Source organism: Protopterus annectens, chromosome 12.part0 (assembly GCF_019279795.1).
Source record: "Protopterus annectens isolate FY-2018-M chromosome 12.part0, PAN1.0, whole genome shotgun sequence".
NCBI classification, from domain to species: Eukaryota; Metazoa; Chordata; order Ceratodontiformes; family Protopteridae; genus Protopterus; species Protopterus annectens.
The window spans coordinates 1392649470-1392721558 of NC_056746.1; positions in this window are offsets into that span (position 1 = coordinate 1392649470).

A 72089-nucleotide genomic window follows, 5' to 3' on the forward strand; every position below is an offset into this window, starting at 1 on the left:
TGAGGATGGATTAGTCGGGTTGTACAGGGCCAAAGCAATGCATTTTTAGGTGTTTTTAAGAGATATTTTGAATTGAGTTAAGGAGGGAACTGTAGTGAGTTCTGCAGGAAGTAAGTTCCAGGTTTTGCCACAAGAGTTGGTAAATAGTGATTCACCAGCTGAATTGTTGGATTTAACAGTTTGTACTAGCATTATGTTGGAGGAGCGGAGTGTTTTTAGGTTACTGTAGGGGGTGATAATATATTTCAGTATGGGTGTGCTGTCTGGTTGGTAGAGAACTTTGTGAACAACTATTAATTGGTTATACTGAAGTTGGCAGAGTACTTCTAGCCAACCTAGCGATTTAAGGTTTAGACAGTGATGTGTTCTATATGCTGAACCTGTGGCAAATCTGGCAATATTATTGTAGCAGCTAGTGAGTTTATTGAGGTCAGATTTGCTTAGGTTTGTGAAGATAGGTGAGTACAAGCAAAAACTAAAGGTCTGTGGCTGACAAAGTTTGCTGAAGACTGCAAACTGGGAGCAGTCATAGAATCTCCAAATGATGTCAAGATCCTACAAGAGGGCCTTACACAAACAAATGGTTGGTACCAAAGTCATGGCCTTAAACTCAATGCTTAAAAATGTATTATCATTCCTTTTGGTAAGAGCAGTGTTCCTGCTAACTACCACATCAACAGAAATACCCTAAGCATGCACTGTCAGTGGTGAGAGACCTGGGCACATAGGTTGACAGCAACCTTACCTTTGATCACCATGTCTCCACGGTGGTAAGAAGGGCATTCTTTATTGCTCATCTCATAAGTAAGGGCATTGTCTCCAGAAAAAAGAAGTTATAACCTCCCCGTACTCTTCCCTCATTAGGCCAATAACTGAGTACAATGCCCCTTTTGGTATGTACCTTTCCAGGCACTTGCAGTAATTGGAGAGACCACAAAAGTTTCTCACAAGGAGAATTCAAGGTATTCAGCATCTGTCCTATGTGGATCAGCTGAAATCACTGTCACTTTACTCTGTTTCATACAGACTACTCAGAGGTGATCTCTACCCTGCATATAAGGCAATCTCTGACTCTGCTTTATTGGAAATGCTGCATATCCGTAAGTCAAATGGTACATGTGTTACTTGCTCTAAAGACCTTAACCTGGTATGTGACATTAATAGAACCTGCTGGAGGGACAGATTTGTCTCCCAGAGGGTAGCACACCTGTGGATAAGAGTCCCAGTTCATGTCAAGCAGAGCACCTCTTCAAGCGCAATCTGGACAATTGGAAGGATAACCGTAAATTCACCTTGGGGGTTCCACCTGTTTCTCTCTTGGACAGAGGCAATAGGTGCTGATCAAGGTCTTTAGAGCGAGTAGCCCTTTAGCCATTGGACTTACAGATATGCAGTATTTCCAATAAAGCAGAGTCAGAGACTGCCTTATATACAAGGCAGAGATCACCTCTGAGTAGTCTGTATGAAACAAGGGCAGAACTTGAAGAGGCTTGTAAGGGCCCTAGAGCCATTAGCCTAGTAGCCTCCTATGATCCTATTATCCTCAATAATAATTCACTAAGAGTGAAATTTATTGCTGATATGTAAATGATTACATCTGTTTGACAAAAGTGTTCTACAAATATATTTATAGGTTGTATAATTTCCAAGCTATGACAATTTGTGAAAGTTTAGCAAAGCATATAATCATGGGTTTTTGTGCATTATAGTATAATATTCTGGTGGCTTCCTTCATTGTTCGGCCAGTGTGGTGGTTTATTTTTTATTATAATATAATATTGCATTTAAGGAAAGACTATAAAATGCACTGATTATTATCACTGTATAGAATACATATTACTGTTAAATATTTGTACAGATTTTTATTTGTATATTTATAATAGCATTTATTGTTCACAAAATATTTACATTTGTTTATCTTTAAGTTGATCACCATAAAATCCCCTGAGATGCAAAGATGTATGTAGGTTGCTAAAGGTGTGATATTCCATGCTACATAGGTATTAGCGAGTTAAAGGGAGGGATGTAATATATAAAGAAGTGTACCATTTAAAGGTTCAGTTATTAATAACATTAACATATATATTGGGTGTCACGTAGTTATTTCTGCTTAGGAAATTACTGCCATGTTAGGAAAAAGAGTCAAGCATCTAACACTGGCTCCTGTGTGCTTGTATTTTGTCTGTAATAAGGATGCCCCTTTATAATGTACATGGTTATGTCTTGGCTTCATGGCATAGAAGAGCAGAACCCTGAGTGTGACCAAGTTGCTGGCGGAGCGATGCCATGTGGGTGGGTATGAGCGGTGTATGTCGACTCATTATCTCAGGGGTAGATCATGGGCAATTGTTTGCAGCCTTGGCACGTCATGCTGGTGGTGGGACACATTTCCTTGGTTGTAGGTGGGCTCCTATGGTAGCAGGGGGACATGACCAAACTGACAACGCTGATGTCTACATTAACATGCTTACTCCAGCCAGCTAAGATCTCCCTTTTCTACATTCTAAAGTCTCTGTGCCAACCCATGCCTGTGATGCCTGACCCCACTCTGTCTTCCCTTAAGATGGAAACATGTCTAAGAGGTCGTACACTATGAGATCTTTATATCCATGGAGAAGGAAGGCCCATACATGGGGTAACAATTGGAATCAGTTAAGACTGATTACTCTGCAGATTGACTATAGAAATCCAAGACAACAACAGAAGTATGATGGAATATTTGGACAAAGACAGAGAGTAGCAGCAGGAGGTGAGCTATATGGACGTAAATAGATAATGAAAAAAAAATGTATTTTATCATTTATTTATTTATTTTACATTTGTTAACTGGGTTAGTCTGTCTGAGCTTTTGGCTCATTTTCAGCAGTGATCCAGGGAGAAAAGCTAATCAGGGAAAACAATTTTAAATTTAAGAAACAACATATTAACAATCAGGTTTAGGCTCTTTTATGCCGTGACCTGTGGAGAAAAGCTCCTCAGGGAATACAATTTTAGAAACAAAGTATTCACAATCAGCAGAAGAATATGAGACTTGTTACATTATAATTGAAACTGTTATGTACAAAATCAATTAATAGTCAGGAAAACATTTTGAAACCAGTTACAGATCCCTTAAAATGAGTAGCACCAAGTTGTTTTGGAGTTTAGAAAAGGAGGAACATTCAAATAGCTAGTTGACGATATAAGGGAAATAGAGTAGAGCTGACCTTTTAGACAGACTAGTTAAAGTAGGTTCATTTGGAGCTGAATGAATCAGGGTTGTTTAGAGAGAGAGGAAGGGGAGTGGCGGAAGGGAGGAAGAGGTAGGAGTACATGATATAGTCAGAAATTTCAGAACCATCATTGACAATGAACCGTCATATTCAAATTACAAAGCATAACAAGGAAGTCATCATTCCTCTCTATACACCCCTCATGAGATGCATCATCAAATGCAGTGTCCCATTTAGCATCTATTTTTTTTTCAAAATTCTTACTCAAGTAAAAAAGTCTCAAAGATTCCTTACCAAGAAAATTACTTTACTAACCTTCCTAAGCTTCAATATAAATTAAAAGCCATCTCGCAGTATTCCATTGTGCACCGACTCATTTGTGATGATATGCACTTACTCGTGGATGCCATTAAACACCCTGCCCTGCTACATCTTCATCATCTATAAAAGGCTAAAAAAGTTATAGTCACACTAGGGATCTCAGCCTTCATGGGTATATAAATCTGCACCAGGTAGGTTAACCATTTCATATGCAGAAGTGCAGATGGTGTAGTGGCAGGCATATCTTCTTAACAATGTGCAGCTCAGCAAAACATTGCTTCCCAAAGACAACACACACCATTAATAATTATCAATATGCACACATTGTTTTCTTTATATTTTAATTGTGCTACTGGAAATCTTGCAAAACACACAAAAGTTTAAACTTATAAAAAAATGATGCCTCTCATGAAGAACCACAAATCAATAAAAATCATATATTAGTACACAGATATAGGGAAACCATTAGAGTGCAAATATTTATTCAGTTTGAATCCAAGTGTAAGAAATTATATGTAGCAAAGAATGTGTGTGTGTGTGTGTGTGTGTGTGTGTGTGTGTGTGTGTGTGTGTGTGTGTGTGTGTGTGTGTGTGTGTGTGTGTTTGTAAGGGAGCAGAACCCCGTAACTTGATACTTAAATATTGGAGACTGGACACAAGGTCATGCAGTCTTAGAGCAAAGGAAATGTTTGGCTTTCTGATATTGGACTAGTTCAAACATATAGATTACACCTGTACTGCAAGGTCTTGCCTCATGCATTCAAACATAATGTGACGATTTTAACTTGACACAATTTCTTTTCATTTTACATCACAACATCTTTGTGATGCTATACAATATGGAAATTCTGAAGGTTTTTCAGTACTTCTGTGCACTTTGACATGCTAGATTCTTTGAGGTGTGTGTCAGCACATTTTATTATCAGTGAGATGAAACTCAAGACACTGCACACAATAGAGGATATAATAGGAAATAATTGCTCCCAGTTCTGAGACTCATGGCCTGGTTCATGCAAACTGACTGTTCCCTGAGATGAAAATGAGGTCTAGGATTCCAAGGCTAAAAATATCCATCAACCATGGAGCAGCTGTAACAAGAATCAGTAAATCAGTAAAAGATAAGGCAGCTTAGCAACCTCTACATAACAATACCTGTTCAGGTGAAATGTCCTGGAATATGCAAATAAGGAGAGGTTAATACATTCTAGAATATGGTTACATCATACATAACGCCAGACAGGGCAGATGTTACATGTACTTGGTGGCATGAAGATAGGAGGAGAAAATGCTAGATATCTCACTGAGCTTTAAGGCTGTGATTATTGAATTTAGATCCCCATGGTCATGGTCGCTGAACAAAAATATTACATGAAGTAACAACCCACTTGCTTAAATGTATACATTCATTCTCTGTACTAAAACGTAATAATGGAATAGTAGTTCTGATGGATGGACAGTGCACATTTGCTTTACTTTTTCTTGAAAAGCAGTTTGCACTATGAAGGATGACATATATAACAACTACACAGTGTAATCTCTTCATTATTTCAATGACTATTTCTGCTTCACTGCTGAAATCATGACAGTTAACATAAAACCAGCTTAATTGCTAGCAATGTTAATATATATGTAATTACACACACTGTTCCTTACTGTTTTGGTGATGCATTGTCTGACATAAGACCTGTTTGTTTGTGTTAGCTCATGCCACATCTGTAGAGACAGACATCAATGTCATGTTAAGGAGCCACACTATAAATAAACGTCAGCAGTAAGCAAAGACAAGAGAAGCAATGAGGCATGAATCCCTTCAGGAGAAATGATACTTCAGAGGAGACATAAGCGCATTTCATTAGCTTTTAGTGCTGTGATAGGCAACTTAATAACCTGCCTCAATCAGCCAAGGTCATCCAAAGAAACACCTGCTTTTCAAATAGTGCACAGTTACACCATACATAGTCAAACAGTACACGATAGCTTACCAAATCACTGTATTGTAAATCACAACTTGCCAAAAATAACTTGCTGATTCAGCATTTAGTTGTATTAGAAAAATGCAGTACAGTGAAATAACCTGATAATTTTGCAGTGGGAAATAGCAATTTGGCATTTCCTGCTCATCACTTCTTACATATTATGACTCAGAGGTCGTACAACATTGCAGCAGAGGAAAAAAAAAACTTGAGGAGGAAGTGTTTTTCATTTTGTTTGAATTGTACAATGTCATAGTTGTAAAACTTAACTTGAGGAAGCTATAGTATGAGCCTTCCAATTTCTGTATATGTTTTTGATTTTTGTATATCTTTCTTTGGTTTGGTGAAATTGCTATTTGATAATGTATTTTTTGGAAAGTTGTGATTCAATGAAGAGAGATTCACTGGGATGTCAGAGGTCAGCATCATTGATTTCACTATGATCAAATAAGTGTCCGTGGACTGGCAAACATTTTTGTTTCTGGCAGCCATGTGGCATTTCTTAGAGGAAATTAAGAATGAGAAGCAGATATGCAGCTGTTCAAAAGATAACAGTATCCTGAGCTTTAACCAGCAATCACAGGACTGAGAGATGTCCCTAATTCAATTAGTCCTGTACAACATCTTCAGGACAGGTTAACTACTGCAAAGATATAAACTGATCTGTGATGCCTCAGTAAGAAAAAGTAGGTATTTAGACCTCAGAGTGTGAAGCAAATACTATGTGCCATGTTTAGGTGTCCAGGTGCTGGTGTGACATTCTCAGAAGAACACACTTCTTTCATTCTAAATAATTGTCCAATGTTTTCCAGGTTTAGAGAAGGGTAGTAAATTATTTTTGCCCTGTTTTGGATATTTATACCATTTATTCTTGATGCTGTGTGGTCTCGTGTTGCTGAAGCTAAATTTCCTCTCACTGTCTTTGAATAAACCTCTTGCTGAAAGAGACCTGTTTCTGATGTAAAATGCTATCAGATGGGAGTACCCATTTTAAAGAATTGTCTTAAAGAGCTCAATCATTTCACGTTTGACAACAAGGTCCCTTCAGGTAATCCCAGAGTACCGAGTGCTACTGGTGGATTGGTGATTTATTGTACTGGATGAAAAACTGTATAAACATTTTCAAAAGGCTGTGGCCCCAGGATGGGGCATACAATAAACTTTTTGTCTGTAGTTCTGCTGAGTCTTTGTGACAATTGTATTACAGTTGTATTGCATTCGTCCCAGTTAGAACTTAGCTGTGCACACTGCTGTAGTCACCAATACATTCAGAAGTTCACTAGAATCTTTTTAACCCTAGTGCATGAAAAGAGGAAAGTCCATCAAACATTCACTCCCCCTCTTCTTCAATCTGGCCCTCTAATGGCTTTGGATAATTTCAAAGCTAATATCAATGACAATGCAAACAGATGACATGTCTGTTTAATTGTAGAGTGACCTTGTGTCTGGACTATTCTGACAGATGTCAAGCTGAGCAACATGGCAGTATGAATTTGGGGTCAAGGAGGGTGAGTGGACACACACACACACACACACACACACACACACACACACACACACACACACACACACACACACACACAGACACACACACACACACACACACACACACACACACACACACACACACACACATACATATGTACACACACACACACACACACACACACACACACACACACACACACACACACACACACACACACACACACACACACACACACACACACACACACACACACACACACACACACACACACACACACACACTGCTGCATCACCCAAATGGGGGTGGGGGTTGGCACCTCACACCAATTATATAAATATAGATATAGATATGTATCTACCAATCCTACTCACACATACCACATGCCAAACTACCTAATCAGACGGCAGTTTCTGAAGCATATCATCACAAACAGATGTTTTTTCTTCTTCTATTTAATGCTATAAAAACAAAAATACATAGCATGATGATTTTATTTTATGGATAAGCTTAGATGTTGTTAAAAATGTACACATGGCTTACTTCCAAACAAAAAAAAAATATTAATCTTAAAAAAAGATAATTAAACCATCTATTATTAGATTTAAAACAAAACAGTTAATTCCACTGAGCTGATGGCCAGTATACTAAAATTATACAGTTTGAAATCTGTAGTCAGTTTCCGATATTGATTTTTTCCAAACCTTTTGCTTTGTTTATGGCTATATTAATGGCTAATGTAATCTATTTGATACCAAAAGCACTCCATGACCGATGGATCAGGTTTAATTACTTTCCCTGTCACTCAGATTGCACTTTCCAGCTTGCTGATAACACATAAGGAGCAGCACTTCTTTCAGTCAGCAGAGTTCATTATTTGGATATATATGTTTATATTTTTTCAGCTATGTAACTTTTTTCACTTTTTCTTTTGCTATGGCTGCACTTTTTCTCAATTTCAGGAATATAGGCTGACTAAAATTAAAATCCCATTTTACTGGTCTAGCAGTTTGGTTTGATATAGAACTGGATGTTTTTCTGTCATTTCAGTTTACCTTTCATCTTCTGGAATTATGATTTGGATTTGATAATATGTCCTTTTTCCTCAGGCGAAATGATTTCTTATATTTAGGGCCAGACATTTTTGCCCCAAATATTAATCATTCTTTCTATTACTTCTAACAACTTCCAGTCTTCAGAAATTCTGTTTATAATGTCTAAAAGCCATAATTACTATATCTGTTTCTGCAAATGATGTAAAGCTATGACAACAGCCCTACTATTTATCACTGATAGCATACAGAGCTGCATTAGGGTAGATGTAAAACAATACTGTTTTTTTGGTTTTTGTAGCAAATTGCAGACTGGTTAAATCAGGGTCTTTTATCTTAAAGTATGGCAGATACTCTTTAAAGTTTCACCACTGGGTAATTTTATGGTGTCTATTCCTATTAACTTTTCACGACAGAGCTACAGAATTGTCCTGGTATAATTCAAGATATGGACTGCAATAAGCAGCAATTGTCATTTTTACAGTAGAATGCTGAAAATGTGTGACAGTAAGAATTGGCACTTACAAAGGGTTATACAGATTTATAATGCTGACATTTGTCAATATCTTTGCTGCTCAACATTAAGCAGTTTCGTTTTGTCACCTACAGGTGAACTGTGGGTGTGGCAATATGCCCCAATAGGTAAATGTTCAGCAGATGTGCAAAATCATGCTTCAAAATAGAACTACACAATGATGATGCATAGTCCTTGACTAAGTTCAGATAGATGAAATTTAAGATTGTGGGTCCAAAATGTTAAAATGTGCAAAACATATGAAGTGCATGTGCTATATTAAACATAGGGCTGTACCTGCCTATCGGGAATATTTTTGGACCAAACTTATAAAATGCTATTTATAAGATCTTACTTGATAACCCCCACCCCCAAAAAAAAAAAAAACTTGTGTACTGTAACTCATATTTGAATTTCCCTTCTTTGAGGGTCATTACCTTTTAGGGTGAATTTGCACAGTAACAGTATCACAGTTCATGTGGTAGGCCAGAAAGATTATGGCTAAATATTTTGAATCTAAAATGTTAAGAAGTAGGCATGTGTTATGACTATGGAATAAAACAACACCCAGTATCAGGCAAACCCCAGAAACAAACCTGCATGGTGGAACCATGATGTCAACATGTTTTAGAACAAAATTAACATAAATTGTATCAAAACTAAGCAGAGTAATTCAAGAACACTAGAACCCTCATCACTGAAATAAACAAACAAGTCAGGAGCTTAAAAACCCACCAAAGCCAAGTTTGGGGATAAAAATAGCTACCCAAGCCAAAGCATTATGTTTGTAATCTCAAAAGCAAAATGCAGGAATGCACTGAACTGATTGTGAATAATGTCACCTACACTGATGCTGGAGATAATAACCAATAAATTCAGCTCTTACTTTGCACATCTCTCCCCTCCATCTATTATTGTTGTTGTGTCTTTCGGCTTTTCCCAGTGAGGGGTCGCCATCTATTGTCAAAATTAAAAATCCATACAATGCTTTGTAAGTGCCAATTCCCCAAGGTATACCTGAAAATGGCTCATCTCCTGCTGTCCATACAAGACCACGTCCTGGCACTACCAAAAGCTAAAAATACTTCACTGATGGGAGCTAACAATATCCCTGGATGTGTCCTACAAAGCATGAAGCAGGATTTAGCCATCTCCCCCCAATAGTGACCTGGCATTTGACTAATATGTGTCCATTGTCATAAGAAAGTCCTTTTATATAGCACCGCTTATAAACAAAGAGATTGTGTCTAGATCTATGGATGTCATTGTAGACTAATCATTAAATATGCCATTTGGTGTGTATCTGTCCACATTCGTGCAAAAATCAAATGCCCTCAAAAAATGCCTTAATAAAAGTATATAAGGCCTAGATAATATGTCCTACATGGACTGACTCAAAGACCTATCACTATCCTTGGAATCCTACAAACTGCTAAGAGGTGACCTATGTATGGCATGCAAGGCATCTGCCGATCCAATACTGATGGATTTACTGCACATCAGCAGGACAAATGGCATCAGAAAACTCAATCAAGAGACCTTCTACAACATCAACAGGACAATTTCGAGGGGTAGATATGTCAGTGGATGCAGCTGTTCAGGACAGAATCACCATCCACATAAACCAAAGCTCATTGCTGTCCATATTCAAGTACAATTTGGACCTATGGATGAGAAAGAGAAAATGTATCCCGGCACTGCTCCCTGCACTACTAATGGACAGAGGCAGCTCCTAAATGCTTTACTGCATGCATGGGTCCTTTCAAATTATCTATGGTATGAGCCCCAGTTATTCTCACTAGGGGTGATATATAATTATCACCTATGGGATGGGTAAAACCAATTTAACACCAAATGGGATAGATTAATTACAGCATCAAAAGGGAAACTGGCTAGGCTTCAAAAGGTTGACAAGGGCAACTATTCCAGTCCTAACCTATGAACTTATAAACCTACTGAAATGCATTATCAGACATACCACAGTTCATTATCATCTACCGGACAATAAAGACAAGAGTATGGGTGAGGGGAAATGTGCAGTTTGTGTTCACATTTGGAGGTGAGACTGGAGTAAAAAAACTTTCATTTACTTACAAAAAAAAAGTTAAAAAAATTCTTTATTTGAGGTATGATACTCTAGTAGATTACAGAAGGACCAGTATTTTCATATACTGCAGCTAACAGTGACAACTGGAGGTCCCCTCACACACACACACACACACACACACACACACACACACACACACACACACACACACACACACACACACATACATACACACACACGTACATACACACACACTTACACACACGCACGCACATACACACACACACAGTGACACATGCATACACACACACACACACACACACACACACACACACACACACACACACACACATATACACAGAGACAGACATACAGAGAGAAACACACACAAAACAGCTATTTGTTGTGGCTGAAGAGTTTTGAGGAAATACACGGTGGCCTCCAAAAGACATGCGTAAATGGGTGTGCCTTTGTTGAAGGTTGGGCATCGGGCTGGCAACTCGGCACCATAAAAATTTACTGCCAATCATTAACGGACCGGAGTTCCGCTGAGGCGGCCCGTAACCAGGAAAAGCTGAAAAGACAAACAAAAGAAACAAACACAATATCTGTGCATGGAGTTTTTTTAAATGAACACAGATCGAATTTGTTATCTAAAAAGCACGAAATGGTCTTAATTCTGGTGGCAGGAATGGGCAGATTTAACACCAGCAAAGTAAGTACATTCAATGCAAATGACAGTATATGCAGATAACGGTAGGTTTTAAATGACTTAAGGCAAAAGTAGAACACAGCTGTGGTCTGACAAGCAAGGTGCTTGTATTTATTTCATATAGAGAACAGAGTTGCGCAACCAGCAGTACCTTATTGTTAAACAGACAACACTTGGGAGCTAGCCATAGAGAAGAACCTTATTGTTAAACAGAAAACACTTGGGAGCTAGCCATCGAACAGTACCTTATTTTTAAACTGACAACACTTGGGACTAGCCATCAAGCAGTGTCTTATTGTTAAACAGACAACACTTGGGGGCTAGCCATCGAGCAGTACCTTATTGTTAAACAGACAACAATTGGGAGCTAGCCATAGAGCAGTACCTTATTGTTAAACAGAAAACACTTGGGAGCTAGCCATCAAGTAGTACCTTATTGTTAAACAGACAACACTTGGGAGCTAGCCATTGAGCAGTACCTTATTGTTAAACAGACAACACTTGGGAGCTAGCCATTGAGCAGTACCTTATTGTTAAACAGACAACACTTGGGAGCTAGCCATCGAGCAGTACCTTATTGTTAAACCGACAACACTTGGGAGCTAACCATCAAGCAGTATCTTATTGTTAAACAGACAACACTTTGGAGCTAGCCATCGAACAATACCTTATTGTTAGGCAACACTTGGGAGCTAGCCATCGAGCAGTACTTATTGTTAAACAGACAACACTTGGGAGCTAGCCATAGAGAAGTACCTTATTGTTAAACAGACACATTTGGGAGCTAGCCATCAAGCAGTACCTTACTGTTAAACAGACAACACTTGGGAGCTAACCATTGAGCAGTACCTTATTGTTAAACAGACAACACTTGGGAGCCAACCATCGAGCAGTACCTTATTGTTAAACAGACAACACTTGGGAGCCAGCCATCGAGCAGTACCTTATCATTAAACAGACAACACTTGGGACTAGCCATCGAGTAGTACCTTTTTATTAAAGAGACAACACTTGGGAGCTAGCCATCGAGCAGTACCTTATTGCTAAATTGACAACACTTGGGAGCTAGCCATCGAGCAGTACCTTATTGTTAAACAGACAACACTTGGGAATTAGCCATCGAGCAGTGTCTTATTGTTAAAGAGACAACACTTGGGAGCTAGACATCGAGCAGGACCTTTTTGTTAAACAGACAACACTTGGGAGCTAGCCCTCAAGCAGTACATTATTGTAAAACAAGAAAACACTTGGGAGCTAGCCATCGAGCTGTACCTTATTGTTAAACAGACAACACTTGGTAGGTATCCATCGAGCAGTACCTTATTGTTAAATAGACAATGCTTGGGAGCTAGCCATCGAGCAGTTCCTTATTATTAAACAGAGAACTCTTGGGAGCTAGCCATCGAGCAGTACCTTATTGTTAAACAGACAATACTTGGGAGCTAGCCATCGAGCAGTTCCTTATTATTAAACAGACAACTCTTGGGAGCTAGCCATCGAGCAGTACCTTATTCTTAAACAGACAACATGTGGGAGGTAGCCATCGAGCAGTACCTTATTGTTAAACTGACAACACTTGGGAGCTAGCCATCGAGCAGTCCCTTATTGTTAAACAGACAACACTTGAGAACTAGCCATCGAGCAGTCCCTTATTGTTAAACAGAAAACACTTGGGAGCTAGCGATCGAACAATCCTTTATTGTTAAACAGACAACACTTAGGAGCTAGCTATAGAGAAGTACCTTATTGTTAAACAGAAAAGACTTGGGAGCTAGCCATCGAGCAGTACCTTATTGTTAAGCAGACAAAACTTGGGAACTAGCCATCGGGCAGTACCTTATTGTTAAACATACAACACTTGGGAGCTAACCATCGAGCAGTACCTTCTTGTTAAACAGACAACAATTGGAAGCCAGCCATCGAGCAGTACCTTATTGTTAAACAGACAACACTTGGGAGCTAACCATTGAGCAGTACCTTATTGTTAAAAAGAATACACTTGGGTGCTAGACATTGAGCAGTAGCTTATTGTTAAACAGACAACACTTGGAAGCCAGCCATCGAGCAGTAGCTTATTGTTAAACAGACAACACTTGGAAGCCAGCCATCGAGCAGTAGCTTATTGTTAAACAGACAACACTTGGAAGCCAGCCATTGAGCAGTACCTTATTGTTAAACAGACAACACTTGAGAGCTAACCATTGAGCAGTACCTTATTGTTAAACAGACAACACTTGGAAGCCAGCCATTGAGCAGTTCCTTATTGTTAAACAGACAACAATTGGGAGCTACCATTGAGCAGTACCTTATTGTTAAACAGACAACACTTGGGAGCTAGCCATTAAGCAGTACCTTATTGTTAAACAGACAACACTTGGTAGCTAGCCATCGAGCAGTACCTTTTTGTTAAGCAGACAACACTTGGGAGCTAGACATCGAGCAGACCCTTATTGTTAAACAGACAACACTTGGGAGCTAGCTATCGAGCAGACCCTTATTGTTAAACAGACAACACATCAGAGGTAGCCATTGAGCAGTAACTTATTGTTAAACAGACAACACTTGGGAGCTAGCAATCGAGCAGTACCTTATTGTTAAACAGACAACACTTGGGAGCTAGCCATCGAGCAGTACCTTATTGTTAAACAGACAACACTTGGGAGCTAGCCATCGAGCAGTACCTTATTGTTAAACAGACAACACTTGGGAGCTAGCCATCGAGCAGTACCTTATTGTTAAACAGACAACACTTGGGAGCTAGCCATTGAGCAGTACCTTATTGTTAAACAGACAACACTTGGGAGCTAGCCATCGAGCAGTACCTTATTGTTAAACAGACAACACTTGGGAGCTAGCCATCGAGCAGTACCTTATTGTTAAACAGACAACACTTGGGAGCTAGCCATCGAGCAGTACCTTATTGTTAAACAGACAACACTTGGGAGCTAGCCATTGAGCAGTACCTTATTGTTAAACAGACAACACTTGGGAGCTAGCCATCGAGCAGTACCTTATTGTTAAACAGACAACAATTGGGAGCTAACCATTGAGCAGTACCTTATTGTTAAACAGACAACACTTGGGAGCTAGCCATTGAGCAGTACCTTATTGTTAAACAGACAACACTTGGGAGCTAGCCATCGAGCAGTACCTTTTTGTTAAACAGACAACACTTGGGAGCTAGCTATCGAGCAGACCCTTATTGTTAAACAGACAACACTTGGGAGCTAGCCATCGAGCAGTACCTTATTGTTAGACAACACTTGGGAGCTAGCCATTGAGCAGTACCTTATTGTTAAACAGACAACACTTGGGAGCTAGCCATTGAGCAGTATCTTATTGTTAAACAGACAACACTTGGGAGCTAGCCATCGAGCAGTACCTTATTGTTAAACAGACAACACTTGGGAGCTAGCCATCGAGCAGTACCTTATTGTTAAACAGACAACACTTGGGAGCTAGCCATCGAGCAGTACCTTATTGTTAAACAGACAACACTTGGGAGCTAGCCATCGAGCAGTACCTTATTGTTAAACAGACAACACTTGGGAGCTAGCCATTGAGCAGTACCTTATTGTTAAACAGACAACACTTGGGAGCTAGCCATTGAGCAGTACCTTATTGTTAAACAGACAACACTTGGGAGCTAGCCATCGAGCAGTACCTTATTGTTAAACAGACAACACTTGGGAGCTAGCCATCGAGCAGTACCTTATTGTTAAACAGACAACACTTGGGAGCTAGCCATCGAGCAGTACCTTATTGTTAAAAAGACAAAACCTGGGAGCTAGCCATCAAGCAGTACCTTATTGTTAAACAGACAACAATTGGGAGCTAGCCATCGAGCAGTACCTTATTGTAAAACAAGAAAACATTTGGGAGCTAGCCATCGAGCAGTACCTTATTGTTAAACAGACAACACTTGGGAGCTAGCCATCGAGCAGTACCTTATTGTTAAACAGACAACACTTGGGAGCTAGCCATCGAGCAGTACCTTATTGTTAAACAGACAACACTTGGGAGCTAGCCATTGAGCAGTACCTTATTGTTAAACAGACAACACTTGGGAGCTAGCCATCGAGCAGTACCTTATTGTTAAACAGACAACACTTGGGAGCTAGCCATCGAGCAGTACCTTATTGTTAAACAGACAACACTTGGGAGCTAGCCATCGAGCAGTACCTTATTGTTAAACAGACAACACTTGGGAGCTAGCCATTGAGCAGTACCTTATTGTTAAACAGACAACACTTGGGAGCTAGCCATCGAGCAGTACCTTATTGTTAAACAGACAACACTTGGGAGCTAGCCATTGAGCAGTACCTTATTGTTAAACAGACAACACTTGGGAGCTAGCCATCGAGCAGTACCTTATTGTTAAACAGACAACACTTGGGAGCTAGCCATCGAGCAGTACCTTATTGTTAAACAGACAACACTTGGGAGCTAGCCATCGAGCAGTACCTTATTGTTAAACAGACAACACTTGGGAGCTAGCCATCGAGCAGTACCTTATTGTTAAACAGACAACACTTGGGAGCTAGCCATCGAGCAGTACCTTATTGTTAAACAAACAACACTTGGGAGCTAGCCATTCAGCGGTACCTTATTGTTAAACAGACAACACTTGGGAGCTAGCCATCGAGCAGTACCTTATTGCTAAATAGACAACACTTGGGAGCTAGCCATCGAGCAGTACCTTATTGTTAAACAGACAACACTTGGGAGCTAGCCATCGAGCAGTACCTTATTGTTAAACAGACAACACTTGGGAGCTAGCCATCGAACAGTACCTTATTGTTAAACAGACAACACTTGGGAGCTAGCCATTGAGCAGTACCTTATTGTTAAACAGACAACACTTGGGAGCTAGCCATCGAGCAGTACCTTATTGTTAAACAGACAACACTTGGGAGCTAGCCATCGAGCAGTACCTTATTGTTAAACAGAAAACACTTGGGAACAACCCATCTAGCAGTACCTTATTGTTAAACAGACAACACGTGGGAGGTAGCCATCGAGCAGTATCTTATTGTTAAACAGACAACACTTGGGAGCAAGCGATTGAACAGTCATTTATTGTTAAACAGACAACACTTGGGAGCTAGCCATTGAGCAGTACCTTATTGTTAAACAGACAACACTTGGGAGCTAGCCATAGAGCAGTACCTTATTGTTAAACAGACAACACTTGGGACTAGCCATCGAGTAGTACCTTATTGTTGAACAGACAACACTTGGGAGCTAGCCATCGAGCAGTCCCTTATTGTTAAACAGACAACACTTGGGAGCTAGCCATCGAGCAGTCCCTTATTGTTAAACAGACAACACTTGGGAGCTAGCGATTGAACAGTCCTTTATTGTTAAACAGACAACACTTGGGAGCTAGCCATTGAGCAGTATCTTATTGTTAAACAGACAACACTTGGGAGCTAGCCATAGAGCAGTACCTTATTGTTAAACAGACAACACTTGGGACTAGCCATCGAGTAGTACCTTATTGTTGAACAGACAACACTTGGGAGCTAGCCATTGAGCAGTACCTTATTGTTAAACAGACAACACTTGGGAGCTAGCCATAGAGAAGTACCTTATTGTTAAACAGAAAACACTTGGGAGCTAGCCATCGAGCAGTACCTTACTGTTAAACAGACAACACTTGGGAGCTAGCCATCAAGCAGTACCTTATTGTTAAACAGACAACACTTGGGAGCTAGCCATAGAAAAGTACCTTATTGTTAAACAGAAAACACTTGGGAGCTAGCCATCAAGCAGTACTTTATTGTTAAACAGACAACACTTGTGAGCTAGCCATCGAGCAGTACCTTATTGTTAAACCGACAACACTTGGGAGCTAGCCATCAAGCAGTACCTTACTGTTAAACAGACAACACTTGCGAGCTAGCCATCAAGAAGTATCTTATTGTTAAACAGACAAAACGTGGGAGCTAGCCATCGAGCAGTACCTTATTGTTAAGCAGACACTTGGGAGGTAGCCATAGAGCAGTACCTTATTGCTAAACAGGCAACACTTGGGTGCTAGCCATTGAGCAGTACCGTTTTGTTAAACAGACAACACTTGGGAGCTAGTCATCGAGCAGTACTTATTGTTAAACAGACAACACTTAGGAACTAGCTACAGAGAAGTACCTTATTGTTAAATAGAAAAGACTTGGGAGCTAGCCATCGAGCAGTACCTTATTGTTAAGCAGACAACACTTGGGAGCTAGCCATCGGGCAGTACCTTATTGTTAAATAGACAACACTAGGGAGCTAACCATCGAGCAGTACCTTCTTGTTAAACAGACAACACTTGGAAGCCAGCCATCGAGCAGTACCTTATTGTTAAACAGACAACACTTGGGAGCTAACCATTGAGCAGTACCTTATTGTTAAAAAGAATACACTTGGGTGCTAGACATTGAGCAGTACCTTATTGTTAAACAGTCAACACTTGGGAGCTAGCCATCAAGCAGTACGTTATTGTTAAACAAACAACACTTGGAAGCCAGCCATCGAGCAGTAGCTTATTGTTAAACAGACAACACTTGGAAGCCAGCCATCGAGCAGATAAATACACAACACTTGGGAGCTAGCCATCGAGCAGTGTCTTATTGTTAAACAGACAACACTTGGGAGCTAGCCATCGAGCAGTACCTTCTTGTTAAACAGACAACACTTGGGAGCTAGCCATCGAACAGTACCTTATTGTTAAACAGACAACACTTTGTAGGTAGCCATTGAGCAGTACCTTATTGTTAAACAAGAAAACACTTGGTAGGTAGCCATCGAGCAGTACCTTATCGTTAAACAGACAACACTTGAGAGCTAGCCATTGAGCAGTTCCTTATTATTAAACAGACAACTCTTGGGAGCTAGCTATCGAGTAGTTCCTTATTGTTAAACAGACAACACGTTGGAGGAAGCCATCAAGCAGTAACTTATTGTTAAACAGACAACACTTGGGAGCTGGCCATCGAGAAGTACCTTATTGTTAAACAGACAACACTTGGGAACTAGCCATCGAACAGTACCTTGTTGTTAAACAGACAACATTTGGGAGCTAGTCATCGAGCAGTACCTTATCGTTAAAGAGAAAACACTTGGGAGCTAGCCATCGAACAGTACCTTATTGTTAATCAGACAACACTTGGGAGCTAGCCGTCGAGCAGTCCTTTATTGTTAAACAGACAACACTTGGGGGCTAGCCATCGAGCAGTCGCTTATTGTTAAACAGACAACACTTGGGAGCTAGCGATCGAACAGTCCTTAATTGTTAAACAGACAACACTTGGGAGCTAGCCATTGAGCAGTATCTTATTGTTAAACAGACAACACTTGGGAGCTAGCCATAGAGCAGTACCTTATTGTTAAACAGACAACACTTGGGACTAGCCATCGAGCAGTACCTTATTGTTAAACAGACAACACTTGGGAGCTAGCCATTCAGTGGTACCTTATTGTTAAACAGACAACACTTGGGAGCTTGTCATCGAGCAGTACCTTATTGTTAAACAGACAACACTTGGGAGCTAGCCATCGAGCAGTACCTTCTTGTTAAACAGACAACACTTGGGAGCCAGCCATTGAGCAGTACCTTATTGTTAAACAGACAACACTTGGGAGCTAGCCATAGAGCAGTACCTTATTGTTAAACAGACAACACTTGGGACTAGCCATCGAGTAGTACCTTATTGTTGAACAGCCAACACTTGGGAGCTATCCACCGAGCAGTACCTTATTGTTAAACAGACAACACTTGGGACTAGCCATTGAGCAGTACCTTATTGTTAAACAGACAACACTTGGGAGCTGGCCATTCAGTGGTACCTTATTGTTAAATAGACAACACTTGGGAGCTAGCCATCGAGCAGTACCTTCTTGTTAAACAGACAACACTTGGGAGCTAGCCATCGAGCAGTACCTTATTGTTAAACAGACAACATTTGGGAGCTAGCCATTCAGTGGTACCTTATTGTTAAACAGACAACACTTGGGAGCTAGCCATCGAGCAGTACCTTATTGTTAAACAGACAACACTTGGGAGCTAGCCATTCAGTGGTACCTTATTGTTAAACAGACAACACTTGGGAGCTTGTCATCGAGCAGTACCTTATTGCTAAATAGACAACACTTGGGAGCTAGCCATTCAGTACCTTATTGTTAAACAGACAACACTTGGGAGCTAGCCATTGAGCAGTACCTTCTTGTTAAACAGACATCACTTGGGAGCTAGCCCTCAAGCAGTACCTTATTGTAAAACAAGAAAACACTTGGGAGCTAGCCATCGAGCAGTACCTTATTGTTAAACAGACAACACGTGGGAGGTAGCCATCGAGTAGTACCTTATTGTTAAACAGACAACACTTGGGAGATAGCCATCGAGCAGTCCCTTATTGTTAAACAGACAACACTTGGGAGCTAGCGATCGAACAGTCCTTTGTTGTTAAACAGACAACACTTGGGAGCTAGCCATTGAGCAGTATCTTATTGTTAAACAGATAACAACTGGGAGCTAGCTATGGAGCCGTACCTTATTGTTAAACAGACAACAATTGGGAGTAGCCATCGATTAGTACCATATTGTTGAACAGACAACACTTGGGAGCTAGCCATTGAGCAGTACCTTATTGTTAAACAGACAACACTTTGTAGGTAGCCATTGAGCAGTACCTTATTGTTAAACAAGAAAACACTTGGTAGGTAGCCATCGAGCAGTACCTTATCGTTAAGCAGACAACACTTGGGAGCTAGCCATCGAGCAGTTCCTTATTATTAAACAGACAACTCTTGGGAGATATCCATCGAGTAGTACCTTATTGTTAAACAGACAACACGTGGGAGGTAGCCATCGAGCAGTACCTTATTGTTAAACAGACAACACTTGGGAGCTAGCCATCGAGCAGTACCTTATTGTTAAACAGACAACACTTGGGAACTAGCCCTCGAACAGCACCTTATTGTTAAAGAGAAAACACTTGGGAGGTAGCCATCGAGCAGTACCTTATTGTTAAACAGACAACGCTTGGGTGCTAGCCATCGAGCAGTCCTTTATTGTTAAACAGACAACACTTGGGAGCTAGCCATAAAGCAGTCCCTTATTGTTAAACAGACAACACTTGGGAGCTAGCGATCGAACAGTCCTTTATTGTTAAACAGACAACACTTGGGAGCTAGCCATTGAGCAGTATCTTAATGTTAAACAGACAACACTTTGGAGCTAGCCATAGAGCAGTATCTTATTGTTAAACAGAGAGCACTTGGGACTAGCCATCGAGTAGTACCTTACTGTTGACCCGACAACACTTAGGAGCTAGCCATCAAGCAGTACCTTATTGTTAAACAGACAACACTTGGGAGTCAGCCATTCAGTGGTACCTTATTGTTAAACAGACAACACTTGGGAGCTAGCCATCGAGCAGTACCTTATTGCTAAATAGACAACACTTGGGAGCTAGCCATCGAGCAGTATCTTCTTGTTAAACAGACAACACTTGGGAGCTAGCCCTCAAGCAGTACCTTATTGTAAAAGAAGAAAACTCTTGGGAACTAGCGATCGAGCAGTACCTTATTGTTAAACAGTCAACACGTGGGAGGTAGCCATCGAGCAGTACCTTATTGTTAAACAGACAACACTTGGGAGCTAGCCGTCGAGCAGTCCCTTATTGTTAAACAGACAAAACTTGGTAGCTAGCCATCGAGCAGTCCCCTATTGTTAAACAGTCAACACTTGGGAGCTAGCTATTGTGCAGTACCTTATTGTTAAACAGACATCACTTGGGAGCTAGCCATTGAGCAGTACCTTATTGTTAAACAGACAACACTTGATAGCTAGCCATCGAGCAGTACCTTATTGTTAAACAGACAACATTTGGGACTAGCCATCGTGCAGTCCCCTATTGTTAAACAGTCAACACTTGGGACCTAGGCATTTAGCAGTACCTTATTGTTAAACATCAACACTTGGGAGCTAGTCATTGAGCAGTGCCTTATTGTTAAACAGACTACACTTGGGAGCTAGCCATTGAGCAGTTCCTTATTATTAAACAGACAACACTTGGGAGCTAGCCATCGAACAGTACCTTATTGTTAAACAGACAAGACTTGGGAGCTAGCCATCAAGCAGTCGCTTATTATTAAACAGACAACACTTGGGAGCTAGCCATTGAGCAATCCCTTATTGTTAAACAGACAACACTTTGGAGCTAGCCATCGAGAAGTCCCTTATTGTTAAGCAGACAACACTTGGGAGCTAGCCATCGAGCAGTACCTTATTGTTAAACAGACAACACTTGGTAGCTAGCCATTGAGCAGTACCTTATTGTTAAACAGACAACACTTGAGAGCTAGCCATCGAGTAGTACCTTATTGTTAAGCAGACACTTGGGAGCTAGCCATCGAGCAGAACCTTATTGTTAAACAGACAACACTTGGGAGCCAGCCATCGAGCAGTACCTTATTGTTAAATAGACAACACTTGGTAGCTGGCCATTGAGCCGTCCCTTATTGTTAAACAGACAACACTTGGTAGCTGGCCATTGAGCAGTCCCTTATTGTTAAACAGACAACACTTAGGACTTGCCATCGAGTAGTACCTTATTGTTAAACAGACAACACTTGGGAGCTAGCGATCGCTGCTCATATTGCTCTGAGCTGGCAGACACAGCTTTTGAAGGGACTGTGACATCTATATATTGTGATAACCTTCGAAAGAATACATGGGACTCTTTATTATGCTGCCATGCAGCCTGCATCATGTAGGATTAATAAGCAGTTATTTCCAAGCTATACTGCCCAGCCCATGTATGTTTTGTATGACTGAACCAACACAGACAACTCATGCAATGTAACACTTTATTCATTCATTCAACTATACAGCACACTGTTTCATGGCAATATATGTCTCAGGAAACAAGAGCATTAAGTTTCCTTAGAAACCATACAATTAAAGATGAAGGTCTTTAATTCAGCTGTTATGGTTCAAAAGGTCTCATAACAGCTCTAATCATTCTTTGAGAAGTTAGTGCATGAAAATGTGAAAATGTTCTTCCTAGTAGCAGTAGATATGGTGGAAAAAAGGCAGATCTGAGAATAATTCACAGGCAGCCAAGCAAGATAAAACATAAAAAACAACTTCTTCGCAGGTTATAACTTTGCTGCATCTCTTTCAGATGTTGTTTTTGTTGTTATTTGTTTCAGGATGAGAACCAGTTGCAGTCACCTTGGTACCCTGAAGTCCTACATTCTCATTTCCACAGCAAAATGTTGCACGATAAAGACAAAGATGATCTTGGTAGGGACAGGTCTTACAAGCAGGTGCCAATTAATGAACAAGCAAATAAATACATTCATTAATTAATTATTCAATTACAGATCTTGTTTATTTTTGCCAATTTCTGATACGGAAAATAAAAGGAAATGTGAACTGTTAATTGAGGAAGCAAGGTTTTTGTTTTTGTTAAAAACCCTTCAGATTATATTACATTACTAAAATAAGAAAAAATACTAATTTAACAGTGATTTCATATTCAGCGAACACGGGCAGGGAATTTCAGACTTGAAACGTCTATAAATAATACAGTGTAAAAATAAAACAGATATCCCAAAAAACACACCCATCTCTAGTCCATAGTTGTAAGTACTTTATTTAAAGATTAAGCTCTTTTGTCTCCTAGTCCAAAGCAGGACCCTGATAAAGTCTCATTTTGGACTGGGAGATAAAACTGTTTAATCTTTAAATAAAGTCCTTCCAATTGTGGGCTGTTGTTTGTAACAGGGAATTTCAAATATGTATTGTTTGTGGGATTGCCAGATTCTGAATGCTTGCAGGAAAAATATTAGACACTTGAACTCAGAGGTGTTTTCAACACTAGTTGACCTATAAAACAGCCTAAGGCCACTTTTAGGGCGCCAATAAAAAAAAAAAAAACTTGCAGGATCCATAAACACAGCAAGTCTTAAAACCTTGCAGGAGAACTTCCTTTCTGTAAACTCCCCTAACTTCCTCATTAAGGCAATGTCCTAACATCCCTGTCAGGAAATTTAGAAAGCTGGCAGTATCTAATCCCATGCATAGATACAACTTGATATATAGAGCAACTGGATCTGGGAGATATTCGGAACACAGATCTGTTCCAGTAGGTGCATAGATGGATGGAGGAAGTGTGGCTCTGATGAGTGCTCAGATGATAGAGATAGAATTTTTGTGTGTGTGTGTGTGTGTGTGTGTGTGTATGTGTGTGTGTGTGTGTGTGTGTGTGTGTGTGTGTGTGTGTGTGTGTGTGTGTGCGTGTGTGTGTGTGTGTGTATGTGTGAAATGCCTCAGTTAGTGGCACTGTCTAGTTAAGTGACTCTGTTCAGAGTCAAACTCTGAATTGTAAGAATTAAGGGCAGTCAAGTGCCGTAAACATCCACAGCAACTGCAATGACCCCTCTACTTTTATTTTACTTTATTTGTTGTTTTTTATTATTATTATTATTTTTACTAATTACTGAGGATTACAGTCTGCCAATGTCAGTCATAGAGTTGAAAAGCTTTGTTGTACAGTGTCAGTAGTGCAACAGATAGCCCGCTTCCCTTTTGCCACAGAAGGTTGTGGGTTCTGTCTCCACATCAGGTAGATTAATGGCTGACACTACTGTACAACATAAGTGGGGGTGATGGTGCTGCACTCCCGAGTGTGTCCCTCTTGGGATGAGATATCTAGTAATTATGAACCTTTTGTTGGTATGCCATATTACCAGCACACCCTAGTTCTTTTTTTTTTATTGTAATGTAGTATAACAAGTTATTCTTCAAGGACAGCAGGCACTGAATTTGTAGATGAAACACTGAAATGCAAAGTTGTTTACCAGCAGCAACCTCTTCATTACTTACAGTTTTATTTTAATGTGGCACTATTCAGATGACTTTTACTTCTGTAGAGATTGTACATATTGACTGATATTGGTGGATTATAATGCAGAAGTTTGGGTTGCCTTTTATGGTTGAAATGTTCTGAAAGTAGTAGTTTTGCCGTTATTATTTCAAATGTTTTGTTTCATTGTTTACTGGAGAAATGGAAATGAACTAGGAAGTAAATCAAAGAACTTATGCATGTATGCACTGGCCTACAAATGTGTGCGGGGGGCTTATGGTGTGCAAATCAAAGAACTTATGCATGTATGCACTGGCCTAAAAATGTGTGCGGGGGGCTTATGGTGTGCAAACAGCAACTAGGAAGTAAATCAAACAACTTATGCATGCATGCACTGGCCTAAAAATGTGTGCGGGGGGCTTATGGTGTGCAAACAGCAACTAGGAAGTAAATCAAAGAACTTACGCATGTATGCACTGGCCTAAAAATGTGTGCGGGGGGCTTATGGTGTGAAAACAGCCCAAAGGTAAACTTAATCTGTGTTACTAGTCAGATATATTTCCTGTGAATGCGGATTTCAATGCAATTTCATTTAATGTGTGTTTCAAGGGTAGAGAATTTTACAGTTGTTCACGCTAAGTCTGTTTTCACTGTAAGACTGTAGTGTTTTCTTTACAAATAGCTATCAGTGTTTGTGCTATAAAATTTGAAAAAAAGTTTTAATTTAAATCCAAATATATGTAATTGATGTAGAAGTACAGAAAAAAATAGTCTGCACACTGACAGGCTTGAACAGTGTTTATTGTAAATGGGAGAAATTGCCAAGTAATGGGACACTAGAATGGCTGGGGAGGGCTGTGGGCAGGGCCTGATCCATTACCCTGCCTAGGGTCCCACTTGGCCGTGATCCTGCTCTGCTTGTCTGGAATTCTGGCCTCATTATTAGTGTGCTTGAAGACATGTAAAATAATTTGGAATATATGACATTGGTAAAAAGGCACGAAATTACCATTATCATTTCAAAATTAATAGACGACAGATTATAGTAGTAAAGTTAAAAGATGTATTATTTCCTGCTGCTTGCTTTGCAGGAGAATTTGAGTCAGTCATTTGATACAGTGATCAATCTTTTCTTGTCTTGTAGACAAAATTAGTTTGTTTTGAAAAAGCATTTAAAATGTAATTTTGCTAGGGTGTTTTTTTCCCTTATGGAAGCAGTGAGCAAATTGGACTACGCCGTTCTCTTCTAGATTATTCTACTACCAGCTGTAAGTGTAATATAGGCTCTCTGCTGTTGAGCTGCTCATGAAAAAGGGTGACACGGGAAGGTTTTGCAGGAAAACTCAGATTCGCACAGTCCAAATCAAAGCCTGTTGGGTCTTGACTTTCATATCAAATATAGTTTTTGCCAGCAATGGTAGGTGCAAATCAGCTGTCATTATTTCCAAAGAATGTGTCCTGTTACAATGAATAAGCGAGAAGGTGGTATAAATACTGTTACAGCGAATAAGTTTATGTTAGAGGATGTGGTACAAGTCCTGTCACAGTGTATAAGTGGGTGCTAGATAATATGGTCTAAGTCCAGTTACAGTGAATAATCTGGTGTTATAGAATGTGGTACAAATCCTTTTACAGTGAATAAGTGAGTGTTAGAGAATGTGGTATAGGTCCTGTTACAGTGAATAAGCTGCTGTTAGAAAAGTGAAAAAAACAGGTGTCAGAAAATGTGGTATAAGTCCTGTTCTAGTGAACAAGTGAATGTTAAAGAACATGGTATAAGTCCTGTTACAGTGAATAAGCCTGTATTAGAGAACGTGGTATAATTCCAGTTACAGAGAATAAGTGAGTGTTAAAGAACGTGATATAAGTCCTGTCACAGTGAATAAGCCTGTGTTAGAGAAGTGAATAAGCGGGTATTATAGAATGTGGTATAAGTCCTGTCACAGTGAATAAGCATGTGTTAGAGAAGTGAATAAGCGGGTATTATAGAATGTGGTATAAGTTATGTCACAGTGAATAAGCATGTGTTAGAGAAGTGAATGAGCAGGTATTATAGAATGTGGTATAAGTTATGTCACAGTGAATAAGCATGTGTTAGAGAAGTGAATGAGCAGGTATTATAGAATGTGGTATAAGTTCTGTCACAGTGAATGTGTTAGAGAATGTGGTATAGGTCCTATTACAGTGAATAAGCATGTGTTAGAGAATGTGGTATCAGTCCTGTTACAGTCAATAAGTGGGTGTTAGAAAATGTGGTACAGGTAATCTTCAAACCTGCCAGTTGTCTAAAAGATCACAGAAAGTATATGAGCTCAGATTTGCATTCAGGCTTTTATCAGTTAAAAGTAACACAGTTTACCATAGTGCATATTCCTACCGTACTTAAAAGCTGCTTTCTGTTTATTATGGCTCAAATGCAAGAGTGATATATTAGTTGTCAATCTGGATGGCTGAATAATTATAGTAAGCTTGTGGTCCATATAGCTATCATATTTAGGAAGTCAAAAAGTTCAGAAAATAAAGTAACAGATGTTTATAGATCTTGCATTCCATGAAACTAGTTTGCAAATAGTGTAAACAGTTAATAAGCCGGATGTAGGATAAAGATATTACAGGTGGCAGGAAAATTTATTTTACATGAACTATGGTTTAAATAAATATTTTATACTCTAGATACAGTTTAAATAACGTGGTATATGGGAAATAAGCAGTTCATTGGATCTAGAGGCTTATTATGATTTTTATATATTAAAAGTATTAGCAACATTATTTTAGGTTTTATAATAAGTAGAGTGATATGTACACATTGTTCAATGACTACAGTTATTTGTTATTCTTAGTTTTAATGATTTATAATTGATATTTCATCTGCTTTGTTTCTGTTTTTAAATATTTCTGTCTAATTATATTTGATTGTTTTTATTGAGTAGAATAAAGAAATAAAATAAAATGATTATATAGCAAGTTCAAAAGTAGTTCTTTGTGATTCGGAGGAAGTAATCCAAATGAGATACCAGCCCTTTCCAGGACACGTGCACCTGCAGCCACATGACATTCACAGCAGTTCACCTACAGCATATATTTGGGATATCAGAAGTAACTAAAGCACCCAGTAAAATTCACGCAGACACATGGAGGACATGCCATCTCTGCACAGAAGGAACCCCAGCTGATGAAATTGGAGAAATAAGTGCTGTCAGAAAGCAGTATCAACCACACCATCCCTGCACTTCCTTGTTACAAACCTAAATTTTGTAAACTGTTTGTCTCAGTTATTAACATTCCATGACAAATCTAGTTATTCAGTGGGAACAGTGTTTTATATTTGTTAAACTCAGATTAATCACAATATTATCACAGTGTAGTTTAAAGTGAAGCACAGATATTGATTCTCCACCTTTCATTGTCAGCAGCATTGCCTCTGCCTGATTATATGTTACCTTAAATGCATTTAAAATATGGTTATCAATTTACTTTATTCAGATATTTGTACACATCCAGAGATTGTTTTACATACTTCGTTTAAAATGTGTTGTAAAAATGTTAATTTGAAGCCCTGCTTATAATTAACATCTCAAACCCAGCATCTTCTGAGAACTCCTCTGTAAAATCTTGGCTAAGATTATCATTCTGGGAAAATCTTGAAATCTGTCCAAATTTTTTTTTAGGCATTTCAGCATCCTATAAGACAGTCATCTTTTCTTTGGACAGAAAGGTGAACAGACTACAAGCATTCTGAGCCTTTCAATCAGGCATTCTGAGGCCCCAAATGCTTTTCAACATATGCTGGGTTAGATGTCAGTAGAGTGAGGTGTTGTCTATATACACATGAAATGTCTTCAGCTTCACTTAGCATCGCTAGAAAAAGGGTATAAACTCTGAGAAAGCTAGTTCCTTTGCCAAGCCATATGGTACAAGCACTTGCATCATCTCTATTACGGTTCCAAAATGTTTCCCTAGAAAGCACCTTTCAGATGTCACAGGGATAGTAATATTAGTTATTCTTTACCAGCTCTCAGGACAGTTTGGGGTGATTCTGTGGCGAATGTTGCGTAGTTTGCAGAAAAAAAAGAAAATAAAAGGAATGGAGCTCCTGGTACCCAAACACATTGAATTTAAGACAGAAGATGAATATCCGTCTCGCCCTGTTCCACTCTGTAGGTAAATGATGCAAGTTAGTGCAGTGGATATGAAAAAACTGAAATACGTATACAAGAACAAACTGGAAGAATATATTTCCCTGACCTGTCTAGCTGTCCATGTGGACACTAGAGTACAACAATCACCAGTGGAAGTGTAGCACAAAGGCAGGTGCACTGATGAAGTAGGCAGCCAGTCTCAGCACAAAAGGAAGCTGGATCCTGCCATGCCAGAGATTTTTTTTTTTTACTCCTTTTCTTACTGAGCTTCAGTCTCCTTCTCAATGGATCTTTATAAAATATGGGAGTTGAAAGTTACTACTGTGGGCAGGAGGAGAGTTTTTTTGCGCATGCCAGTGATAACAAACATGAAGGAGAAGCAGCCATACATAACTGAATGTGGAATGTGAAATGACACTAAATACATGCCACAAACAGTCTCCTGTGTATGCAACCATGAAGCGGACTTTCTATGTATGTGTCCTACTGCTGAAACTAAGCAGCATGCTCCTAGCCATGACGAGACCCTCTGTTCTTCTCTGGAAGATGCCCAACTTTGATAAAAAACCCACACTGTCCTCCCAAAGAAGGAAAACTAATGTGAGCTGCTTGATCTTCTCCTCTCCCCATCTGCCCCTCCATTTCCTAATTAGCTAGCTTATCTTGGCTCTCGGGTAGTGATATCTTTCAACCTCTTAGTATAAGAAATCCAGACAAAAACCTAAAATAATGGGGGGGGGGGGCAAATGACCAGAAATAGAGGCATATTTTAAATATTTCTCTTATAAACTTAGAAAGTTGCTATTTTAACAGGATTTATGTCAGCATGCATTTTCTGAAGGATATAAAGTCTGAAACTCAAATGAATTTCATCATTTAGTGACTTGCCAGAAAACAACAAAATTTATAAGGAACAGACAGCAAATATTAGGCAAAAATCTGGGCATTCTGCAAGAATCTGGACAGTTAAGAGATATACCTTCAACTGTACCAGTGGATTGCTGGACAATATTTTATAGCCATTCATTTTCTCTCTACTGCTGTGTTGTCATCTTCCAGCAGAGGGAACCATTTGGTAGCTACTTTGCTTCAAAAATAACCCAGTTTCCTTCTATATGCCTATGCATTGTTGTTCCCCTTCTTTCGGCTTTTCCCGGTTAGGGGTCGCCACAGCGGAACTCCGGTCCGCTAATGATTTTTCAGTAGATTTTTACGGTGCCGAGGTGCCAGCTCGACACCCAACCTTCAACGAAGGCACGCATGCCTATGCAGTGTACTAGCTGTTATATTCCTATGATGTGATGATCAGATTTCAGACAGTTCCTAATATTATTATTTTATTCCACAGGTCTGAGAACAGTTTTATGTGATTCTGAAGCTAATGGTTTGTAGCCTTAATAAAAAATACCAGTGATGACTCATGCATGTCAAACACACTCTGCTGTGTATGAGCTCCCTCCTGTTCACTACAAACCTAGTTCTAGTTTTTTGCAGGGGAGGGGGGTCATGGGCTGTACATTTGTTGTCTGTATTCTGGAGGTATATCTTTATATAAGTCTTAAATTCTCATACAGGTTGTCGAGGGAGAGTAGTGTAATGTATTCTCTCCCATGTTATACCAAACACTTGGAATACTAGTTATTTGCATGGTGGGATTACGCAACAGGTGCTGATCTCAAAAGTTATTGAAAATATATGTTATAGAGCAATTCACTACAAATTTCATGGTGCCAGCCCAGACTGATGTTCCTTCCCTTGCCATGCCTCCTCATATCACCTTAGACCAGGTTATATCTGCATTCTCTGTAAAACAGAAATAGTAAATTCAAGGGACCTGATACTATCTCTGTCTACCAGTAAGTGTCAATTACTACTTAGATCACTCAAATTTCTTCAAGTTATTCCTCTCCATGGATTATCTTGCTGAAATGTGGAGAACGGCTAAAGTGGTACCATAACACAAAGGTAGCTTCATGACATACCGTGCCTATAGCTATAGACTTCCTCAAAAATATTATCAATAAGATATTGAAGTGTATAATTACCAAGATGGTAAATAATAGCACAGTTAACCTATAAACCCTAGATCTAAATTAATTTGGATTTGTAAAAGGTAGGTGGTGTCTACTAAACCTAGTCTATTTCTTAGAAAGAGTCACTTGAAGCCCTAGATGAGACCCTGACAATTCACACTGCTTACCTTGACCTTCCCAAGGCTTGCGGAACCATGGAAACATGCTGATATCATAGGTAAAAGTGCATCTTAAAATAAACCCATTTCTTGACTGCTGGAAAGCCAATTAGCTCTCTACCAGAATCCATGTTGTTAGTTTAAAGGCTACCTCTGCTACTCAGTAGTGTTTCCAGAGAGGCTCCACAAGGCTGTTCAGCATCTGTTTCTCAGAAGCAAAAGCAGATTTCAATATACTGAGCTAACTAAGTTCCTGAGACCTGCAGACTGCATACAAGTGCAATATCCCACAGACACACAGATACTAGAGCATCTGCTGGAACAAACCAATGACTGCTTTGACCCTTAATACCAAAACAATGCAGTACAGTCGCCTTTGGGAAAGCCACCATGCCCTCCTCTTGTCATATTGCTGATACTCCTTTCATAGACGTACATAATTATCTGGGACTTGGGTACTTTTGCTTATGATAATCTCTCTTTTGATACCATGATAGTTATGGTTAGGAAGTCTTTCTACCTGGCTCACCTAATCTGTATGGGTATATCTTCTTGGTCCCATGTAATCTTGGTTACTCTATGCTTTTCTCTTCTGAGACCTATCATTAAATACCTCACAGAGTACTTTGACCAACCTGGAAGACTTCAATGTTATTTGGCCAAAAAGGTTTCTGGATACCGCAAAAAACTCAAACCATAGCCCTCTGCTCTACCTCCTATAAATTCTTGAGAGGTGATCTCGATTTAACCTTTCAAACACACTGAAAGTGTCTAACCTTTTTTACCTCCTCCACATTTGCAGACCCAATGGATTATTTAACACTCATGCCAAAGATCTCAAATTTCACCATATAATCAACAGAACTTTCTGGCATGACCGATTCTACCTGCATGATGCTGCCTTGAATGCCTATGTGGATCGTCTCAAAACCACCTATTCTGGTAGGTCATTCCATGGGTCCACAATCCTTTCTGTGAAAAAGCGTTTTTTTAAATACAGAGAGTAGCTGGTAACTACAAGCTACTGTCTGTGCCCCCTCATTCTCCTATGGACATCCTATTCCCCTCATTCTTCTGTGGACGTCCTGTTCAGAATGACCTCTATGCATCTCACTGAGCTAATGTGGTCAGCAGTGACATTGTCTCCATTCTCATCTGGTCTCAACTGAGACCTCTAGCTCTGGTCATAGTCCTTATCTTCCATTCCTTAGATCTTTCTCGCAGCTCTTCCCCACCTTCCTTTCTGTACACTGATCTATTCTTCTATACATGACATCCAGAACTGCATGCAGATGTGGTCTGACCAAGCCCATGTAGAGTAGGATTATAGATTTTGTTTCTGAAGTCTATCTCCTTGAGAGTACACCTAGACATTTTATTTACTGTCCTTCCTTACTCCTGAAAGAGAAGCCCACGTGTGACCAACCCTCACTCATCCTTTTCATACTCTGTTGCCATCAGGTCCACTGCACTTATGTGATACTCCACATCAGGGTTGTAGTGGCCTAAGAGCAGGACTTTGTATTTGTGTCCATTGAACTTCAACTGACATCTTTCTGTTCAATTGTTTAGTCTTTCCAAATCTTTAACTAAATTCACCCTCCATCCCTCACTGCTGTAGGTAGTTTTATGTTATCAGCAAACCAGCTGATCCTGTTCCCTGTCCTGTATTCAGGATAGACCCAGCATGGACCCTTGATGGACCTAGGATGGACACAGGATGGCCCAGCATGGACCCATGTGGTATTCCACTATTTATGTCCTTAATTCCTGGCATTATCCCTCTGTGTCCTGTCATTTAACCATGTAGTCATGCATTTAGTTATTTGCTATTATTTTCTGGAATAGTCCTTCTTCTAGAAGAGTCCTGGGTAGAAAAGCTCAGTTCCTCACTACTGGTCTTTGCTCCTTCTGTGTAAGACCTAGTTTGAGGCCTTACTGAAGCCCAGGCTAACCACATCTAGTGGTACTCTCCTGTCATGCCGATCTATAATCCAGTCATAAAACTGGATCACATTAACTAAAAGCTCCTTCTGTCTGTGACCCCCCTTTTCGTTGTTCTCCCAATGCAAGTTGAATGGCTGAGTTTGTGGAGCTTTGGAGTTAGTTAAGTATCCCATGGGATGTTCTGTAGTGTACAATGTGCAATCATATACTTCAGTGAAATACTGACCTACCACCCTACTGTGCTGTTCTGATTCTGTAGCATACTGAGGTCAGTTTATTACTACCACGATATGCTCTACATTGTGTCGTTGAACACCACTTACTTTCAGACGCAACACACAAACTGCAGCCTTATTAAACTTTCTGCATACTTTTGCTCCTCATATGTATGAATACAATAATGAATGCACATATACACATAACAACATAAATCTGTGTGCTGACCTTTACCTTTGATTTTTCCTCCATGCTGCCTAACACAGTACCAGCATATTCAGATCACAATTGCTGTTGTGAAAAGGACTGTACTGCATTTCTATTTAATCCTGCCCACTATGACCCCAAGGTTTACAAATAATTTACCTGTGAGTCCCACACTAAGGAAAGCTATGACAAATCAGCTAAAAAAGTGAATTCATATTCAGGATAGCAGAGGATTTAAAAAACACAATACAGTAAATTTTATACACTGTACACATCCAATCAGTGCATCATTTTGCAGATCCCCCACTCAATCACCATGGCAAGCTTATTACCAAGTACACTAACAACAAGTGATACACCTGGTATATGAGTTCTTGTGATTGTGTCAGAGCAACTCTGCTTTTTTTGGAAGTTGTACTGGCCAACACTTGAAATGCATTAATGTTGCCTTTATTGCAGATTTTTATTCATTCATTTACTCTGTACGATAGGCTGGTTTGCTGCTGAAGTAATGTATTGCCCATGCACAGGTGTGCAAAACAACATTAAAGTGACAGATACAGGATGCCTGTGCACAGGTGTGCAAGACAACATTAAAATGACAGATACAGGATACCCGTGCACAGGTGTGCAAGGCAATATTAAAGTGACAGATACAGGATGCCTGTGCACAGGTGTGCAAGACGACATTAAAGTGACAGACACAGGATGCCCATGTACAGGTGTGCACGGCAACATTAAAATGACAGATACAGGATACCCGTGCACAGGTGTTCAAGGCAACATTAAAGTGACAGGTACAGGATACCTGTGCACAGGTGTGCAAGATGACATTAAAGTGACAGACACAGGATGCCCATGTACAGGTGTGCAAGGCAACATTAAAGTGACAGATACAGGATGCCCATGTACAAGTATGTAAGACAACATTAAAGTGACAGACACAGGATGCCCGTGCACAGGTGTGCAAGACGACATTAAAGTGACAGATACAGGAGGCCTGTGCACAAGTGTGCAAGACAACATTAAAGTGACAGATACAGGAAGATATTTAGTTATTTATTTACATTTGTTAACAGGGTAGTGTCCAGCTGGGCAAGAAGCCCATTTTCAGTGGAGGCCCAGAGAGAAACTCTCCAGAACAGTGCAATCAGTTAACATTCACAAACAAAATTTAACAAAGTTAAAATAAGATACAACAAATCCTAAAAAATGAAGTAAACCAGATGATAAAAAACATATTTACATTTGGGAGAAATAGTCATTAAGACACATCATAACAAAATAGAAATGTACAAGCTCCAGAAAAGGAAAAACTGTGTCCATCAGGAAAAATGAAAACTGCAAAGGTTTAAAGCATTTGTTGCTTAAAAGAGAAAAATGGTATAAGAGAAAGAAGGGGGTGAAAGGGGGTGTGAAATAATAGGAAAGGACCAGCTAGCCAGGAGCATAACAGGGGAAAATGGTATAAGAGAAAGAAGGGCGTGAAATATTAGGAAAGGACCAGCTAGCCAGGAGCATGACAGGGGCAAATGGTATAAGAGAAAGAAGGGCGTGAAATATTAGGAAAGGACCAGCTAGCCAGGAGCATGACAGGGGAAAATGGTATAAGAGAAAGAAGGGCGTGAAATAATAGGAAAGGACTAGCTAGCCAGGAGCATAACAGGGGCAAATGGTATAAGAGAAAGAAGGGCGTGAAATATTAGGAAAGGACCAGCTAGCCAGGAGCATGACAGGGGCAAATGGTATAAGAGAAAGAAGGGCGTGAAATATTAGGAAAGAACCAGCTAGCGAGGAGCATGACAGGGGCAAATGGTATAAGAGAAAGAAGGGCGTGAAATAATAGGAAAGAACCAGCTAGCCAGGAGCAAGACAGGGGCAAATGGTATAAGAGAAAGAAGGGCGTGAAATATTATGAAAGAACCAGCTAGCGAGGAGCATGACAGGGGCAAATGGTATAAGAGAAAGAAGGGCGTGAAATAATAGGAAAGAACCAGCTAGCCAGGAGCATAACAGGGGCAAAGCCATTTGCTATTGAAATAAACTCTTCGGCTTTTATAAGTGACAATAAGTTGGGGTTGTTTTGGATAAGCTGAGAAAAAGCATTCCAGACTTTAGCTATTTTATGGGAGTAGACGGGGTCACCTTGATATTTTGAGACTAGGTAACTTTCAGCATTAGTCTGTCAGAAGATCTAAGAGATCTACAGTTAAAGTTTGGTTGAACCAGGGATGAGAGTACAGGGTGATTGCTTGGGGTAATGTATTATTTTGTGGGCAAAAGTAAGTGAGTTTAGTTGTAATAGGTTTGGTAATTCCAACCATTAAGTAGTTGAAGAACAGAACAATGAGTTTTATGGGGTTGGTTGGTGGCAAACTTAGCAATTTTATTATAGCAGGACTATAGGTGATTAATGTCTGTCTTGCGTAGATTGATGAAGATTTGTGAGCAGTAAAGTAGTGTAGAAAGTAAATGAAATCTAGCTGTGGCTAGTCTGGCTTGGTTTGTGAGGTATGGTTTTGGCCTTTATAGAGCTCCAGTTTTGTGTGAACTTTCTTGACTGACAGTGAGATGTGTTAGTCAAGTTTTAGTCTATTATCTATAATAACTCCTAGGAGCTTGGTCTCATTAGTAGGTTCAATCTTAGTGCCATTAGAGGAGAGAATATAGAGAGGTAGAGAGCTGTGTTTTGATGATTTGTTTGTGAAAATCATTAATTTTGTTTTGTTTGGATTTAAAATGAGTTGATGGTTGCAGAGGTAATTTTCAATGTCTGCGAAAGCTTTTTACATTTTTTGCTGCATTCCTTGCATGGAAAAGGCTGAGCAGATAAGAGAGGGGTCATCAGCATATTGCATAACTATGGCAAGCTGGGTAGCAGAATTTAAGTTGTCGGTAAGTAAGACAAAAAGGAGAAGACCAAGCATGGAACCCTGGGTACTCCAGTAGTTACTGGCAGTAGAGGGGAGAGCTTGTTCTCCCATTTTGTAACCTGTTTTCGGTTAGAAAGGTGACTGTGTAACCATGTAAGGGATAATGAACTTAAATAATGAGTTGCGAGTTTGTTGAGTAGCAATTTGTGGGATATGGTGTCAAAGGCTTTTGACATATCCAGGAAAATTACACAGACAAACTGGCCTTCATTTTTGAGGTGATGAATAATATCAGTGAAGGTTATTAGAGCTGTATTAGTTCTATGTTTAGGTCTGAAACCATGCTGAGAACTGGGTAGTAGATTGTTAGTAGTAAGATGGAACATAATTTGTTGGTGTATACATTTTTCAAGGATTTTTGCTATGAGAGACAGGATGGCAATTGGTTGGTAGTTAGACATATCTTTAGAAGGACCTGCCTTATGGAGAGGTATGATGTGAGAAGTCTTCCAAAGGAGAGGCACATACTGTTCTGAGATAGAGTGATTGATTAGAATATAAATGGAAGGAGAGGCTACTTTTAGAAATTCATTAGGTAGATGGTCGGCAGCAAGACAACAGGGTTTTAGTTTACTTAGGAGTTTTTTTAATGTAAGAAGTTTGAATAGGTTTGAAGGAGGAAGTGTTTGTGCTCTTAGAGAAAGGGATGGGGGCTGAGAGAGGTAGGTTTTGTTTGTTGTCTAGGAAGGACATGATTGAGTTGATAAAGTGAGAGTTGAACTGTGAAGCTAAGGGCTCAGAGGAATTAGATGTGAAAGGAGGAGGGGTGAAAGCTTTCCCGGGATTAAGGAGGTGCGTGATGTTTTGGCAAAACTTTTGGGGGTTGTGCAGATATTTTTGTTGGCAGTTTACAAAGCAAGTTTTTATCATTGATAGCTTGCTTCTTAGCTTGGTTTCTTAGTTGTTGATATAGGGAGAGGTCGTTTTTATCTTTGGTAGTGTGGTAAAGTGTCTAGGCTCTATCCCTTTGTTTGATTAGAAGTTTGGCATCATTAGAAAGCCATGGTAACTGTTTGGATTTGAGACATATTTTCCTGGATGGGACAAGATTATTTAAGCTGTCTAGGAATTTAGTGTTGAAATATTCAACTGCAAGGTCTAGTTGTAGATTTTTTAGTGGCGACCAGTCACAGTGTTGAACAAGCAGATTAAAAAGGTCACGGGAGACCTTTTTACTGCGGATGTACTTAAAAGGAATGCAGGTTTGGGTTTGAATTATTTTTCTGACTAGAAATGTGAGGGCATGATCACTCAAAATGATTGGTAGACATCCAGACTGGTACCCCATGTTAGGTTTGTTGGTTAATATCCAGTCAAGTAATGACTATTTTTGGAGTGTTTCTCAGTAAGTGTGGGATAGTTAATAGTTTGTGTGAGATTGTATAGGTTAATAAAGCTGGTAGGGTAGTTAGAGGAGCAGGATAGCCAGTCCAATTTAAAGTCCCCTAGTGTGATAGTTTCTTGGCTGAAGGAGGAATATGACCAAGAAAGTATGAATTCTGTGTAGGACAGGTTGTTACCTGGGGGCAGGTAGATGGCTATGATATTAATGGTTTTGTGAGTATTAATATTTAGATAAGTAGTTAAGATTTCAGCATTTGGGATGTCCGGGGGAGTACAGTTTCATTTTTCTAATTATCAGAGAGTTTTTAAACATGATAGCCAACCCCCCACCTCTTTTGATTAGCCTATCTTGTCTAATAATATTGTAGCCATTAGGTGTGATTTCAGGGTCCTTCATGTGAGGCTTTACCCAGGTTTCAGTTAAGACAGCTATGTCTGGAGAGTAGGTGGTTAAGGTGGCATGGAATAAGGTGATTTTATTCATGAAGCTTCTGAAATTGAAATTGGTTATTAGAAGATCAGAGTTGAAGGTTGTAGGTAGTGAGGTATGTAGGGTAGATTCGGTGAGATTTGGGCATGTGCTAGAAAAAATGGAGACAAGGGAAATTATTGATAGGGAGGGAGGTCACAGTTTGGGCTTGGGTTGGGATGGATATCACACTGGAGTTTAATATATGTTAAGGAGTGCAGTACTAGGGTTTTAAGTTTGGTAATTAGTTGGTCATACATGTAAATAGATAGGCGAGACTTTGTGGAATGTATATATTTAAAATGGGACAGTGTTGTAACTGTAGAAGAAAACAGAGCTGATATCACTAATACATTTAGAATATTGTAGAGGAGAGGTATGTGTGAGAGTAGGGGAGTGATAGAAAATAATGTCTGGATAATCAGTGGCATTATAGGTTAGGGAGTGAAAGAATACAAGTATTGTGTAGTGATGTATTGGGAAGTAAAGCAACATAATGGAGGAATATGACATATAATAGGAGAAAAACAAAAAGTAGTGTAGTAGGGGCGGGAAGAAGCAACTAGGTAGAAGGCTATTGAGCTGAGGGATAGGTTTTCATAGGGAGAGTGAGTGAAGGTGAACAGAGATGGGAGGAATACGGATGGGAGGGGAAAGAGATTATTGGTGGGGAAAGAGGGGCATAGTTTAGTTAGGTATAAAGGAAATGAATGCGGGTGGGTGTGGGAATGGGGGTAGGGTAGGATATAAAGTAACCTTTATATAAAAAAAGTTTTTGTAAAGTAAGTTTATATATAAAGTAAGTAAAGTAAGTAAAGTAAAATAGGGCAGATATGAAAGTAACCTCATGAAATGCAATGCTACTTTTACTAAAGCTTAAAAATTATTTTTTTGGAGGAAATTTTTCAACACCCCAATGCAGGATGTTGAGCACTCAGCACCCTGCTTACTTAATAGAATCAAATTTGAATTCAGTGAAACTTGAGGTGAAACTGCCCCATTCTAGCAACCTCAGACAAATGCCAGTGGCATCTGCATACACCCACAACACAAACAGAAAATACCTCTCCATACACACACACATAAGATGACCCATCACATACCACATATCCCCAAACTCTCATAGACAATTTATTCTGCACACTAATAAAAATATGATTTCTAGCATTCTATAACACTCATGCCAATGAATAGGTAAAACAAAATTTGTCTAAAAAAAAAGTTATTGTGATATAAAATTTTACCCCTCTGGCAATTTTACTTTCCTTCTTACACATCTTCATTTTTTCCTTGATTGCATATTAACATATCCTTCAGCTTGGGTAATCACCAGGAACTTGAGACCAAGTTGCACCTCTTGATATGTAAACATATTATGTGTACACTAGTATTGCAAAAAGATGTAATTGATAGAATTTCAGTTCTGCAGGCTTGAGTACTAACGTGAAATTGATGGTCAGAGCATGTAATATAGTGACCAGTATACACAAGCTGATATACAAATGAATAAACTCCCCATACACTAGACTTCATTATCTGCATAACTGTGATTAGTGGATTTCATAACTGTACGATGACCTCAAAACTAAACATCCTTCCATAATTATTAATGCACTAGAGAATGCCTGTGTAACTTCTAATAGCAAACACCTTCAAAGTTAAACTATTATTTATTTATTTGACATCTGTTGACCAGATTAGTCCAGTTGGGTCAAAGTCCTTTTTCAGTGGAGACCCAGGGAGAAGATCTCCACAAATACATAGACACTCAAATGCATAACTACATTGACATAAAACATAGCTATTTAAACAAAACGACAAACAGAGAAAAAAACATTATATTGCAAATAGCTTCTAAAAATCAGCAAAGTACACCTTGTACAGTACAGAATAAATGCTAAACAAACAGAAACATGTATGTTCTTTATCAGCAGTTCACTTGAATAGTAGCAGTGGGAAAGAACTAGTTAGGCACAATCGTTGTTTGCATCTATAGTAAAATGCAGGCACAAGGTAGAGAAATTATAACAAGTAGGAGTAATGTAGAGAAACATAGTGGAAGAGAAAGGAAGTAGTGTGGCACAGGTATGGGAGAAGGGAGGGAGGCAAGTAGGCAGAAAGGAGTAAGGACAGTCAGGGGGATGATTACACCGACATAGTCTTGCATTGCTTAGGTGTTTTTTACTGCATTTCTGAACTGGTGTTTGGGCTTAATATTTCAAATGTCTAGTGGAAGTTTATTCCAGTTTTCAGCTGGTGAATAGGTGTAAAGGTTTTTGCCGAAGTTGATCTTTGGCTTGTAAATGGAAAGGAGATGTTGTTCTGAGCTCCAAAGTGTCCTGGGTGGGGAGTAGGAGCAGATAATACAGGTAATGATGGGGCAGAAAGAGGGCTGGTGCAGTATAGAGTGAATGATCTTAAGTTGAGAGAGGAGAAGTTATGGGAAGCTCTAACCAGTTCAGTTTCTTAAGTGCTAAGCAGTGATGAGAAGAATATGGTAGTTCAGCAGCAAATTTGGCAACCTTGTGGTAGGTGGATTCTAATTGAGAGAGAAGCATGGTTTGTAAGTTGGTGAGGATTTGAGAGCCGTATAGTAGGGCTGGTAGTAGTCAGGCATGGGATAGGGATGTCTTGGCTTTACTAGATAAAAAGTTTTTGTTCCTGTAAAGGAGTCCAAGTTTTTGGGTTTTTTTCTTATGCTACTTAGTACACGTAGGTCAAATTTCAGCTAGTCATCAATAATGACCCTGAGTAGTTTGGTGTGAGTCCCAACTGTGATGGGCATGTTATTGTGGGACGTGATAGAGAAAGAAGGTTTTAGATGATACATTCTTTTTGGGATTAAAAGCAAGACTTTAGTCTTCTTTGGGTTAAAGATTAGATAGTGTTGGTTGAGCCAGTTTTCAATAGACAAGAAGGAGCTCTGAGTTGTATGGAGCTCAGAGAGGGTTTCGGCTATGGTGATGACTGTGGGGTCATCGCCATTGTGTACCAGTGATGACTGCGGTAGGAGGTAGATAATCAGTTAGTGAATATATTACATAGTAGTGGGCCCGGTATGGAACCTTAGGGAACCCCCAGCTTTATAGCAAGTTCTGGGGAGATAGCAGAAAGCCATTTTTTTAGATTGGAAATGATTGCTGAGGTAACTAAAGAACCATTTGATAGCAGAGGTGGATAGGTTGAGCTCAGAGAGTTTATTTAAGAGGAGGGGGTGAGAGATGGTTTTGAAAGCTTTTGAATGGTCAAGAAAGAGGCACAAGACAAGTTTGTCCCTCTTATTCCTTAGTGTTCTCGTAAGCAAAGTAATAATTCAGGGCTAACACTTTCAGCACAATGACAAGATATGCTTTCCTGTTTAAGCCAACTGTACCCATTTTTAGCCTCATATGTCAAAATAAAGTTATATTCTTGCCTGATATAAGTTGCTATTAATTATCTAGAGGGTATGTTGATGTATAAACACTAAGCATTTTAGTACATTTCCATGTCCTATAACTTGTTGCTAGAATACCTGGTACTCATGCAATACCATGTCCTTTGCTGATGTTTATAAATGGCATGCCCACATGAAGAAGTATTGCAGACTTTATTTTGGTGATTTCACTCAAAATAAAATTCACAAATTATTTTGCTAACAAGTAGGTGTACTACGTACAATATAGCATCTTCCACACCTGAGAAAGTGAGTGAGTGAGTGAGTGTGTGTGTGTGTGTGTGTGTGTGTGTGTGTGTGTGTGTGTGTGTGTGTGTGTGTGTGTGTGTGTGTGTGTGTGTGTGTGTGTGTGTGTGTGAGAGAGAGACAGAGAGAGAGAGATTTTATATAAATAATGGCTTCATTCTTAAACAATAACAAGTATTCAAGCTTAAAAGAATATAAAAAATGTTCTCATACCTAAAAAAACAAACTGTTTTTATATACCAATAATCATGTAGGACACCAGCCTTGGAAAAAGAAAATAAACCAGCAACATGTAATTTCCCAAGATAAAATAACCAGAAAACTCTTTAATCTTTAACAGCATACAAAGACTTTTTCAGACTGACATTTTTTCCCCCAACTTTGGTGCCCTACATGATTATTAATGTTTTTTGGAAGGAAAATTGTGTGTTTCATTGATTTGTATTTTGTAAAACTTATAAAAAATAAGATACGGCTGTGTATAAAAATAGAAACCTGGATCCTGGATTCGCTCCTGTGCATTCAGCACATTGGACAATGAGCACCCTTCAGTACTCGTTGTTTCCCGGGGTTGGGTTGCCAGCCCAATGCCCAACCCTCCTCAGAGGGTGCACCACACACTTGCACGCACACACATTCACACCTACGACCAATTTAGAGTGTCCAATCCACCTACTGCATGTCTTTGGAATGTGGGAGGAAATTGGAGCACCTAGAGGAAACCCCCATGAATGCAGACAGGACATACAGACTCCAAACAGAAGGCAACCTAGCCGAGAATCAAACCAGAGAACCTCTTTCTGTGAGGTGACAGCACTAACTGCTACACCACTACATTGTCCATGCATATATACATATTTGTATACAATTAATATATGAGTCATTTTCTGTACTCTGTCCTGAACTAAGTTAGAAAATAACTTGAAATCAAGAAAAATGCTGGGATAAGGCTCCAAAATTCAAAACAGAACGTAAAATAATGAAAATAGATACTTTGCAATATTGCCTTTATTCACAAACACAAGCGCTTTCACATAGCTTCTTCAGGTGTATATTAATCAACTAAAGAACACACCTTTATATATAAGAAACAAGTCACATGTTCACATATCAATTATATTAAAGGTGCAGAGCTATCTTAAAAATATATACAAATAAATACATTCATATTAAAAAATAACAAATATAAAGTATTTAATTATATCTACTTAATAATGATATATATAAAAAAAGTAAATATAAATGTGTAAAAAATTGTATATATAAAATCATCTTTTCAGACCTCTGGTGCAAAGTATGGATTTCATAGGTATACATTCATTGAGACCATGTCCTATATTAGATCTCAGCATCACTATCCATCTTGCTTCTATTTCTTCAGTCCTAAGTCTAATGCCCCCCCCCCCTCTATTACTCTCAAAGGACTTGGATAGCACCTTAAATTGAAATTTATGAAATTCACCCATGCTTTTAACATGCTTAGCCAGTGCATTAATCTTGGATCCTTTCTTAATATGATAAGCATGTCCCCTTATTCTCCCTCTTAGAGTGCGATCTGTTTTGCCCGCATAAAATTTTGACAAATGATACAGTGGGCAAGATAGACAGCATGTGAACTTGCACATGTAGCATTGACTCTAATGTCATAGAGCTTTCCTGTATCTGGATACTTAAATGACAAATATGTATCTATAAAACTGCATTGTCCACATCTACCACAGGGTTTAGTACCAAGCATCAATTTTTCACCTGCAACTTCTTTAACTCCACAAAGTCTTCTCTGTAAGTTCTTTTTATTCCTATATGTAAACTGGGGCTTCAAACCTATTAGACTAGAGATATTAGGTTCAGTCATTAATACCTCCCAGTGCTTATTAATAATGTCAGTATACATACCGGCATCTCTTGTATATGGAATACATACTTTTAACCTGTTATCTTTCAAAAATGCTTGTTTAGAAGCAGGTCTTGAAAAATAAGGTTTGGCTCTAGTATGTCTTAACTGTCTAACAACTTCCTCATTCTTAGTCACCATGTTATAATGATAGCCTCTCTCCTTTAGCTCTGTGGTAGTTATAGGCATCTGTCTCTCATATTCATGGGCTCCAACACTTAGCCTGGAGGCTCTGTAAAACTGATTTTGAGCAACATTATTGAAGACATATTGTGGGTGCATACTGTCCCTGGATAGTAAATTATTTACTCTACATTCCTTCCTAAACATCCTAGTGGTAATCTTGCCAACTGAGTCTCTTTCAACAAAAACATCTAGAAAGTTGATTCCTATATCTGAATAATTCAAAGTAAATTTTAAAAATGCAGTGGTCTGATTCAGATAGCCAATAAACTCAGCAAGTTGATCAACAGTGCCTTTCCACAAAATAAAACAATCGTCAACAAATCTTCTGTAAAATAGCACTAGAGAATTATAGGGTCCATTAAATACATGCTCAGTCTCCCAAGTAACCATTACTGCATTGGCGTAGCTATTCGAACATGAGCTACCCATTGCTGCACCATTTTTCTGCCAATAAATTTGTCCATTAAAAAGAAAAACATTATTGTATAGAACAATCGCAATTAGTTTCTGTATCAAGACTATTTCATTTGCTTTATATACGCCTACTTTAATTAATAACTCCCTTAAAAATCTATACCTTGTTCATTAGGTATAACAGTGAATAAAGAAACTACATCAAGGGTAACAAATAAAATTTCATCTTCAGTAGTTCCATATTTAGTAAATTCATATAAATCATGTAAAAAATGCTCGGTGTCCCTAAGAACATGGTGTAACATGTCCAAAACAGGTCTCAACTTTTTCTCAACATAAATGGAGATGGCCTCAGTACACCACCTTCTACCTGAGACTATAGGTCTCATAGGTGGTCTTATATTATTCCCCCCCCTCCTTATTACATAATGACATAATGTTCAAATGTTTTAATGTGTATGTTTGGACTTGTTATTCTCATAGTCCATATTACCCATACTTGTTTAGTGAGTTTATGCTTAAAATGGGGATTTACTTTTGTGTATTTTTACCCATTGCACTTTCACTCATTTTAATATTTTAATGTTTCAACCTTATTTTTGTTCTTGCAAGTGAATTGTGTATACTACTGAATGGGTGTATAACTAGGAAGAGGAAATGACAAATGCTTTGTGATCAGGAAATGAGGTCATTCGGATTGTACCAGGGGAGGGGCACAATTTGAATTTGAAATTGCCTTTATAACACAGGCTGGTTTCTTGTGTAGAACCATTTGTCTGAAGAAGTCTTTGTATGGTGAAAGGACGAAAAGCAGTATTTTTGTACCGTGTTGCTTAATATTTTAATAAACTTCTGGCCCTGTTTGGTCCAGTTTGGTTTTAGTTCTACCTTTTGTCCACTATTTACATTTGGATGCTTGAACATGGCAACTGTTTGGATAACCTTTGAATAAGAAAGGATTGATTTATTCCAGAGCTGCATAGCGGGATTTACCATTTTTCACCAGTGTGTGTCAACTTACCAGCACCATCCTGAATTGGAGAACTTTGTGAGTTTGTGTATATGTTCCCAAGAAATTGAAATAAACAAGGGCAGCCTGTGCTATTGGACTGCTGGACTGCAGCCCCACCAGCTGTAAAAAATAAAATAAAATAAAATAGAAAAGAAGAAATAAAAATAAAAAACAATCGCAAATAGCAGACCTTCGCACATGCGCACTAGCAGCATTTCTGATATCCGGACTGCTGCTGAGACAGTCTGGAGCATGCGCAGACTGTCTCAGCAGCAGTCTGGATTAGGAAACATTCAAGAGCAGAGATCCCAGAAGTCTATGCAGTTGCAACTGCATAGACTGTCACTGGAAAGGGATCAGACTCGGACTGCAACATCAGCAGGCTGGGAGTCTCATCAGGGGAAGAACATCTCACGGGCTGTGGTGGATTTAATGCTCCAACAGACATAGGAAAGAATGTAGTGCACGGCAGGCTTGTAGTGCTCCAACAGCTGTGGATTTAATGCTGCAACAAAGGGATCTACATCTATCCAGGTGTGTGTGTGTGTGTGTGTGTGTGTGTGTGTGTGTGTGTGTGTGTGTGTGTGTGTGTGTGTGTGTGTGTGTGTGTGTGTTTGTGTGTGAAATGCCCCAGGTGCTACATGGTGGTGGTGGGTAGAGAATAAGGCTTGAACCCTGCACCTTGGGCCCAGCTGGCAAGAGCCTGAATTCCCTACCCACCACCATTTGTAAAAATGTTGCAGAGTTTTCCCTCATACTAGTTCTGTTCCTCATAAAATCTGGGGTTTCTGTATTTTTGTGGCCTTGCAAAGCCAATAGTTCATTGGTGCAGTAGTAGCATTCTTGCCTGACAGCTACATGTTCTCTGGCTTGATTCTTGGCTGGGGTGCCCTACCTTCTGTGTGGAGTCTGTATGCCCTCCCTGTTTTTGTTTCCTATAGTGTCCTCCCATCTTACAAAGACATGTGTCTGTCTGGAGTGTTTCTCCCTGGGCCTCTGCTAAAAATTAGCTTTCGCTCCAAGTCAGACTTTCCTGGTTAACAAATGTTAAAAATGACACACATTTGAATATCAGACTTCATATTCTTCAGAAAGTGCATGGTAACACAATAGCTTTTATTCTAGCAATTGTCTAACTGTAAAAGATGGATATTTTTAATGTGTCTCTATTTTTGGGACTGTATTCCCCCATTATTGGCTTCATCCAAGTTTTGTGCTAAGGTTGAGAGCTATGGTAAGAACTAAATTCACTGAATATGTTTGGGGGCTATATTCCCCCATTACTGGCTTTGTCCGGGTGTTTTTTGCTAATAGGTTGAGAGCTATGGTGAGAACTGAATTCACTGAATATGTTTGGGGGCTGTATTCACCCATTATTGGCTTTGTTTAGGTGTTTTGTACTAAGAGGTTGACAGCTGTGCTATGGTGAGAACTGAATTCACTAAATGGTAGCCATTTAAGTTTCTGTCTTCCTCTTTCACAAAACAGCTGATTTGGCATAGTGGTATGTTGCTCTGACTGTTTTGCACAGGGTCCCCTTGGTTCAAGACGTGGCAGTGAAATGTATGGTGGTAACACAGCATTTTATTCCAGCAACTTTCCAATATTATACAAGCAATGTTTAAAATGTGTCCCTGGTTTTTGACCTTTTGTCCCCCCCCCCAATAAATTTTGGCTTTTTCCAGATTTCTTGTGCTGCAAAGTTCAGAGATACAGCTGAGTGTTGAGTAGATTTTACAAGGAGCTGAGAGCTGCAGGGGAACAAAGTTTAGTGCTGCTTATGCTAAATCTGCTTGCATTGTTAATAGCACAACAGGTAGTGTACTTGCTTTTGTTGCAGAAGACTGTGGGTTCTACTCCCACAGTAGGTAGATGCATTGCTGATACTGTACTGTGTTGTAAAGGGGGTGGATGCTGCAGTCCTTTTTGGCAAAGATACCTAGTAACTATGAACCTGTTATCAGTTTGCTATCCATTCCCTATTGCAGTATTACTAGCTTATCATTTTTTTAATGCATGCAACATAGGCAATTTATTCTTCAAGGGCAACAGGCACTTTATTTGTAGATGAAACAATGACATATAAAGTTGTTTGCTAGCAGCAACCTCTTTATTAGTTACAGATTTCTTTAATGTGGATTTCACTACTTCAGAGATTGTGCATATTTACTGATACTGCTGGACTATAGAAGGTTGAGTAGACTTTTTATGATGGAAATGTTCTGAATTGTGCAGTTTTGTCATTGGTGTATGCATTTTGTTTCATTGTTTACTGGAAAAATGTTCAAAACAATACATTTAAAATGCCCTCTAACAACTGTACTGTATTGTACAAGGAATATAATGTAATACAGTCAGGAAGGTGTATCAAAGAGCATGTGTATGTTTCATGTTCAAGGGGCCTATGATTTTGAAAACAGCCCAGAGTTAATCTTTATCTGCCACTGGCAAAATGTATTTTCTTTGTATGTGGGTTTCAATGCTGTTTCAATGCATGTGAGTTTCTAGGGCAGAGAAATTTTAATGCCAAGTCTATTTTCATTGTGAGACTGCATTGCTTTGTTTAACAGATTTCTATTAGAGTTTGTGCTGTAAAATGCAAAATAAAACTTTCAAATGAAATCTAAATCATTGCAGACGTAAAGCAGTATGCACATTACAGTGTTTATGGTAAATGGGGCAAAATAACCAAGGAATGGGACATTGGAATGGCTGCAGAGGGATGCTCCATTCGACCATGATTTTGTGAGGGGGGTAGCAAACTCAGACAGCCCCGGTTGAACTATACCTCTCAGTTGTCTATATGTTTGCAGAATTAATAGATATTTGCTTCTTATTTTTGGTTTGTTCCTCATAAAAGTTGTGGTTTTCTAGCAAACCATTTAGGAATGAATTCACTAAATGACAGACATTGAGTTTCAGACGTCATAACCTTCAGAAAAATGCATGCTGATACAAGACCTGTTATTCTATCAACTGTTTTAAGTTTATACAAGAGCAATTTTAGTAGTGTTTGTATATTCCCCCAATATATTTGGCCTTGTCCAGATTTCCTGCATTAAGAGGTTGAGAGCTATGTGCAAATCGCTTTGTAGAATTAGGAATATCCAAACCTCTCCATTGTCCCCAATTCTGGCTCAAAATGTTGCTCTCCTCTAATAATCCCTCCTCAAAATGGCAATTTTGGAAGAAAACGTGGAGGGTTTACAATTATATATAACTGTAATGATCAGAGTTATAGATTACTTTTATTTCAGAAATGCATGTAGATGCTCTTATTTTGTTAGCTGCTCAAGTTAACAGTGTTAATATTAAAAAGGTGTCCCTTTTTTGACAGGTTCCCAGCTGTATTGTGTGGCAACTTTATATTTTTGCATCACATTTTGGTCTGTAAAATTGTGGTTTTCTGGCAAATTAGTGGCAAGTCATTAAAGACTGAAGTTAGAAAATAATGACAGACATTTGAGTTTCAGATTTCATACCCTTCAGAAAATTTGTACTAATGCAAGACCTACTGCTGTTCTATTATCTAAGTTAATAAGAGAAATATTTAAAAATTGTCCTTATTTTTGGGCATGTGTCCCACTTCTAGTTCTATGTATGGCTTTGTCCAGATTTCTTGCTCTGAAGTTGAGAGGTATGAGTGTCAGAGCCATCACTGTCAGCCAGAGACATTTCAAATTGTAGTGGCTCTGGATGTGTCCAAGGAAGGCAAGGAGCAGTTATGCAGTGTAAGTGTGCAGAGTATTCCACCAGCCAAGGTAGACCACAAGTACGACTGTGGCTTTTCATCTGTCCTTGATTTTGCAGAATGTTCTGGTTTTCTGTCATATTTTTATACTGTTGATTTATGCTTCTTATTATTCTGGAAATGCATGCTGTCACAGTGCCCTGTTGCTCTGTTTAAGTAGCAATGATTTAATGACCATCAGGTAAGCTTGTCGGAGATTGTAAGATGCAAGTAAGCTTTAATAAGCATACTGTTAAAGAATTACCAGCATTGAAAGCCTTTCCGTTGTTGCCATGCCGAGAATATTTACATAACTAGATAATGTATAAGCCTTGGGTATTGAAATGCATATGACAGTATTTGTAATAAAAGGACAGGATTACAGTATTTTCAGAAGCTCATTACATTTGTTGGAGACTTGCAGTCATCTTTGCAGGCTTTACCCGTAAACTAAACAGAATGAAGATCTATCATGTGTGGTCCATAACTTGTGCAGGAATCCTTTAAGCAATTTATCTTGAGCTTGTTTCTTGTTTGCTGTTCATTTTTTATTTTGATCATGTCTTTCCCATGAAACAAGTAGATAGTTGTGTCAGGCAGCAGGTCTTTTTTGGATAAGGAACATTTTTACAAGTGGGGGTATCACAGAGATTGCTACTTTCAGCATGTTACTTGGTAATTTTATAAAGCTGAATATAAATTATAATTAGAACTGCACTGCAAGGAAAAGTGGTTTGAGTTGAGTGCTGCTTGTTTTTTTATACCTGATTTTGACTGGCATTCCAGTAATGTCTTTAAAAAGTAATTTATTTTTTTCATGCTTTACAACCAGTTTCCATCTGGATATTAGGTAATTTGTCATGTAGCCAATGCATTGAAATATTTTTTCTTCTACACTTCATTTTGTCTTGATTGGACTCTCATAATGACTGTTTGGCACCCAGGGCAGTGTATTTAATTAAAGTTCCAGTTGTTGTGGTTTTGAGCATAGCTCCACCCCCTTTCTAGTTGGCCACACCCCTTCCAATTGGCCTCACCCATTCAGCTGTCTCCTGCAGCCCTCCTTTAATTTGAAGTCACCAGCTGCCACTGGAAATAAACAAACAAATAAATAAACAAATATATATATATATATATATATATATATATATATATATATATATATATATGTATGTATATGTATGTGTATATGTATATATATATATATATATATATATATATATATATATATATATATATATATACACATAAGCACACACACACACACACACACACACACACACACACACACACACACACACACACACATATGGGCTGTTTTCCTGATATGCGCAATGTAAAGGCATTTACATATGCTTCTACTGTGTATTTCCTTAATAAGTCTGGAGCCTCCTGTCTAACTTTACCCTGATGGAGTTCCTACTGCTGCAACTGTAAGAAACCAGTATTTCAGAACAAAATCTTTGGTTTTAGTATTCTGTATTTCATTCTTTGTTTCTTGGATTGGCTATATCTTATTTGGGATAGCTTCTTTTATTCTTTATTTGCTGAACTCTATGTAGTCAACATCTTGAACATTTGTGAGAAAGATGTATAAATCTATATTTTTCACAGGCTTTAGATAGGCAGATTCATTACTGACACAACTGTACTTGGCTTTGGCAAGATTAATGCACATGAATGTTGCTGCAATTTTTCACAGTCTCTTTTGCCTGCACAGTATCTCAGTTAACTCTTAAGCTCAAAGGTTCATAGATGATTACTAAGCTAACAATTCCTGGGGGCTTTATATGAGTAGCCACACTTCTCAAATACATCTGGTAGGTTGATACCCTAGGATTGTTTGATTTATTTATTTATTTATTTTACATTTGTTGACTGGGATTGTCCAACTGAGCTGAAGTGCCCTTTTTCAGTAGAGGCCCGGGGAGAAAAGCTCCAACATTTTAAAAATTTTCGGTACTTACGTATTATTGCAACCACATTTTTATGGTCATGAAATTCGCATACTACATGTGAAACAAGGGCATTTAAGGCTCAGAAAAGATCTTCAAAGTGTTTTCTACTGTCACATTACATTGCTTAACTATCAGGAGCACAGTAAGCTGTACACATACACAGGTAAGTGGTATCGCCAGTTACACAATGTCATCATATGCGATGTAGCAGTGCTGCCATTACCTGCTGTCATTGCAAGCAGCTTCTCAAGCTGCCAGCGTTCTTCTTTTTTTTCTCCTTTCACCTTTACTGCCTACCTCAAGCAAGGCTGACCACAAGTCAGATGGCAGGAACCTAATTCAACATGCCAACATTAATAGAGAACAGGCAAGGAAGCACGCAGTGGCAAAGTAAGAGCCACACACACTTTCCTTGGGGTGCTGTCTTTGTAGGAGCTAAGTCTGAAAATAAATGCATGCTGTTATTTACTGACAGCACTACTCTTTGATGAGTCTGAACAGTTACTTTTCATGGTCTGTCATCCCTTGTGCTCAGCGTTTCTTTAATAATAAATCCCATTTGTTAAATCTGACCCACACAAAAAAGGGACACTTTTTTAAACTTGCTCTTACACCCTTTTTAAAACCTTCAGAAATTGGTGTGTACAATACCAGTCATGACAATTAAAGCGTCACGACTCAGGAAGAGGATGTTTTAAATTGCTGATCTTCCTGAAGGTAATACACACTTTTTCATCCACAATAAGGACTGCCAATAACACTTTACAGTGTTGCATGCCCTCCTTTCACCTGAAGTAATCCATTTCCGCAACCGCGAAAATGTGATTACGATAATACGTAAGTACCCAATTTTCATTGTAAATTAGCATTAAACAGCAATGTTACAGGATTACTACAAGGCGTTAAGTAGGAATACAATGTTATACAGTGCCAATAATCAGGAGTATTGCAAAACTATTTCAAGATGTATAAAAAGAAATATGTCATTAAGATGAATATAATTTTTGGGGTAAGTAGACTTGGACATAGGTGATTAAGCCTATACAGGATGTCTGTATCTATTAGAGACATAGAAGCCAGACCAGACATAAATTTCTGATTTCTCATCCACTATTCCAGGTTACTCTTGAATTTAAAAACCAAGAAGGAACCCATTCATGAACTATAAAAACAAAAAAAGACTCCATGAAGTTTATTCTTTGGTTCTGACATGTTCTGATGAAGTCCTGTAATGTTAGGATGAAAGTGCTTAATGAATTTGTACTTCTATTAAAATATTTAAAGGTTTGTGATTAGTGTCCTTCATGGAGTCTTTTGTTGTTTTTATATTCTTCAATTTTGGTAGGGAATAGCTTTGTTTGACATAGGCAGGAAGCCTGTTCCAGGAAGGGGTCGTCTCTAAGACAAATCCCTGTTCCTCCAGCTTGTCCTATTTATACTGCAAACAAGGTTTAGATCCCTGGATTGGGTAATTCCTTTAAAAAATATTTCATGTTCAACAATAACAATACATGGTATGAAAAACATTTAAAACAAAACACAACTATTTCACTATTTACAAAAATCCACAACAAAATTCCTTTGAATAATTAAACCATTAATAATTTTTAAGTAAATCAGTTAATTTCTGCCAAGATATACAATGATAAGCAACATTAGAAGTTCTCATTTTTATAGCCGACAATTCATTTTTTTCCATATACTTTTAGCCAAATATACAAATTTTATGAAAGGTGGGATAGTTTTACTTTTCCAGTTTTTTGTAATAACTTTCCTAGCTACAGTATAGCTAAATACTAGGATACACTCAGAAACTAGGGCATTAAATACAATTAAAGAATCAGTGATAATAAATCTATCAGACCACGACACTTAAGTAAAATGTTTAAAGTTAAAACTAATAACATATATTATTACAGTCAGAATAAATCACAAAACACGTTACATAAAACCATAAGCAAATCAACTCGTAATAATTTAAAAGCCCATATATTAAAAATTCTAAACAAATATGTTCTATTTTTGTATCTGTACAAAATAGCTTATAACAACTTATTAATCATATATTCAGAAACTAATAATATATTCATAAACTGTTAACTTATATAAAAACTCTTTCCAAAAAAAATTATATATTAAATCAGATTAATATATTATAATCATTACCTCAGATAATAGTTTAAACACCAAATAATAAAGTGTAGATCTCATACAAAACATAGTTTTCCCAGCAGCCACTATAATATTTATTATATTCCAATCATATAATATAATTCTATATCTCTAATTTGCCACAGCTTATAAAGTATATCAGTTATTAATAGGAATCACTCAGATATAATACAATTGATATTTAATGAATAATTTTAAATAGTATCATTATAAGGCTGTGACAAAATTTTCTCTCTAAATATTCTATAGATTTGTACATTAAAAATATCAATATATGTTATCAAAAGTAAAAAATCCAATAACATTCTATTGTGTAAAACATTTTTCAAAGACCAGTAACTTAAACATGTAAATGGATTAGTTAATAAATATGCTATATCATATGATCATTTAATAATAAAGAAAAAGGGGGTTATACATTGCAAACCTAAAATTTTGACCTATAACTTTTCCATTAAAATCTTATCTATTCAAAATTAGAATGACATATGATATAAAATCTCTGAAAGAGGCTATGTCCTACCTAAAGACACAATAAAAATGCTACTTATTATATCTATTGTTATAAGATAGGTACAAGGTCACTGTATAAATTCTTTCATACATAACACTAAGTACTAGATACTCATGATAGATAGTGTATTCAACCAAATTAAACTAATAATTGCGAACAAACAGATTTATTTGTCAAAAACTGCTTGTTGTTGTTGTTGTATCTTTTGGCTTTTCCTGGTTAGGGGTCGCCACAGCAGAACTCCGGTTCACTAATGATTGGCAGTAGATTTTTACGTACCGAGTTGCCAGCCCCGACGCACAACCTTCAATGAAGGTACGCCCATTCATGCATGTCTCCACACAAAAGACACTTTAGCTGAGAATCAAACAGGACAACATCTTACTGTGAGGCAACAACGCTACCGCAGCACCACCACTGCAGCTTAAAAACTGCTTGTATGAGTTGTACATTTTTGCCATCTGATCAGATCATGCTTTATTCATGAAAGTTATTTACCTCTTAGCTGAAGTTTAATGATTTCAGTGTTAATCAGGTATAAAACAAGGACTTAGTACATATAAGTCTCCCAGCAGTGTAGGAAGCTTTGTCCTTACACAAATAAACAAATGAAAGAATTTTTTAATTTTAGTAATCTACATTCATTAACATTTCTATCAGAAGATCATCATACAGCCTTGGCAAACAAATAAAAGCTCCAGTAGCATACCTTGGATAATAAGTTAGTATGCCATCAGCCAGTGAAAATCTGAAATGCTATTCTCAGCTCACTGTTTTCCAGATAGTGCTATATTTACTGCATTCTGTGGAAGAACTTGTTGGATTTGAAATAATAGCTAAGACCGTCTCCTCACAAGCAGATAGCACAAGGATACGATTCTGACCACAGGCCATCAGCTAGGCTCAAAATGGCCCTCCAGAACAGCCAACCCAATATTCACCTATAAGCCTAAGTGATAAGAGGTTTGGATAGATAAATTATTAGTTAAGTCTTTTTACAAGGTTGACTGTTCCCTTTTTGGTCTATTTTTGTTCAAGGGTAAACAACATATTAACTATGCATTTTTTTATTTCTTTATGTTTGTTCATTTATTGGTGACAGCAGATATGCATCCTTTCTAAGCTGTCTCCCCTCATTTCATAGCTATTCTATTGAACCTGAGATATAAAACTGTAGCTGACTTACATTTTCACATTTTGCTAATTCCCATTTTGTATCACACTAGACAGTTATTCATTGCTACAATGCTTATAAGTTCTACATCGAGTGCTGAAACTCCATCATTGTCATTCTTCCAAAACTTCTTGGGATGTTTGCCACATATTGTTTTAACATGCAGAAGGGCCCACATAGAATTGCAGCTTCCAAAAAGCCACCTAACAAATAGTGTAGAATAGCATAAACCTGAAACACACAAACTAAATTCAAAGTAAAAAAGTAACTTTACAAACCTTAGATGCTGCATTCTTGGTAGACTATCAATACATATCTCCTTTATCATATTCTGCAAGCATGTTTCAGTGTTCTGTATATTCAGACACCAACTGTTTGCAGTTAGAAAGAAATGCTCTTAGGAACATCTATGGTTTAGCAAATTAAATTAGTAAAAGTAACTACTTTTCAGGAAGCCTCCATAATTTTCCATATGTCAAATGCATTACTCGCTGAAAGTACAATTCACACTAAAAATTAGATCTTATACAATAAATCTAACTTTGACAATTTACCTTCTTAAAAACTGTAAAGTTCCAAAAAAAGACATAATTTTCTTTAATATCACTACAAATTACAGTTGCATCCTTGTTTTCATCATCTTTAGCTATTTTTACTGCTGCCAACAGAGTCAAAGTTCAAAAATCGCTTCCACCTAGAGGAGCAGTTTTTAACAGAATTGAGCAGCTTGCATGAGTAAAAATGCTCATAGCAAATTATAGAAGATAGATTTAATGCTGTAATACTTTGAGCAGGAAAAAAACACCTAATTGTTCACTTTTTAAAGCAGAGAAGCTAGCAATCATAACATATGAGCAGCACTTAAAAGAAAAAGCCATACAGACTTCTGACTTCTCAAAAAAAAAAAAAAATGGTAAAAGCACATTTATAATCACTGGATACTTTAAAATCACTAAAAAAATCCTAATAAAGATTAAACCAGCGAGATTATTTTTAAAACACATTCAACTAAAGGAGCTGCCATTAGTGTAGTACAATAACTTAATAAATGTACCACTGCCAACAAGCGTCATATTCCAATGGCCATAGTGCCAATCCCATATTTTATAATCATAAAACAATTACTTCAATTATTATGGTTAAAATATATAATTATATATTTTCATTAGCAGAAATGTATCATGCTCATAAAAACTCACCCTTTCTATTAAAGAATGTATTTACAGCAATTAAGTTCCACTACAAACTAGAGAGCCATTGAAATAAATGAAAATGCTTACATTATGATAGATGATATTCATCTGTAGATCATCAGAAAACATTCATAGAATCAGCTATTTAAAGGTGCATCAAATATATTAAGCAATTATTTGTCTCGGAGTTCTTTAGTGTTTGTTTTTTTTTCTTGTAAAGTCCATCCATTTCATGTTTCTTGTGTGTTCAAGTTAGACAAAGACCAGTCCATTTCTTTAGGTTTATCCAACATTTTTTCCTTCTGTGTGAATTCCAAGGCATCTTCCAAGGTATTAAAAGTCTTTTGTCCTTCTGGTAGAAAAATCCCAATTTTTGCCTAAAGAATGAGTTGAGACTTAACGTTTATTTTCATAAGCCTTTTATAAATGGGACATATGCATTTCTTTTTGTTGTGACTAAAAAAGAATAATCATTAGCAAATGCGATATTTTATTTTTATCTTTATTGGAGAGTTAGACAGCCCAAGCTGTCTCAAAACCAAATCTTTATCCTGGCAAGAAAGAAACCTGGCAATTACTGACCTTGGAGTAGGTGGATTATTTTTTAAAGAAGAATTTGAAAGGGATCTATGAGCCCTCTCAATATGAAAAGAGAGAGCTTCATGTAAGTTTAGAGTTTTAGGCAACCAGTTATTTAAAAACTGCATCATACTATGTCCTTCCACTTCCTCTGGAATTCCATATATCCTGATATTATTCCTTCTAGATCTGCTCTCTAGGTCTTCTATTTTCTCCAAAAGCAAGTTATTCTATTTAAGAACAAATTCAACATGGTTTCCATTTTCTGCCATTATTAACTGTTTCTTCTATTGTAGAAATCTGTAGTGACTGTTGTTTTATTACTTTGTTGAATGCATCCATTTGTTTCATACATTTTTTCTTTATAGTGTCCATTTTTGTTTCTGCTTTATTAATTTTTACTGAAATATCTTGCTTGCTGCTTAACATAGACTGTAGTTTTTTCTTCATTTAATTCTCTTGAGAATTAGAAATAGAGTGGCTCATTGTAACAAAAGAGCTGATACTTTTCTGACAGGAAAATAGTATAGTAAAATGATAAAAAAACTCTTATGAATGAATTTATGTATTTGAAATTTTTTTCAAAAAAGAAAGACAATTGAGTTTATACAATAAAATCCTGTCAGTTTTTTTTAAAAAGAAGCAGAGCAAAAATTCAGTGCTGCTAACTGATCACCATCTTGGATATGCCCCCAAGGACTGGGTAATTCTGATGCTATTTGTTTTGGGGATGTTTAACAGGTCCATCCGACAGGAATCGTTATTACATTAAGTTTATTGAAACCATAATTAGCAGATGTAATAACTGCAGGTAGTGGGACGGGAATAACGATAATTACAATGTTTGGATATGATACAGTGTGTGACAATTTGTGAATATGTTTCAAGTCTCCTTTGGAGAATTTTTTTAAAAAGTGATAACACTGCTATGGCTAAAACATGAGTTTTCTGCCTCATGTACAGTCTGTCATAATTCAAGATTGACTATATACAGAAGTGTTAAATCAGCTGAACATTTTAATAACTAACAGCTTACAAGAGAAAATGTACCAATCATAAAGTTCAAATTAGAAGCAGCTTTAGAAAGTACATTATACATCCTCATTTATGTGATTATTGAATATAGAACACTATTAGAACTTCTGTGTGAAAATCTACTCATTTCAAGGCAAGCACATTTTTGCCAGCATTCTCAGGCAGGATTTTTCTTTTTCTCTTTTATTTGTCTTTTCTTTTCTTCTAACAGCTGTTTTATCATTGAGATCTATTTGTATATCTTTCTGTCAATTGTAGCTAAATCCACACCAAGTCAATGGTTTATCATAATAAATGCAGTGCACAGAGTAATGCACAGTCGCAGGGTTTCTTAGCACTTTCTTATCACTGCAGTCTAACAATAGTAGTTGGAAACATGATTACTGACAATCTGTCAGTATTGTTCTGAGCACTTGGACACCATTATATGTACATTCAGTAGGAATTTGTCACTATACAACCCCTTTGAATTCATTGTAGAAGGCAGAGTTGCATTCATCATCAATCTTTTGGCAGTTCATGCCTACATGGCTTGCCTGGCAATGTTCTTTTAACATTAATAATTTGTGACTAATCAGCAACTCATAATCCTGCCAAAACATGCTCTCACAAACTTTTGCACAACAGACACTCTGCAGCAGAGTCTGTTTTTCTTCTGACAGCAGGTATTCTACAAGTGAAGTAGTATACTCGGTGCTTCTTGTTAAACTAATTGATGAATGTTTATTGATTGATAAAGAACAGTGACGAAATGAATTCAGTACTGTCCCCATGTATGACTCCTAAGATAGCTATAATGTTGTATTTTGATTCCTGTTCAGTAACTGATGTCACGTTTACTTTGCTCCAGCATTTGCTTTCCTTATCTTTTTATACCAGTCATGCTCTTCCACAACTCCCTTTTACACCGCCAATAAAAAAATGTGCCTTCCGGAAGTAATGTGCACAGTATAATGTCATATAATATTCATTTAATTTTATTTATTCTTCCTTGTCATTCAGTTGATTAAAGAAGGCTAAATAAACAATGTTGCTAGAGTGACAAATGGATGCTGATGCCCAGCTGTGAATCTTTTTTTTTTTTTGGTGAGGTGATAAAACAATTATGACTGATTGGTCAGCTAGCTGGAGCCACCCTCATTTTTATTCTACTTTATACTTATTTTATTTTTGTTAACTAGATAAGAAGACTGGTCAAATAACCCTTCCAGCCATCACCTGGCTCACAAAGCAAAGAATCTACAATCATATTTAGATATGTTACCAATACATGTAACCCCATACAAGTTGCAGAAGGAGTCATTACTGGGCACACTGTGGGTGCTGCGAAGAGCACTTTTGGCTGATATCAAAGATTGAAACAGTACTAATTTCACAAACTTTAATCATACTTTGACTTAGGAATGGGGTCCATTTCCATCATGGTATTAGAAATCCAAAAGATTTGTAGAAATTAGAAAAGGAAGAAGCCAGACTGCATATATTAGGAGCTAACCCAGGACTGGGTGTGGGACATGCTGGATTTACTAAACATGGTTGGTATGGCTTAATCATGACTGAACCATGAGCGATTAAACAAAGCCACTTGTGTAAATCTAGCATTACCCTTATCTAGTTATGGATTATTGTTATTATATAATGATATTATTTAATAAAATAGTTACTTACCTTTTCTGAAACATGCTATTGCATAAAGGAAGATTCACATTACTCCATGGTTTCTGTTGTGAAAGGGACTGATAAAGACTTATTACACACATGTTCAGCAAAGTATGTGGTGCACACTACAGTTTGTCACTTTTTTGTTGGAAATAAAAATGGATGTCTTAATTCTAGTGAGTGGGAATGACTTTACTAAAATAAATGATAAACTGATTCTGATTGACTGGTATTTGGCAAGCTGTTTTTTCTAGTTAATAACAGCTTTTTAGTCTTTACTGGACACACAGATACCCATGCCTGACCACTGCAGCTATGACTTGGTAAAGAGCCACTTCCTATGCCAGGAGTACAGGTTTTGTATCATTCTATCTTCATTTGCCTAATATGTGACCTTGAGCAAGGCAGCCAGACAGTGTCTTGGGGAAAATGACAATTTGTGCTCCTTAATGGTGTTCGGGACCACATACCTAATAACTACCTATGGCCCCTCTTTTTATATCAGGAGTATGCATGCATCCTACTGTTTGTATGAGGACTTGTGGACTCCCAGTTTCCCAGCAGTGAGCTTGATTATTTTTTCTTTTTGTTTATAGTATTTTCTTTCTTTTTAAATCTTCATTTGAAGAGAGTGGAAGTTTGTCTTCTACCATTCTAATACATAAATTTGTTTTCTGTGCTTTGTGGAATGCAAAACATGGTAGCTGCAACTATGTTCTTATCAGCTATTGCTGCGTGTACTTCTTGCGTAATTCTGGTTTTACACTTCTCTGTCCAATCAACATACACCTTTTTCAGTATTAACTAGCTTTGTGTATAATAAAGATTTAGAATACTTGCATATTATCGCAACCAGATTTCTGAAGTCCCATAATTTGTACAGTTTTGATGAAGCCATGTCACTTAACCTAACAAGGGGTGTGTAAAGTATTAAGTACTATTGTGTCAGATTGTTTTTTACACAGGAAGAGGAATAACGGAAAAATTCCTGTTCCCTGGTAGTGTCCTTTCCTGGCCTATACAGCTGACTGCTGCTTAGAAGTCATCATTAATGTTACAAGTCATGAAAGTCATGACATTCCCAACAAGACAAGGAGTTTAGAACGTGGCTCACTGAGAGAAATGGGTTTGCTTATTCTGAAAACTCCATTTGCCGGTATATGATCAGTTGTCATCCACCCCTGTTACAGTCTGGTCTCTCAGAAGGCACATTAATTCAGTTGAAACTCTGAAGTACTTAGTTAAAAATGTAGTTCTCTTTGAGGAGGTTTACAGACATCAGTCCCTGAGATTTTTTCTGAAATGATATGTACTCGCTGTGTATGACACAGCAGTTGGTAAATGCTTTCCTGGCTTTAAAAAGCAGTAAATCCCCTTTTGTTACCTGTTTGTACCCATACAACCCCATGCACTATAAAGACTTACAATCAGTTATCTGGAATACAGGATTTGTACAGCACAGTGCCACTGTGGAGTTCACAAAAGACACGAGGCGCACAATGGAGAAGTATAAAATGTCACCGTTATTCCTCCTGCTGCCTCATACCCGATGTGACACACTACTTACTTCTTTACACACCCCTTTCAACAGTGACATTCCTGTTTTCGCACAGACATTATGAATTATGTGCCTTCAGAAATCTGGTTGTGATAATATGTATGTACCAGATTTAGAAACAATGCAAATTATAAGAACCAGCAAACAATGTAAATTGTCATACAGTACTCATATCAGTGACAACAGATAGAGCTAACAGAGGAGCTTAGGAGATTTCATTTACAGATTTCAAGTATCTGTATGTCTGTTTATCTGTCAGTCTGTCTGTGCACACATAGATAGAGAGGCAGACAGACAGATGGATGCAGGTATAGAACTTAACCATATAATAGATGGTGCATGGTGCAGGGGTTTGCATTGTCACCTCACAACAAGAGGTTCTCCTGTTTGATTCTTGGCTGGGCTGCCTTTTGGTTAGAGTCTGCATGTCTTCTCTGCATTCATGTGGGTTTCCTCAGGGTACTCTGGTTTCTTCTCACATTACAAAGACATGTGTCTGGTGCCTTTAAAGCTGGAGGGCTACAAGGATCTATTCTGGGACCTCTTTATAAATAACATATAATCATCAATTATATGTACAGATGACCTGCTACTTACAGAATCGAGTAAAATAATTACTGACCAATATTTCCTATTGCAATCCTGTTTTACAGCACTGTGTAACTGTGTAACTGGATACACAGTAAAAGACTAGCAATTAAACCAGGCAAAACTACTGTCATCCTCCTTGCCACTTGGCAAAAACTAACTAAACTTCCCCAATTCATGCTCAGAGATAACTGTAACAATACCTTCTGTAATATCACTGATTAAAATATCTTGAAATGACACTAGATCATACAGTAATATTTGCCATACACACTGACAGAATTGTCAGTAGAGTACTTAGCTTTGTTATAGGATATCTCATGTGCTATATTCAACTGAAAAAAAAAGAAATAAGCCAGCAGCAAGTAGACTGTATTAGAGCAAAAAGTAGTTTAATAAAAACTACTAAAACAGCATTATAGCATCCTAACACAAACCGGTTTCGGCCTGGGTTTTGAACCTAGCCTTCTTCAGTGTACAGCAAGGAGGCTTATCAAAGTTGCTGAATTTAAACAAGTAAAGCCATCCTGATTGGTTAAAGAATAATAAACAAGTGCTGATAAATAATCAGCAAAAATTAATAAAAATTAATACATTCAAAAACATTAAGGACCAAAACACTTTCAATTATTCAAACAATAACTATATATATATGTATATTTATACATGTATATGTATTTTTTTGTTATATATATTTTTTTGATATTTGAACACCAAATATACAACAAAGATGTATCCTATATGAAAATGTTTATTTATAAACATTCATTTAACCCTGGATTAAATAATGCACCCAATTTGGTTATCCATTTCTTTTCTTTTAAATCAAGTTTATTATGCCAACCGCTCTTGTTGGTTCTATCACCAATAATTTTATCAATGATAGTAAAATGAAATTGTGCAGTACCATGTGTAAGAGTATGTTTGTATAGTGCATTGGATGTTTTTTTGCATCTGATGTCACTAAGGTGTTCCGAGACACGTAATTTGACTGGTCGAGATGTCTGCCCAACATAAAATGAGTGGCAGGTACAACAAGCCAAATAAATGGCCCAGTCCGTGTTACAATTGGCAAAAAATGTAATATCAAAAACTGTGTTAGTATCTCTCCATACAGGACGTGGTTGTATTTAATAACATTTTGAACAAGATTAATACATTATGGATCTTAAAAAGATACTTTTGGATCTATCATCGGATAAAGATGATATTGCAGCATTTGGCATTGGTGATGACACCACAGTTTCAGGGAATATTATCTCTTTGAAACCTGAACAAAAATGTGAACAACAATTTGCTGCGTTAAATAAAAATATGAAAGCACTTCGATCTTGTGTTTGGCATCACAAATTACTTAAAGCCTATTTAGCAAAGGGCATTTGCCCTAGGGGTCTCAGAGTGAAAATACAGCCTTTGGTGGCTAGCCCTGATGAGAATTTAATTGCGGAATGGACTTCCATTCAACAGGAATGCTCAATGAAGTTTGTGAAATCTCTATCTGATTATTATACTAGAATTATTGATAGTGAAACCACTTCAGTTCTTAAGTCTATTGAGGAGTGCAATCATTATCAAAATGAAACTTTTTTTCCTACTTTATTAGCAAAACTGAGTACTGAACTGTTAAGTTTTGATACTATTCTGAAAGAAAGAAAACTAAAAAAGTTTTCTCGTGACCTTTCAGATTATAGCAAGGGACAACCGTTTAAGAACATCAGGCACATTAGATTTCAAGAAGGACACAATACAAATAAACAATTTTCCAAATTTAAAAGGAAACGTCCGCGCTCCATACTAAAAGGGCACAGTAGCAATATTGAGTCTACTGACTTTGAGACCTCATCTGGCACAGATACTGACACACAGTCCACCATTGATTCCCCCACCCCCAAACGTAAAAACTATGTATCCCCTTTAGGGAACACAGAGGGAGGAGGGGGGGGGCAGGAAGCACAGAAAAAGTCACCAGTCTTCAGAATTTGTTGGAGATATTGACCAAAAAGTAAACAATGTATGTAACATATCCAGTACTACACTAACAGGTGAACAGATATCTTTATTAAATAAAGGTCTATCTTTCATTCCTGGCTTTTTTGTTCCAGAGGATTTATTTACTAATGATTTATTTGCATTTTGCAGACTCATTAACTTCAAACTATTTTTTCAGGACCGAGGTGATCCAGAACATTCACAAATGGAATCTTTCAAATATCACACTTCCAAGTTTACTCCTCCTATGCATCCAACTGTTAACCTCTTTTTGCGAAGTGTACTTAATGAGCTACATTTTCAGCACAGCCATGATATACCTATGTCCAATAACATGACTGATGGTGAAAAATCTTGTCTAGAGGAACTTGTACGTAATAAAGATTTGGTAATCATCAACGCAGACAAAGGAGGGGCAGTGGTAGTGTTAGACTGGAGCGACTATGATATTGAAGCACATAAACAACTTAATGATGCTAAGTATTATACAAAAATGCCACTGGACCCTACCTTAGTATTCAAAAAGGATATTGATGATTTTCTGAATTCTGCTGTTGACAATGGCATTATCACTAAAAAAACACTCTATCATTTAACTATTACTGATCCCACTAGACAATATATTTATTTTCTACCGAAAATACATAAGGATCTTTTACATCCACCAGGTAGGCCCATCGTGTCAGGTATGGGGTCTATTACTGAACCTCTTTCTGAATTTCTAACAATGCACTTAAAGCCTCTATTGATATATGTTAGATCATGAATACAAGACACTACTCAATTTTTGAGTATTGTAAATGATATGCAGTTAGATTCAGATTGGTGGCTTTGTACCTTGGACGTATGCTCATTATACACTAACATTCCACATTGGGCAGGACTTGATGCAATTGAATTTTGGCTTAATAAATCCAATATATATCAACCAGGATTCAATACGCTTTTGTTAAATTTGACTGAGCATGTTTTGACTAAAAATGTTTTTTTCTACAACCAGGAATGTTACCTACAGATCAGAGGTACAGCTATGGGGGCATCCTTTGCCCCCATATATGCAGATCTGTTTATGGCATATATCGAACAAATTATGATCTATGACGATACTCATAATTTGTTTTTGCCAGAAATTGATATCTGGCGCAGATACTTGGATGATTGCTGGATGGTGTGGAAATCGGATGTTTCATATCTCCAGGAATTCATGGAATATCTGAATGATAATAAATGGGGAATACAATTCACAATTACCTATGACCAAAAATCAATTACATTTTTGGATGTTTTGGTAACCAGAAACAATGATAACACCTTAACAACTGAAACTTATAGAAAATTCCCTCAGTATAATACTATTCTCCATGCATCCAGCTTTCATCCAAAACACATCGCAAAGAACATTCCTAAATCACAATTTATCAGAATAAGGCGTAATTGTTCTGATAATAATACTTTTGTCAATCATGCTCAGGATTTGCACAATAGATTTATGGACAGGGGCTATAATTCAGGATATGTGACTATAGCTCAGAATTATGCCTCTGGTCTACATAGATCTAATCTGTTGACATATAAAAACAAGCCCATCAAGTCAAATAAATTAAGATTTACTACCACATTTGGAAGAAACACTAACAACTTCATTAAGACTATCAGGGACAATTGGAATATACTGGAAGCTGATGTTAGAATTAAAAACATTATTCCTGACAAATGTTTATTTTCTTTTCGAAAAGGCAAGAATTTGGCTGGTCATTTCAACCATTACAAACACCATTTTGAATCCACTTTACCGCAGGTGTATCAAACTACTATTTTGGGGGACAAGTTGATAGGTTCCTTTCCATGTGGCCACTGTGTCAATTGTACGCACATGTTGAAAATCAAGGAGTTCACTAGTAGGAATACTAACACAGTTTTTGATATTACATTTTTTGCCAATTGTAACACGGACTGGGCCATTTATTTGGCTTGTTGTACCTGCCACTCATTTTATGTTGGGCAGACATCTCGACCAGTCAAATTACGTGTCTCGCAACACCTTAGTGACATCAGATGCAAAAAAACATCCAATGCACTATACAAACATACTCTTACACATGGTACTGCACAATTTCATTTTACTATCATTGATAAAATTATTGGTGATAGAACCAACAAGAGCGGTTGGCATAAAAAACTTGATTTAAAAGAAAAGAAATGGATAACCAAATTGGGTGCATTATTTAATCCAGGGTTAAATGAATGTTTATAAATAAACATTTTCATATAGGATACATCCTTGTTGTATATTTGGTGTTCAAATATCAAAAAATATATATAACAAAAAAATACATATACATGTATAAATATACATATATATATAGTTATTTTTTGAATAATTGAAAGTGTTTTGGTCCTTAATGTTTTTGAATGTATTAATTTTTATTAATTTTTGCTGATTATTTATCAGCACTTGTTTATTATTCTTTAACCAATCAGGATGGCTTTACTTGTTTAAATTCAGCAACTTTGATAAGCCTCCTTGCTGTACACTGAAGAAGGCTAGGTTCAAAACCCAGGCCGAAACCGGTTTGTGTTAGGATGCTATAATGCTGTTTTAGTAGTTTTTATTAAACTACTTTTTGCTCTAATACAGTCTACTTGCTGCTGGCTTATTTCTTCTTTTTTTCGTTGATTTACGTAGAGCCGGGCAGCTCCTTACGCGCAGGGGGACACTTTTGCACGTCACTATATTCAACTGCCCACCGTGAGCTAGTGAGGAACATCTTAATTCCAGATATGGAATATGGCCTACCCTAGGTAGCACTTCACTCTAGCTACAATACTCATAGACTTCAGACTGCTGAAAATAAGATCTGTAAATTGTGGTTCTAAGAGATTTCCTGGAGCACAAATATAAATTGTTCCAGGATTTCAAGTGGTCACCCTTGTAACATAGAGCAGAATACTACATGTACTCACAAACCTGGGATATCACCTAGCACTGAGGATAAAGTTACCACCTAAACAACACACATACCCACTCACAGACAGTTAGGAGGAAATCATTACTGTCAGTGGGCCATATTTTACAGACTGTTTCAGATAAAAGAGACCAACCCAAAATGAGACCTGCCAAAGGAAACCATCTCCCAACCAAGGTCAGGAAGCAAAGATACACTAATATAGTAAAACATCTCCTTAAAAAGGTTAAGGACATTTCAGCAAAGAAGTGAAGTGCAAACATTTCCAAAACAATGACTAACTTTTTTGTTCTAAATATTAGACTAGTTATATACTCACTTCTTAAGTCCTAACAGTTGAAGTATGAGCAGTTCAATCATTTATTTACTTATTTTGCACATGTCTTGTTTATTATAACAGTTAAAGCACAATATACTTATTTTTTCAATGCATTGCTTATTACACATGCTTGGACATGAAACGGTAATGTCACAGTTATACTACCTTCTGTAAATTTGCTAAACTGCGTTCGAAGGCTGGAAAGAATCAATAGACTAGTTTACTTTCCTGGTTACAAAATAGTAAAGTAAATCCTCTTCTCTTTCTGCTGCTCCCGTTAAGGGTCACCACAGTGGAGCATCTCTTTCCATTTCTTCCTGTCCTCTGCATCTTGCTCTGTCACACCAACGACGTGCATGTACTCTCTCACCACATCCATAAACCTTATCTTAGGCCTTCCTCTTTTCCTGTTACCTGGCAGCTCCATCCTTAGCATCCTTTTCCCAATATACCCAGCATCCCTCCTCAGCACATCCAAACCAACGCAATCTTGTCTCTCTGACTTTGTCTCCAAACCATCCAACCTGAGCTGACCCTCTAATATTCAAAATCCTGTCCATCCTTGTCACACCCAGTGCAAATCTTTACATCTTTAACTCTGCCACGTCAAGCTCTGACTCCTGCCTTTTTGTCAATGCCACTGTCTCCAACCCATACAACATAGCTGGTCTCACTACCCTCTTGTAGACCTTCCCTTTCACTCTTACTGGTACCCGTCTGTCACAAATCACTCCTGACACTCTTCTCCACCCATTCCACCCTGCCTGCACTCTCTTCTTCACCTCTCTTCCACACTCATCATTACTCTGAACTGTTGATCCCAAGTATTTAAACTCACCCACCTTCACCACCTCTACTCCCTACATCCTCACCATTCATCTATCCTCCCTCTCATTCACACACATATATTCTGTCTTAGTCCTGCTGACCTTCATTCCTCTCCTCTCTAGAGCATATCTCCACCTCTCCAGGGTCTCCTCAACCTCATCCCTACTATCACTACAGATCACAAGGTCATCTGCAAAAATCATAGTCCATGGGGCCACCTCTCTGATCTCGTCTGTCAATCTGTCCATCACCATTGCAAATAAGAAAGGGCTCAGAGCTGATCCTTGATGTAATCCCACCTCCACCTTAAACAGATCTGTAACTTCCATTGCAGACTTCACCACTGTCACACTACCCTCGTACATATCCTGTACTACTCTTACATACTCCGCTGCCACTCCTGACTTCCTCATACAATACCACAACTCCTCTCTAGGCACCCTATCATATGCTTTCTCCAAGTACACAAAGACACAATGCAACTCCTCCTGACCTTCCCTATATTTCTCCATCAACAGTCTCAGAGCAAACATTGCATCTGTAGTGCTCTTTCCCGGCATAAACCCATACTGCTGATCACTAATCATCACCTCCCTTCTTAACCTTACTTCCACTACTCTTTCCCATAACTTCAAGCTGTGACTGATTAGTTTAATCCCTCTGTAGTTACTACAACTCTGCACATCACCCTTATTCTTAAAAATAGGTACCAAAACACTTTTTCTCCACTCCTCAGGCAACCTCTGACTTTCCAAGATTTCATTAAACAATCTTGTTAAGAATTCCACTGCCATTTCTCATAAGCACCTCCATGCTTCCACAGGTATGTTATCTGGACCAACAGCCTTTCCATTCTTCATCCTCGTCATAGCTGTCCGTACTTCCTCCTTGCTAATCCTTTTCACTTCCTGATTCAGTATCTCCACGTCATCCAACCTTCTCTCTCTCTCATTCTCTTCATTCATCAGCCCCTCAAAGTACTCATTCCATCTGCTCAACACACTCTCCTCGCTTGTGAGGATGTTTCCCTCATTATCCTTTATCATCCTTACTTGCTGTACATCTTTCCCAGCTTGGTTCCTCTGTCTAGCCAATCGGTACAGGTCCTTTTCTCCCTCTTTAGTCTCCACCCTTTCATACAACTCTCCATATGCCTTCTCCTTAGCCTTCACCACCTCTCTCTTTGCCATGCACCTCATCTCCTTATACTCCTGTCTACTTTCTTCATCTCTCTGACAATCCCACTTCTTCACCAGCCTCTTCCTCTGTATACTCTCCTGTACTTCCTCATTCCACCACCAGGTGTCCTTGTCCTCCTTCCTCTATCCAGATGTCAGACCAAGCACCTTTCTAGCTGTCTCCCTTAACATCTCTGCTGTAGTTGCCCAGCAGTTTGGTAACTCTTCACTGCCCCCAGTGCCTGTTTTAACTCTTCCCTGAACTCTACCTCACAATCACCCTTTTTCAACTTCCACCATTTGATCCTTGGCACTGCTCTCACACTTGTCCTCCTCTTCTTGATCACCAACATCATCCTACAGACCACCATTCTATGCTGCCTAACTACACTTTCCCCTGCCACCACTTTACAGTCTCCAATCTCCTTCAGACTGGCCCTGCGGCATAGGATATAATCCGCCTGTGTGCATCGTCCTCCACTCTTGTACGTCACCCTATGCTCCTCCCTCTTCTTAAAATACGTATTCACCACAGCCATGTCCATCCTTTTCGCAAAATCTACAATCATCTGACCTTCTGCATTCCTCTTCTTAACACTACACCTGCCCATCACTTCCTCATCCCCTCTCTTCCCTTCACCAACATGCCCATTAAAATCCGCTCCAATCACCAGTCTCTCACCCTTGGGTGAAATAGTAAAGTAAATAAACAAGTAATAAACTTAGCTGGTTAGGCAGCCAATTCATGTTAGGCAGAGCACCTCACTGAATCTCTTCAAGAAGAATCTTGATGAGTGGATGGGGGATCGTAGGTTTGTCCCGGGGATTACTTCCGTGTCAGTATTAGACAGAGGCACAGCAAACTAAACCTTAAAAAGGGCACAGTATACTCAAATCAAGGGGTGGCGTAAGCCAAACAAAATCGGGCTAGGCTTATAATTGCCCCAACGGCAGATAGCCTAGTATGAACCTATGAACCTATGAACCTATGGTTAGCAAATAGAAAAACAAATAAATAAAACAAATATAGATGTGTCTGTGTGTATCTGTGTATCTCTTTCTTTCCTATGCATATGTGCATATACATACACACACACACACACACACACACACACACACACACACACACACTTACACACACACACACACACACACACACACACACACACACACACACACACACACACACACACACACACACACACACACACATATATATATATATATATATTTTTTTTTTTTTTTTAAACAGGAAGAAATAGCAAAGATGCATGAGAAAGAAGATTCAGGAAGATTATAAGCAGTTAGCCTAGTATAAAAATCTGTCATTAACATCATTAATACGTGGCTAATTGACCACTTACCATTCCTTAGCAACACACCCACATATATTATTTGCAAAACAAATACTTTTGGTAACAGAATTTATTCTTTTTTGTTTTATTGTCCAAAGGTACTATCCCCACTAAGAATTCATGGACCAACGACATTGCTTTAGTGTCCCTTGCGTGTTTTTCATGGACTGGTATCTTAATCCTTCATAGGTTTTTTGTACCTGATTCCTTTCTGAACTGATTCTACTGAACATGGTAGGCATGAACATTAGAACTATAGGCCTGCCATGCTTATCAGCTGCTTAGTTAGGACATTTTCCTAATATTATGCTCATTATGATGGAGAAGTGTGTTAGAATTAATGTTATTTATTTATTTTTCAGTGACTAAAGCTGTTATTATTCAGGGAAGCACTGCTGCTGGTCATGTGGTTCATAATTGTGCCACGTCCTAGCACAGTTATAAGATCTCAGATTTATGCTGTCAGCATTTTATTCTGTCAGTTCTCAGCTTCTTGCAGATGTTGTAATTTGAATTTTTGGTCTGGGATTCAGATGAGTGAAATGAGTTTTATTTCTGTTTTACACCATTTCTCCAAATATGTGCAACTTCCAAGTCAGTATATACAGAGAACAGGGGTGTTGGGACAGAATGCCTAAATGAGGTGGTGCATGGGGATTATGCCCCTTCAAAAGTAAGAGTATGGTAATCTGTGTGTATTAATGTTTTGGGCGTGTGCCTAAACTTATTGCTAGATTTTTTTTCTTTTCCTCTGGCCCTACTTAGCCCTTTGGCCCTTATTCCATTTGTGCCCACACTATCTCCATATCCCCCATTTGCTCCTGTCCGGCTGTCACTGACGTGACACTAGCACCATATCAGTTCCTAACTTCTGGAGGGGAGTCAGCCTAACGGTTTGCATTTGTAACTCCTGGAGACTGGTGGATCATATAGGGAGCTATAGGACATGGTACTTGAAATCAGATATGTAGCAGCTGGTTAACAGTCCCTGGATGTATCACACCCTTCCGCTGTATTGATATCACTTTGCTGTTCAGCTGAGATGGCAGTGAAGAGTGCCCTGAGGATTTTCCTTCTTCGTGCTCCTACAGCAGTCCGTGACCCAGTCCTTTCAAATGCCCGACCTGGTGACCTTTGCTGCTGTGATCTCCAGCTTCTGATGGAACTTAGAGACGTCTCTGCCCAGCATGCTCTTTGTTTCCAGAGATAGGCTTGCCAGTTATCCCTTTCTCTGCCATCAAGTATACTAGCTGCTAGCAGAGCGTCAGTCACTGATGTATAGTTAGGGCTTTATCCCTCTATACTACCTTACTGCTACATATTTTGGTTATAATTTTTTTTGTCTTAACTAAATGAGATGTAATTAAAAATAATAAATTCTCAAGAGAAAAAATAGTATAAAAATTTACAGTAAAAGTTTTACTGCCATATGTGCTACAGTACAAAAGCTGTTTTTTATTCCCTAGGTTAGTAACTAGAATATATTCACTCAACAATTATTTTATATTTGCCAAGCTGGTTACTGATATTACGACTGTATGGAATCTGCAAAAAAAAATATTTCATATTTTACTTATGTAAGACAAAGCCTCTGTTTAATATATGCAGAATAATTTATTAATCAATAGTGTATCCATTAATTTGGTTATGTTTCAAGTGTAAAGCAACTGTATCAGTGATGTCCCAAGAGAGCTTTGTAGTTACATGACTTGTAAGCTCTGAAGTAAGCTAAGAAGAAATAACTCAGCTACACTTTTATACTGTGTATTATTAAAAGTCAAGTTACAAAACAGATGAAATTAAACAGCAAATGCTAAACAAGTTAGAAAATAAATATTTTACTAAATAAAATACATTTTAATAAATGGATGAAACAAAGACCATTATTTTAAATCATAATATACAAGTGTTAAGATAAGACTAATAATAAACAAAATAAATCATAAACAGCATCGAAATCTGCTCTGCAGGCTGACTCTAACTAGTGCCTTCCCATTAATGTTACCCGTAGGGAATACTATCAACTACCAGCGCATGCAAAGAGACACAGAGATATACGTATGAAAACAGAAAATTCTGTCTATGCCCTGTGAAATGGAATAGTGATTACCTGTGGTACAACAGTCCAGTTAATTAGAGAAATGGCTGTTCCTCTCTGCATTGCTCTCTCAGCATATGACCCAGTAGCTGTACATTGTTAGTACATAACATGGCATCCACCATAACGGAATGCTGGAACATTTAGGTCACATTTAAATATCTTTATATAGATTTTTTTATAAATAATGATGGCCTAACACATTTTGCACATTAGTGAAAGCTGTATGGATCCCCATAAAAACACAACTGTTTACACAGTAAATGCAATTCTTACTGAGTGCATGGCCCTATCGAATAGGCATATATGAAGAGATGCTCGCGGATCATTAATTATGAAGGAAACCGGTGTCCAGTGATACTCCACTTATTATAAAATATCTTTTATA